General features: G+C 48.9%; 1 protein-coding gene across 1 annotated transcript; it reads left to right on the top strand.

Annotated features, from left to right (window-relative positions):
* Positions 1-11,053: 11,053 nt before the first annotated feature.
* fbl (fibrillarin) lies at positions 11,054-36,508 on the top strand. The gene is made up of 9 exons (XM_038813450.1): positions 11,054-11,185; positions 12,603-12,782; positions 20,700-20,840; positions 27,200-27,294; positions 30,508-30,678; positions 30,874-31,006; positions 32,296-32,408; positions 33,891-34,036; positions 35,261-36,508. Exons 1-9 carry the CDS (start codon positions 11,176-11,178, stop codon positions 35,286-35,288), a joined length of 1,017 nt encoding a protein of 338 aa, XP_038669378.1. The 5' UTR covers positions 11,054-11,175; the 3' UTR covers positions 35,289-36,508.
* Positions 36,509-66,496: the final 29,988 nt, after the last annotated feature.

Genomic DNA, 66,496 nt, shown 5'->3' with positions numbered 1-66,496 from the left:
CCCCCACCCCCCCCCCCCCCCCCCCCCCCCCCCCCCCCCCCCCCCCCCCCCCCCCCCCCCCCCCCCCCCCCCCCCCCCCCCCCCGATTCTTTCTCCCGATTCTCTTCAAACTGTGTCCCCTCTGGTTACCGAGCCTCCTCCCGCTGGGGAACACTTCCTCCTCACTGACTCTATCCAAACCCCCTCTCATTGTTTTGAACTTCTTGATTCAGTCTTCCCCCTTAACCTTCTCCGCTCTGAGGAGTACAATCCCAGGCTCTCCACATAAACAGGAGTCCCCCCCATCCCTGAGAACCGTTGCAGTAAACCTCCCTCTCCAACTGCCTCATCCAAGACCCTGACACCCCTCCCCCCGAAGTGCGATAGGCCGGAGTTGAACTGAATGCTCCCAGCCCCAATCGCCTGAGGCCCAGTTGAAGTTGTTCTATTGCCCGCTCTACTCTCCTGTCAAACTGACTCTTCTGTCTTATTGCTTCAGGCTCCGGAGTACCTGTTGGAGGGAGCGGCCAGCCTGAAGATGGAGGCACTGTTTGTGCGGCTAACCCTGCAGCAGCAGAGAGACGCCCTGCAAGCCCTACAGAGACGGTACAGCATCACGCCGGTCACTGACGCAGACGGTAAGAGGGGGGCGGGGAATAAATATTGGTCCTGGGACACCACAGAGAACTTGGTTTCCCCCCCCCAACCCTGTTCTGGAATGATGCAACATAAAAGCTGCCGGATAGGCCCTTTGGCCCATCTCGTCTGTGCCAGCCATCAAGCACCTATCCATTCTCATCATATTTTCCAGCACCCGGTCCATAGCCTTGTGTACTGTGACGTTTCAGGTGCCCATCTAAATGCTACTTAAATATTGATGGCTTTCAGGATGTGAGTTCCAGATTCCAGCCACCCTCTGGGTGAAAACTTTATTCCTCAAATCCCTGCTAAACTTCCTACCCCTCAAGTTGAATCTATGCCCCTTATGTTAAACCTAGTTATTGACCCCTTTACTAAGGAGAAAGGTTTATTCCTGTCCACCCTTTGCCCCTCATAATTTAGCACACCTCGACAAGGTTCCCCCTCACCTCTGCTCCAGGGAAAACAACCCCAGCCGAACCAGCCTGAAATGTTCCATCCCAAGCGACATCCTGGTGAATCTCCTCTGCACCCTCTCCAGTGTAATCACATTCTTCCTGTAGTGTGATGAACAGAACTGCGCACACAGTACTCCAGCTGTGGCCTTTTATACATCTCCATCGTAACCTTTCTGTTCTTATAATCTATGCCTCAGTTAATAAAGGCAAGGATCCCATATGCTTTCTTAACCACCTTACCTACCTTTCCCACTGCCTTCAGGGATCTGTGGAAATACACCCCAAGGTCCCTCTGGTTCTCTGTACTTCCTGCGTCCTACCATTTATTGTGTATTCCCTTGCATTGTCCGTCCTCCCAAAATGCATCACCCACTTTTCATGGTTAAATTCCATTTGCCGCTGTGCTGCGTATCTGACCAACCCGTCTATATTGTCCTGGAATCTAAGGCTTCCCTCCTCACTATTTACCACCCCGCCAATTTTTGTCATCTGTGAACTTGCTGATCGTAACCTCCAATGCGAGACCTTGTCAAAAACCTTGCTGAGGTTCATGTAGAGTCCAGCACTGTACTGCCCTCATCGACACACCCAGTCACCTCCTTGACAAATTCCAGCAATTTTGTTCAACATGGACCCCCCCCTTGGCAAAGCCATACTGACTATCCTTCTTTAATCTCTCGCTAACTGGAGATTAATTCTGTCCCTCGAGAGGTTTTTCCAATAGTTTCACTGATGTTAGACTCACTGGCATGTAATTACTTGTTTTTTCCCTACGTCCCTTCTTGAATAATGGCACCACCTATTCTGTCCTCCAGGCCTCTGCACCACTCCTTTAGCGAGAGAGGATTTGAAAATTGGTGTCAGAGCCTCAGCAATCTCCTCCCTTTCCTCACTGAACAACCTGGGATACGTCTAAGTAATAAAATAATTATTGTCTGTTCAGCTGGGAGAAAAAATGAAAACTCCGTTTAATATCTTGTGTAAAGGACATTGCAGCACTCCCTCAATACTAACCCTCCGACATTGCTGCACTCCCTCAGTACTGACCCTCTGACAGTGCAGTGCTCCCTCAGTACTGACCCTCCGACACTGCTGCACTCCCTCAGTACTGACCCTCTGACAGTGCAGCACTCCCTCAGTACTGACCCTCCGACACTGCTGCACTCCCTCAGTACTGACCCTCTGACAGTACAGCGCTCCCTCAGTACTGACCCTCTGACAGTGTAGCACTCCCTCAGTACTGACCCTCTGACAGTGCAGCACTCCCTCAGTACTGACACTCTGACAGTGCAGCACTCCCTCAGTACTGACCCTCCGACACTGCTGCACTCCCTCAGTACTGACCCTCCGACACTGCTGCACTCCCTCAGTACTGACCCTCTAAACACTGCTGCACTCCCTCAGTACTGACCCTCCCAACACTGCAGCACCCCCTCCCTATTGAAACTCCAATGGTGCAGCACTCTCTCAGTACTGACCCTCTGACAGTGCAACACTCCCTCAGTACTGACCCTTTGACAGTGCAGCGCTCCCTCAGTACTGACCCTCTGACATTGCAGAACTCCCTCAGTACTGACCCTCTGACAGTGCAGTATTCCCTCAGTACCGACCCTCTGACAGTGCAGCACCCCCTCATGTTATGGGCCAGGATTTAGAGAATCCCAAAGTGTATCATGGAGTTCACCTGACCCACAACTTTTAATAGATTGTGGTATGGGGAGCACGCGACCCACTCTCCAGGTGTGGTAGAGCAGAAATGGAAAAGTCTTTTTTAAAGCAAAACAATGTTTATTCTGTGAACTCAAGTTGACCTTTTTAAAACACACACTGAACATCTTATCAACCATTAATTCAAACACAACCCCCAAAGACTGCAACACTAAGTAATTCTTAATAACTTCCCAAAAAACATCCAGAAGACAAAATATACGTTTACATTCACTACTGAAAATATTTATAATTCTGAATTCAGCAAATGATAAGAGATAGTCTTTTCATGGCAGAGAGATCAACAGTACACCTGCTGTGTCTGGCTTCAGCTCCAACACTCAAAAACAAAACTAAAACACACCCTGCAGCAAACAGCCTAAAACAAAAGTAAAAAGCTGACAGCCCAGCTTCACCCACTCTCTGACATCACTGCAGTAGTAAACACCCATTTCTTAAAAGTACTTTCACTTCAGATTTTATATACACACCCATTTCTTAAAGGTATTCTCACATGACACTCAGTACAGCCCCTCTGACAGTGCAGCACTCCCTCAGTACAGCCCCTCTGACAGTGCAGCACTCCCTCAGTACAGCCCCTCTGACAGTGCAGCACTCCCTCAGTACAGCCCCTCTGACAGTGCAACACTCCCTCAGTACTGACCCTCTGACAATGCAGCACTTCCTCAGTACTGACCCTCTGACAGTGCAGCACTCCCTCAGTACTGACCCTTTGACAGTGCAGCGCTCCCTCAGTACAGACCCTCTGACAGTTCTGCACTCCCTATGTACTGGCCTTCCAAAATCCTGGCGCTCCCTCGGTCCGGGAGAGCATTCTCCTGGATCCTGGGATGGGGAATCAAACCTGTGACCTTCTAATTCTGAGACGTGAATGGTAATAATGACCCGCAGCAGCCACTGAACATCCGGCATGAATCTAACCATCTTTCTTTGAACTGTGCCTCACCAGCTCTGATTGGGCGGATCCAGCAGCTGACTGAGGAGTGCGAGAAGACATCAATTCCGAACATTCACAAACTCCTGAATAAGTGCAGTCAGGCCATTGAGTTTACTGATCGGCTGCGCAATGACGTTCAGGACTGGTAAGGGGAGCTGGGAGGGAGGGAGGGAGGGGGGGGCGTGGGCAACGGATGCTGTCCCAGCAAGCAATGCCCATCTCCGGTGGAGGGGCAGGATAAATCATACTAAGCTGGTGAGCCCTCCCCTCACCACTGCAATTCCTCTGCAGCCCCAGGATGTCAAGCAGCCCAGAATCTGGTGGCACAGTGGTTAGCACTGCTGCCTCACGGCGCAGAGGACCCGGGTTTGAATCCCTGCCCCGGGCCGCTGTCCGTTTGGAGTTTACACATTCTCCTCGTGTCTGCGTGGGTCTCGCCCCCAAAACCCAAAGTTGCGCAGGTTAAGTGGATTGGCCACACTAAATTGCCCCTTAATTGGCAAAAAATAATTGGGTACTTGAAATTCATAGTTTAAAAAAATTAGCCAGAAAGGTCGGCTCACCCACCCAGCACGGGGAGGAGGCTGTTCGATCCATCCTGTCTGTGCTATCTCTTTGCAAGATCTTTCCTATTGTCCCCACTTCCAGATCACTACAACTCGCTGTGTGTAAAATAAATATTCCCCTCATCTCTCCCCGATTCTCCTCAATGTGTCCCCTCGGGATACCGAGCCTCTTGTCGCCGGGAAACACTTCCTCCTTATCGAATCTACCCAAATCCCCTCATGATTTTGAACATCTTGATTCAGTCACACCCCTGACCTTTTCAGCCCGGAGGAGAACGATCCCAGTATCTCCACACGAGCTGAACCCCCCTCATATGCACCTGAGGTTAATGAACTTGCAGAGGGAGGGGCACGAGCATTTCGAGGGGAGGGGTGCAATCTTGCAGTGGATAAATATGTGGGGATCTTTGGAAGGAGGATTACGGGCACGTTACACATGACTGTGTGTGTGTTGTTTTTAGGTGGGAACAGCCTGCCCAGTTCTTGTTACCCTGGGTCAAGCATCGCGGACACAATGTCCAGGGATGGATTCACAAGTGGAACGGGCTAATTCATTGGGGTCTGGTGCAGTCTCGAGGAGAGACCCACTCCAACTTACCCCGCTGACCGAGCCCTGAAGCATTCTGCGTGGCGCCTGACCGAAATCTCTGGACACCCCTCTCCCATCAGCTTGCCGACTGGACAGAATTGTCTTCTAACAAATCCTGTTCATCGGCCACAAGGGATGGAGGATATCTGATTGCTGAAACATTATTTTATAACTTTTGGAAATAAAGGTGATTATTTGGAACAATGTCCCATCGGTCGCATCAATCAGCTCATTGTGTTAACTCTCGGGGCCTGGGTGTCACAGTCCCAGGAGAACATCTCACTCTGAATTCTGACAGGTGCCAGGCACGACCATGCAGGCACAGCCCTATTGAACCAGTCCAGTGTGATGACTGAGGGATTGCCGCACTGTCGGAGGGTCAGTACTGAGGGTGCACCGCCCTGTCGGAGGGCCAGTACTGCCGCACTATCGGAGGGTCAGTACTGAGGGTGCACCGCCCTGTCGGAGGGTCAGTACTGCCGCACTATCGAAGGGTCAGTACTGAGGAAACGCTGGACTGTCGCGTCAGAACTGCCAGCACGCAGCACTGTCGGGCAGGCGAGGAGGTGGAGGGTGGGAGGAGATAGGCAGAGGATGGAGGCTGAGGTGGAGGGAGGGAGGGAGGAGAGACAGATGGAGGGAGGGAGGGAGGAGAGGCAGATGGAGGGAGGGAGGAAGGGGCAGATGGAGGGAGGGAGGAGAAGCGTGAAGGAGAGGCATGCAGAGGGAGGAGAGGGTGAAAGGAGACGCAGAGGGAGGGAGGAGAGGCAGGCAGAGGGCGGAGGTTAGCGTGCAGATCAACGCTATGTTCTCGAGATGGGTAGATTTTAGGCTTGGGGTATCGGGATTTGTAGTACAGCTGAGGAAACGGACTTAGGATGTATATGTCATCTGATTGAATAGTGAATAAAGTTCCAATCAATCAGATGGTTTCCTGAGCAGACTGTCCGTCTGACAGAATGTCTCATCACCAGACCTGGCTTGGGTAGTGCTGAGACAGGCCCTCTTCGTCAGATCCTCCTACACGCCCGGAGTCCCACCCCATCCAGACGCTGCCTCAAGGAGGCCACGCTGGGGAAGACACAGTTGTCCACCACCTTGTGGAATGTGCCCTTGTAAAGAAGGTCTGGGGAGAGGTGAGGTGGTTTTTGTCGAGGATCATCCCTAGCAGCTGCGTGACACAGGGACTCTGCTCTACGGGCTGTTCCCAGGGACACACGCCAAGACTAAGATCAACTGCTGCTGGAGTTTCATCAGCTCGGTGAGGGAGGCTCTTTAGTCTGCCCGAATATTGCTGGTTGTCCAGGGGAAAGAGTTGTCCTCAACCGAGGCATTCCACAGCCCAGGACTAGGTGTTGAGGGATGCACTAAGGCTGGGGACAGCTGCCGCAGAGGCACAATGGGGCGGGATGGTCGCTGTCAAAGACCTCAACATTGTACAGACTGGAAACTGTACATCAAAAAGTGTTTAAATGCCATGAAAATAGATGCAATCTGTCTGCCAAGTGGAGTAAAATACCCAGGGCCCCATAAAACTATTAAACCAGTATCACATTATTAACTGCGTTGTAATGTACCTTTACATAGCTAATCAATAAAGTAGATTTTGGATGGTTGTGGGGAATTGAGTGTGAGTAGTGAACTAAGTGCTTGTTTTTAAACTGTTTTGCAATCATAATACATTTAAGGGTGGCACAGTGGTTAGCATTGCTGCCGCACAGCGCCAGGGACCCGGGTTCAATTCCAGCCTTGGGTGACTATCTGTGGAGAGTGTCATTTCTCCCCGTGTCTGTGTGGGTTTCTCCGGAAGCTCCGGTTTGCTCCCACATGGTGGGAGGTCATGGGGAGAGGGCAGGGGAATGGGCATGGGTTGGTGTACTCATTCGAAAGGTCAGAATCGATGGGCCAAAGGGCCGCCTTCTGCACTGTAGGGATTCTATGATTCTGGGTAGGAATAATTTGTTTGAAAAGGAAGGTCACCTTAGGATAAGGCATCCCTCTGTTCGATGGGCTGGACAGGATAGATGAAGTTGAATGTTTTCCCTGGCTGACAGAGGGATGTCTAGTATGAGGGGTCGGCCACTTTGCACCGAGATGAGGAGGAATGTCTTTGCTCCAGGCTGATGAATCTTTGCAATTCCCTGTCCCGGAGGTTGTGGAGGCTGGAGCCATAATGCACAAATCCGAGGTTGCTCGATAACAGGAGGCAGGATGCAAATGGCGTTGAGTTGGAAGATTATCTCATCGAATAGTAGAACCCAGCTTGAGGGGCCGAATGGCCTACTATGTTCTGAGGGATCACCGTCTCGAGGTGGCAAACCTACCTGACAGTGGATATTCACCTCATCAAAGATTAACTGCCCACTGGTGTCAGTATTGAATATAGTTTCAGTGGGAAACTTTAGCCTCAAGTTGCCTCCGTGCCAAAACTAAGTGGGTGGCATGGTGGTGCAGTGGTTAGCACTGCTGCCTACGGTGCTGAGGACCCGGGTTTCACCCCCACAACTCAAAGATGTGCAGAATCGGTGGATCATCCATGCTAAATTGCCCCTTAATTGGAAAAAATAATAGTTTGGTACTCCTAAATTTATGAAAATTAAAAAAAAATAATAATCTGATCACAGGCGATGGATACAATCTACATCTTGGTGGGTGACCGCAATGCCCACTTTGCACCAGATTTTACAAATCACTCTCAGTCTCTTCAATTCTGTGTACAAGAGTCCTTCAATGTTGCCAAAACTTAACCCATATCAACCCACAGCAGGCCAGTCATATATTCCACCTCCGTTACACGTTGAAGGGGAAATCCGGGGATAGGTTGGGCACTTCAGATAATCATGGGCGATTTCAAACTACATGTGGACTGAAAGAATCCCTAGGAGCCAGGATGAGGAGCTCATACAATGTTTCCGAGATAGTTTCTCAGAACAGCAGGCTGTGGAACCAACCAGAGAGTAGGTTATATTAGACTTGCTATTGTATAATGCGCAGGATTAATCGATGACCTCTATTAGCAAAGGCACTAATAGGTAGCAGCAAACACAAACCTGATCCAATTTTGCATCCATAGTGATGGAGGAGTGGGTCTGAGACCAGTATTTTAAACTTAAATAGGAACAACAATATGTATAAATGTATCTTTTTATGATTGGCAAGACATGGCGAGTGGAGTCTTGTCGGGGTCTGTGCTGGGGCCCCAATTTTTTACAGTGTATATCAGTGAATTACATGAGATCAAAGGCATGGTGTCAAAATTTTCAGATGGCACAAAGCTGGGTAGGAAAGCATGCTGTGAAGAAAACAAGGAGGTTGCAGACAGATATAGATAGGTTGAGTGAGTGGGCAACGCTTCGGCAGCTGGAGTATAATGTTGGAAAATGTGAAGTTGTTCACTTTGGCAGGAAGAATAAAAAAGCTGATTTCAGAATGCTGAGGGGCAGAGAGGATTAGATGTTCTTGTGCGTGAGTGACTAAAGGTTAGCGTGCAGCCCCAGCATGTAATCAAGTGGGCTAATGGAATGCTGACCTTTATTACGAGAGGCATCAAACGTAACATTGCCATTAATGACTGACAGGAGCTTGTTACCAATTATTCAAAATGGTGACAAAATGTCCCATCAATCTGCACCATACTGATCCAAACCTCTTACCAGTGAGTCAAAGAGAGCAGAAACAGTGCAGGGAAGAAAACAAATCCTGCAGTCCAGATCTCACTGCTTTATGGGACGTCCTGCCCCACATGCTCGAAGGTCTGTGGGTCGCGAATCTGTCTGCACGTCCTCATCAAGACCCATGGCAGAAACTTGCCACCCTGAGCGGACGTCATTCTCAAATCAAGGGGCCGCAAAGGATAACAAGAAGGAACGTGCACTTTTCTAGCACGGGGAGGATTCAGCTCACAGCACCTCGTGGAGACAATACATCTGAACTTATTTGAACCGTTACTGACAATCATTCTTTGAAGAACCTAAAGACACCTTCTCACTAATATGATCCTGGACCAGACCCCAACATTTGCTAGGATACCAGACAGGAACCCCAAGACTTTCTTGTTCAACTTGTAAAAGTGAGGAAAGGATACTTTGCTCCAGGAGTGATTCAACATGCAAATAGGGATACAGTGTACTAAAACAAACATGATTACAGTACTGACGCAGGATTAAAATAACATCGCAGAAATATAGTTTACAGTTACGACTTAAACAATACTTAACAATAAAATAAAACCCTTCAACTCCTAACTGATACCTCTTTTATCTCCAATCAAGCAAAACGCAGCATAGGTCAAAAAACGATTTTAAATAAAGTTAGCAAACACACGGTTGGGTTACTTGCCATTCTTTGGATAGAGAGTTCTTTGAAAGACTGCTTGAAGAGAGAGACCCTTTCAATAAACTTAATTCCTGTCTGTCAGATTAATGCTGAATCTGACACCTTCTATCAAAAGCTGCTGTTCAACTCACAGGTTCCAGAAAACTAACTAAAGCTGACTGCTCCGGCAGCACACCCATGCCTGCAGGGTTTCCGGTGGCGTGTGGTGTTTACCATGGGAAATCCCATTGACAATCGGCAGGATATTAGAATTCTGCCGCCAACGAACAGCCTGCGCCGAGAAACATGCGGCTGGGGAAACAGGAGAATCCTATCCAATGACTAATTCTGTACTATCCGGAAATCATCAAAAATCAACAAAATCCTATTATGCCTCCTTTGTAAACGTAAACATGGTTTGAAAGAATGATTATTTCACTTTTACAACATCTTAATAGCACCTTTTGTAGCCACTGTGTCTGTCTATTAATCCAGGGTTTTGAAAAATATTACTGCAGCAGACACATGCACACTCTGACCCAGGCTTTTAACCATTACTGCACCAGATACATATATATATATACCAACTTCTCATATTCATTACAACCAAAATAGTTTGAAAATACGGACAACTTGCATTTACAGAACAAGTAAAGCTAGCAAAATATCCCAAGATGCTTCACAGGAGCGTAAATTGAACATTTAATACCGAGCTACGTAAGCAGGCATTGAGACAGATGTCCAGAAACTATTTTAAGGAGTGTCTAATGGGGGAGAGAGAGGCAGAGAGGTTTTGAAAGAGGGATTTCCAGAATTTAGCGCCCCAGGCAGCTGAAGGCACGGCCGCCAATGGTGGAGCGATGGGGTTCGGGGGATGCTCAAGAGGCCAGAATTGGAGGAGCGCAGAGATCTCGGAGGGTTGTAGGGGCTGGAGGAGGTTACAGAGATGGAGTGGGCAGTGAGGAGATCAGGGAAGGATTTGAAAACAAGGTTGAGGATTTTGAAGTCCGGGTTCGCTGTCGATTGGCACCAGTTGATGCCAGGAGTGGACAGGCTGGTGTGTCTGGAACCAGGCTGCGGACACTCATCACCGTTTTTTGGGGGCCGTTTCCTGAGAATCCCCTCCTCAACGTTCCCTCAATCACTCCAACTTTCCCTCAAGCACTCCATTGCTGCCTCATGGCGCCGAGGACCCGGGTTCGATTCCAGCCCCCGGGTCCCTGTCCGTGTGGAGTTTGCCCATTCTCCCCGTGTCTGCGTGGGTCTCACCTCCGTGAATGCGTGGGTCTCACCCCCACAACCCAAAAAACCCCTGCACCCAAAAAGGTGTGCAGGCCAGCTGGATTGACCCTGCTAAATTGCCCCTTAATTGGAAAAAAATAATTGTGTATTGTAAATTTATTTTAAAAAGAAAAGAAAAATCACTCCAAACTGCAGCTGTTGGTTATTATAGTCGCCTCCTCCACTCCTGCAGGAGATGGAGTGGCTGTAATTCCATCACCACTCCTGCAGGGGGTGGTGTGGATGGATAGGCTGTAATTCCTCTTCCAGTGCTGCAGAAAGCGGTGTCGTTGCAGAAGCTGCATTTCCTGCTGCATTACCGCAGAGGGCGGTGTGGGTGGCGAAGCTGCACTTCCTCCTCCAGCGCAGCAGACGGCGGTGTGGGTGGAGAAGCTGCAGTTCCTCCTCCAGCGCAGCAGAGGGCGATGTGGGTGGAGAAGCTGCAGTTCCTCCTCCAGCGCAGCAGACGGCGGTGTGGGTGGAGAAGCTGCAGTTCCTCCTCCAGCGCAGCAGACGGCGGTGTGGGTGGAGAAGCTGCAATTCCTCCTCCTGTGCAGCAGAGGGCGGTGCAGCAGGAGGAGGACCGGAAGTGCAGGGGCCTTGTTACAAAGACACGTGTGGCAGTGCGTGTCTCCATCCAGCAGCAACGGCAGAGACTGGGAGAGAATCAGGAGCAACAGCAACATGAGACCAGGTGGGAGAGGGCGAGCTTGAGAGACCCTGCAACCAGGGGCAGTGTAGAGGGAACTTTACTCTGTATCTAACTCCTGGGACAGTGTAGAGGGAGCTTTACTCTATGTAGCTCACTGTTGTCCCTATCCTGGGAGTGCTTATTGGGGACAGCCTGGAGGTAGATCTACTCTGTATGGGGTGGTATGGTGGCACAGGGGTTAGCACTGCTGCCTCACAGCTCCAGGAACTTGGGTTCAATTCTGGCCTTGGGTGACTGGAGTTTGTGTTTTAAATTTTAAAAAATAAATTTAGAGTACCTAATTAAGGTGCAATTTAATGTGGCCGATTCACCTACCCTGTATATCTTTTTGGGTTGTGGGGACGAGACCCACCCAGACACGGGGAGAATGTGCAAACTCCACATGGACAGTGACCCGGGGCCGGGATTGAACCTGGGTCCTTGGTGCTCTGAAGCAGCAGTGCTAACTGCTGTACCACCATGTTCCCTTTGGTTAGGATGTTCACCCCGTGTCTGTGTGGGTTCCGTCTGGGTACTCGGGTTTTGTTCCACAGACCAAACATGTTCAATTTAAGTGGATTGGCCATGCTAAATTTCCCCATAGTGTTGAAAATATTAGGTGGAGTAACTGGGTTATGGGGATAGGATGGGGGCCTGATCTAGGTAGGGTGCACTTTAAAAGGTTGGTGCAGACTCAATGGCTGAATGGCCTCCTGTATTGTAGAGATTTTATCACCCTGTGCTTAAACTGGTCCTGGGACTGACTGTGGGGACAGTGTAGAGGGAGATGTACTCTGTATTTAACCCCATGCAGTCCCTGTCCTGAGTGTTTGATGGGGACAGTGTAGAGGGGGCTTTACTCTGTATCTAACCCCGTGCTGTACCTGTCCTGGGAGTGTTTGATGGGGGCTGTGTACAGGGAGCTTTACTCTGTATCTAACCCCGTGCTGTACCTGTCCTGGGAGTGTTTGATGGGGGCTGTGTACAGGGAGCTTTACTCTGTTTTTAACCCCGTGCTATACCTGTCCTGTGTGTTTGATGAGGAGAATGCATGTGAGCATGGATACTATTTATTATTGAGCAGCAAGCTGAATTGATTCAGGATTCTCTTGCTCCAGTTGTTACTGTTGCCATTGTTATGTTGTAAGTATGAATTTCGCTGCACGGGTTGGCTAACCTGTATCAAAGGGTGCCAGCAGCAGGTGTGATCTCTTCCCTTTGCCCAGTCTCTGAGGGGAGTGACTCGATCACATTGCTGTTTGCTGAGACAGTGACAACTCCAAAGCTTCATCATTGGCTCTGAGGATCCTCTGGTTATGAAGAGCACTGTCGAGATGGAGTCTGTCGGTGTCTCCTTCTCCATTAATGAACGGTATGTAGTTTTGGACAGCTACTCACCCTTTGTTCTTTTCTTTTGCAGGGTTTTCTCCGCGCGGTGGCGGCTTTGGCGATCGTGGGGGACGAGGAGGCTTCGGGGGACGAGGGAGCTTTGGCGATCGAGGGGGACGTGGGGGCTTTGGCGATCGAGGGGGACGTGGGGGCTTCGGAGGACGTGGGGGTTTCGGAGGACGTGGGAGTTTTGGTGACAGAGGAAGCAGAGGTATGTGGTGTGTCTTTGCGCTGTGCTGTCAGGTGTGGCTGTATAACATTCCGGAAACGTGTTTTTGCATCTTAGAGCAGAGAGCACGGCCCTTCAGCCCATCACACATGCCCTGACTTTTTGATAGATCTATCCAATTGGTTCCCACTCTCTTCTCCCCCCCCCCCCCCCCCCCCCCTCTGCTCTATTCCCCCCCACCCACCATTGTCCTTCAAATTTCCCCCTTTCCGGCATTTATCCAATTGCCCCTTTTTGAAAGTTCCTGTTGAATCGGCTCCCCCCCTCCCCACATATTCTTTTTGATTTGTGTCCTTTTGGGTTACCAAGCCTCCTGCTACTAGGACGCACTTTATCCTGCACGAGGTGGGTATTCTATGACATAAGAAGGTGGCCGTTCGGTCCAATCGAGCCTGCCCCCCTCCTTACCTGGGCCCAATCCCCCGCCCTATCCTTGTAACTCCACCTAACCGTTGGACACCAAGGGGCAATTTAGCATGGCCTATCCACCTAACCTGCACATCTTTGGACTGTGGGAGGAAACCAGGGCACCCGGAAGAAACCCACACAGATATGCGACAGACGTGCAGACTCCACACAGTCGCCCAAGGCTGGAATTGAACCCAGGTCCCTGGCACTGTGGGGCGGCTGCGCTAGCCACTGTGCCACTTGACTGTGTCGAAACGCCCCCCCCCCCCCCCCCCCCCCCCCCCCCCCAATCCCTGGGAACCATTGTAGTAAATCATCTTCCGCGGCCCCATCTTTTGATGCCCTGGCAGCCGTCCTGAAATGTGTGCAGCTGCGATTTGGACGCAGTTATCCAGCTGGGTTCTGGCGAATGATGCATAAAACTTTCAGAAAAGCCGGCCTGATTTTTTGTACTCTGGAGCGGGTACTGTCAAACTCGGGGCACGACCTGCCGCGGGCCGGTGGGTGTTGGGAGGGTCGCGGAGCCGTCTGTCACGGCGCTCTTGATCGCGCAAATCCGCGCACAGCAGCCGCCTTTTAACTATGCCGGCTGCAGGCGACCTTCGAAAAGGCCGCGACCATATAAAAAACAATTCGGCTGCACTGTGCCAGCGTGCCCGATCATCGGTACGCATCCGCGGTGCGGCCACGTTTTTTTAATGCGGTCGCGGCCTTTGTTTTTACAGGTTCGGGGGGGGCAAAGGGACCCAAAACCATTTCCTCCATTTTTGTCAGCAACAATCAAGAAAATGGTGGGTCGCGCAGGTCGGCCTTTGGTAAAAATGGGTCCCCGGAAAAATAGTTTGAAAATCACTGCTCTGGAAGACAAACAAGATAGCAAAGGAAGCGGATCTGGGCAGCCCTGACAGACAAGAAGAACATGAGCACACTCATGAGAAAGGACCTGTCCCAGGGAGATCATCCAAGTGCAGTCGATGTGGGTGGAAATTAGGAAGAGCAAAGTGTTTGAAAACACTGGTGGGAGTGGTTTATAGGCTCCCTGACAGTAGTTATACCATTGGACAGAGCATTAAACGAGAAATTATTGGGACTTGTAACAAGGGAAATGTAAAGGATGTGGGGGACTTTAAACTTTGTATAAACTGGGAATGCAAATTGACAAGAGGTGTCACGGGTGGGGGATTGTGGAATGTTTTTATGACCATTCCCTGGAGCACTGCATTATGGAACTGAGATGGGATAAAGTTATCTTGGACCTGATATTGCGGAATGACGTAGGGTTAAGGAGTGATGTTGTAGTAAATGATTCGCTGGAAATAGTGATCATAAGGTAGGTTCTTGAGGGGATTAGGGGTTATGGGGAGAATGCAGGACAATGGTGATGAAAAAATATCAGCCGTGATTGAATGGCGGAGCAGACTCGTTGGGCCGAGTGGCCTGATTCTGCTCCTATGCCTTATGGTCCTATAATACCATTGACTTCCACGGTAGGTTTGAAAGTGACATGCCCCAGTTGTAAATAAGAATCCTAAACTAAAACTAAGCCACCAATTATAGAACTTTGGGGGGAGAACTGGAGAAGATTGGGTAGATAGAGTAAAAACATTGAGGGGAAAACCCATTGTGGTTCACTCTAAGTTGGGCATCATGTTGGATCAAATGTGCAAGAACAGCAGCAAGTCTGAGGGTTGAAGTGTTTTGCTGACACCAAAAGCTGATAAAAGGGGGAAAATAACATGAGTAAACTGCCCTGAATTATGAAAGCGGGTTGTTGGAGCTTTTATAAATGTATTAATAGGAAGAGAGTGGCTAACTTGGACCATTTGAATCGGGGACAGGAGAAACGATCTTGAGGGAATGAAGAAATGACCGAGGCATTGAACAAATATGCTCTGTCTGTCTTTGCAGTCGGAGACGTAAGTTCAGTACCAGAAATAGACAGTAACCTGGGGGATCAAAAGAGGGAGGCGACTAGGAAAATTAATATCAGCGGAGTTTAAAGTTTTAGAGAAGCTTAAGAGACTAAAATTGAACAAATCCCCAGGACCTACACCCCAAGTTCAAAAACAGATATCTGCAGAGACGTTTTAGCTGTGATTTTCCAAGATTCCTTGGATTCAGGAATGGTCCCACTCGATTGGGAGTTGACAAACATTACTCTGCTTTTCAAGAAAAGAGAATGAAAAAACTAGGAACTACAGGCCAGTTAGCCTAATGTTAGTTGCTGAGGAAATGCTGGAATCTATTGTTAAGGAATTCTTAACGATATACTGAGAGAAGCGTAGTTTGATCAGAACAGCTCAACGTGGTTTTACTAAAGGGAAATAATGTTTTGACAAATGTTTTAAGGGCATAACTGGTAGGGTAGATAATGGGGAACCAGTGGATGTAGCCGACCTGGATTTCCAAAACATTTCGAATTAATAATAATCTATCTTGTAGTCGCAGGTAGGCTTGCATAACACTGCAGTGAAGTTACTGTGAAAATCCCCTAGTCGCCACACTCCGGCACCTGTTTGGGTACACTGAGGGAGAATTCAGAATGTCCAATTCACCCAACAAGCACGTCTTTGGGACTTGTGGGAGGAAACCGGAGCACCCGGAGGAAACCCACGCAGACACTGGGAGAACGTGCAGACTCCGCACAGACAGTGACCCCAAGCTGGGAATCGAACCTGGGACCCTGGCACTGTGAAGCAATAGTGTTAACCACTGTGCTACTGTGCCGCACATAATTGAGTTATAAATAATAAATGGTATTAACAAAGTAGATGTAGAGCGGATGCTTCCTCTTGTGGTATGATCTAGAAAGGGAGGTCATAGTTTAAGGATAAGGGTTGGCAGATTGAAAGCAGAGATGAGGAGAGATTGCACCACTCTGAGCCGTGTTTCTGTGCAATTCAATATCCCAGAATGCTGTGGATGCCTTCAGTAAATTGAAGGAGGAGAGAGACAGATTTTTAATTAGTAATGAGTTGATGGGTAATGAGGAACGGGCAGGAAAATGGAGTTGAAACAAGAGACGAGGTCAGCCATGATCGTATTGAATGGCGGAGTAGGCTCGAGGGGTTGAATTGCCTGCTCCTACTCCTAGTTCTTGTATTCTTATTTCATAAGGTGCCACACAGCCAGATAATAAGCAAGAATTGATCCAGGAATGAGAAACCAGTTATGAGGATAGGTTGGAGAGGTTGATGCTGTTCTCTTTGGAGAGGAGGAGGCTGAGAAAAGGAGATTTGATAAAGATGTTCAAAACCATGAGGCTGGACAGAGGAGGCAGGGGGGGGAAACTGTTCCTGCTCGTAAAAGAATTAAGAACGAGTGGGAGGGCGGGTGGTGGCATAGTGGTTAGCACTGCTGCCTACGGTGCTGAGGACCTGGGTTCAATCCCCCCCCCCCCCCCCCCCCCCCCCCCCCCCGGGGCCAGGTCACTGTGGCGTTTGCATATTCTTGGGAGGTGGGGGGGTGATAATTGGGCACTCTAAATTTAAAAGAATGAGAGGGCGCAGATTTTACGTGAGTTGCAAAGTCACCAACTGTGGGGGAATAAACGTTTTCACCTGAGTGAGTGGTTGGGATCTGGAACGTTCCGCCTGGAAGTTGGTGGAGGCGGGTTCAACCGAGTCACCCGAGAGGGCATTAGATGATTACTTGACTCAAATCAAGAATCAATGACCAGGGGAATCGGAGGTGGTGACCTTTGGAGTGTCAGAAGATCTGTGGGGGGTGGGGGGAGAAGCCAACCTCCTGGCCGTTGCTTCCCTGATGGCCCAGAAACGGATTTTACTGGGATGGAAGGATTCTGAGGCCCCAGAGTCGGGGGTGTGTGGGTTAGCGACGCGGTGGGGTTTCCCGGGCTTGAGACAATTAAATTTGCCGTGAGGGGTTCGTTACAGGGGTTTGCTCGCAGGTGGCAGCCGTTCATCAACTTCTTTTGAGAAAAATGGGACTGTCAGCTGGGGGGGTGGGGATGGGAGAAACGGAGGCATGGGAGTAACGAATAAGGGTAGGAAAACCAATGGCGGGAAAGGCTGATGGTGTGTTTTTATAAGCCAGTGTGGTTGGGATTCGTGTTCGGTTGGGGGGGGGGGGGGGGGGGGGGTGGTGATGGTTATTTTGTAGGTTCTGTCTCCATTGGAAGTTGTTAAAGTTATAAATGCCTCTGAAATATTTTCGGGGAAAAAGCAGCGGCAGGGGAATGGCACTGTCATGGTGCTCATTTGGGGAGACAGGATGGGCCAAATGGCCTCTTTCTGCCCCGTAACAATTCTGTGGCTCTGAAGAGAAGGACTCGTGGAGTTGTGTTAGCTTGGATAGAGGATTGGTTAATGGACAGGAAGCAGAGTGGGGATAAATAGGGCTTTTCTCTTTTGGCAGGCAGCGAATACTGGAGTGATTCAAGGGTTAGTGCCTCATCTCTTTACAGTCCATATCAATGACTTTGATGGAGAGACAGTGATGTATCAAAGTTTGCTGTGATACAAAGCTAGGTGGGAAGGTAAGCTGTGGGGAGGACACAGACTGCAAAGAGATATCTACAGGTTGGGTGTGCGAGATGGCCGATGGAGTATAAGGGATGGGGGAATGTGAATTATTCACCCTTTGGTAACAATAAAAAAAATAGATTTTTTTTTAAAAGACAGGAAAGCTGTAAGTGTTGCAGTTCCGGGAGACCTGGGTGTTCTTGTAGAAGAAGGTGGAAAGTTAGCATGCAGGTACAGCAAGCAAATAGGAAGACCAATTGTGCGTTGGCCTTTGCCAGGGGATTGGAGTACAATAATAAAGTCTTGCTCCAGTTTTACAGGGTTTTGGTGAGACCACACCTGGAATACTGTGCCGTTTTGGTCTCCGTGTTGAAGGACTGGCATTGGAGGTAGTACAGAGAAGGTTCACTAGATCGGTCCCTGGGATGAGGGGGTTGCCCTATGACCACAGGTTGAGTAAATTGGGTTTAATTTCTCTGGACTTTCAAAGATAGACAGGCAATTTCAGTGAAACTTGCACAATTCTGTGAGCACTGAGAGATTGTTTCCACTGCTCATGGAATCTGAAACAGAGGCTCTGTCTCAGGCGAAACAATTTTGTTCAAAGGGTTGTGAATCTTTGGGCTTCTCTACACCAGAGACCAGCGTGTGAATCAGGAGGAGCCACTCGCGGCGGGTGGGGGGTCCACCAATTAATAAGATCGTGGCTCTCCATACGTTCTCTTCACAACCTGCGGTCCTACGTATCATTGTGTCATCGGCAGATTTAGCAACCATATCCTCGGTCTCTTCATCTGAGTTAATTTATATAAATTGTAAACCATGAGGCCGTTAGGTGGTGCAGTGATCAGCACTGCTGCCTCATGGCGCTGAGGATTCAGGTTCGATCCTGGCCCCGGGTCGCTCTGTGTGAAGTTTGCACATTCTCCCGGTTTCTGCATGGGTCTCACCCCCACAACCAAAAGGATGTGCAGGATAGGTGAATTGGCCACTCTAGATTGCCCCTAGATTGTAAACATTAAAAAATAAAATAAATTGTAAAGAGTTGAGGTCACATCCTGCCAACCAGAAAAAGACCCATTTATACCTACTGTTTCCTGTTAAGTAGCCAATCTTCAATCCATGTTAATATGTTATCCCCTACACCATCAGTGTTTATTTTTCACAACCTTTGATGTGGCACCTTATAAAATGCCTTCTGGAAATTTAAGTACAGTACATACATTGATTTCCCCCTTATCCACAGCATATGTTACTTCTCCACCCAGTAAAATAGTTCAATGTGATTATCCCTTTCACAATAAGAAGTCTTACAACACCAGGTTAAAGGCCAACAGGTTTGTTTCAAACACAAGCTTTCGGAGCACTGCTCCTTCCTCAGGTGAATGAAGAGGTATGTGTCACATACCTCTTCATTCACCTGAGGAAGGAGCAGTGCTCCGAAAGCTAGTGTTTGAAAGAAACCTGTTGGCCTTTAACCTGGTGTTGTAAGACTTCTTACTGTGCTCACCCCAGTCCAACGCCGGCATCTCCACATCGTGATTTCCCTTTCACAAAACCATGTTGACTCTGCCTGATTACAATGAGCTTATCCAAGTGCACTGCTATAACTTCTTTTAATAACGGCTTCTAACATTTTCACTATGCCAGGTGTTAAGTTAACTGGCCTGTAGTCTCCTACTTTGTCTCCCTTTTTTGAGTCAAGGAGTTACATTTGCTATCTTCTAATCCAATGGAACCTCACTTGAGTAAATTTTAAGGAGGAAATAAACAGATTTTTAATTAGTTATGGAGAATGGACAGGAAAGTGGAGTTGAGGCCGAGGTGAGATCGGCCATGATCGTATTGAATGGTGGAGCAGGCTTGAGGGGCTGAATGGCCCACTGCTGCTAGTTCTTGTGAATCCAGAGAATTTTGGAAAGTTACAACCAACGTATCCACTATCTTACCAGCCACTTCTTTAAGACCTTAGGATGAAGTACATCAGGACCTCGAGCACTTGTCAGCCTGCAGCTCCCAACAATTTGCTCAGTATGAGTTCCTCCCATTTCCTCATTTTACAACTATTTCTGGGGTGTTACTTGTATTCTCTATAGTGAAGACTGACGCGAGATAGCTGTTCAATTCATCTGCCATCTCCTTGTTTTCCATGATTAATTCCCCAGATTAACTTTCTATCAGACCGATGCTCACATTGTTAACTCTTTTCTGGTTCAAATATCTAAAGAAACGCATGCTTTCCATCTTGTATATTTTGGGCTATTTTTCTCTCGTATCTAATTTTTCCTTTCTGATCAATCTTTTGGCCATTCTTGGCTGTCCCATCCTCCGACCTGCTGCCCATCTTTGCGCCTGCTTGTGGGCACTCCCATCATTGAATATATTTGAGGATAAACTGATCATAGTCTTCGGACCCTTGAGCGTCCGCTTTCTCTCTCTCCCTTTCCCCCATTCATATTGCTCCATCATTGGTGCCTTCGTTCGGCTACCTTGGGGGACCTAAGCTCTGGAATTTCCTCCCTCAACCTCTCCACTGGTCTCTCCTTTAAAGACACTCCTTAAAAAGCAACCTTTTTAACCGAGGTTTTGGTGCCCTGTGCCTAATGCCTTGTGTGGATTGGTGTTGAATTTCTCTTTTTATAAATTTAGAGTACCCAATTATTTTCTTTTTCCAATTAAGGGGCAATTTAGCACGGCCAATCCACCTACCCTGCACATCTTTGGGTTGTGGGGGTGAAACCTACGCAGATACGGGGAGAATGTGCAAACCCCACATGGCCAGTGACCCAGAGCCGGGATCAAACCCAGGTCCTCAGCGTCACAGACCCAGTATCGAACCCGGGTCCTCGGCACCACAGACCCAGTGCTATCCACTGTGCCGCATGCCGCCCCTGGTGTTGAATTTCTTGATAGTTGCTCCATCAAACGGCCTTGGAATGTTTTGTTACATTTAATGGAAGAATATAAATAAGTTTATTTCTTGAACCTAGTTCTTTGTCGCTCACAGGTGGTGGTGGTTTCAGATCCCCCGGAGGCCGTGGAGGAGGAGGATTCCGGGGTCGGGGTGGTGGGAGAGGAGGATTCCGAGGAGGAAGAGGAGGATTCCGAGGTGGGGCGAAGGTGACCGTGGAGCCGCACAGGCACGAAGGTGGGTGACCTGATTCCGCAGCTCTAATTGTTATTACATTACGGGTGAATATTGGAAATAAGTGTCTGACCCCAACTATGAAGAGAGAGAGCGAAACCGGGTTACCATTTCAGGTCAATAGCTGATGTAGTTGGTTTAACGGGGTATCACCAGATCGGAGGAAATTTTAAAAGAGCGGGGAGCCGCGAGTGTCTGAGCGGGGAGTGGGCGTAGTTTGAAAAACCATCCAGAAGTACCATCATTGGAAAACGCCATAGGGCGGCATGGAAGCACTGTTGTTTCACAGCGCCAGGGTCCCAGGTTCGATTCCTGGCTTGAGTCACTGTCTGTGAAGGGTCTGCACGTTCTCCCCGTGTCTGCATGGGTTTCCTCCGGTGCTCAGTTTCCTCTCACAGTCGAAAGATGGGCTGTTGGATAACTTGGACATTCTAGTGGCGACTAGGGGCTTTCACAGTAACTTCATTGCAGTGTTAATGTAAGCCTACTTGTGACACTAATAAAGATTATTATCATTATCATTTGCTGGTAAGTAACTGTTAATTTGTGACCTATTCTAAAATGCTTTCAGATTAAAGGTAAAAAGAGAAATATTTGACAATTAGAAAGGCTAAATCTAGCTTGAAATTTTGAAAAACACAATTCAATCTAATTAAAGAAAATAGTGATACAGGGCCCGGTGATGTGTTGTTACTGTGTGATGTGGGAACTGGACCCCATTGTGATTCCCAATGACCACATCTGTAGTGAGTGTTGGTTGCCTGGGGAGCTCCAGCTCGGAGTTGATGAGCTGGATTTTGAGCTTCGGACACTGCGACACATCAGGGAGAGGGAGAGTTACCTGGACGCTGTGTTTCAGGAGGCAGTGACACCCCTTAGACTAACTAACTTGAATTTGGCCAGTGGTCGGGGTCAGGAGGGTGTGGCTGCGAGTGGGGCAGGTCGAGGGATCCAAGGGGTAGGGTTGCAGGAGTCTCGGCCTTGTTCTACAGGTTTGAGATTCTTGTTTCCTGTGTGAAGGATCAGCAAACGGACCACAATACTGTGGTAAAGTGGGGGCAGAGAAAAGAAATGCAGTAGTAATTGGGGATCATATAGTTAGGGGCATAGACACTGTTCTCTGTGACCAGGATCGAAAATCCCGAAGGATGTGTTGCCTGCCTGGTGCTCGGGTTCAGGATATCTCACCTGGACTGCAGAGGAACTTGGAGTGGGAGGGGCAATATCCAGTTGTCATGGTCCACGTAGGTGCCACCGATGTATAGAACAAGAATGGAGGTTCTGCTGAAGGAATATGAGCAGCTGAGGACTAAATTAAAAAGCAGAACCAAAAAGGTAATCATCTCTGGATTACTACCTGAGCCACAAGCTAATTGGCACAGGGTCAATAAGATTAAAGTGGTAAATGTGTGGCTCAAAGGTTGGTGTGGGAGAAATGGGTTTGAATTCCTGGGACATTGGTACCAGTACTGGGGAAGAGGAGATCTGGTTCTGATGGGAAGATCTTCACCTGAATCAAGCTGGGACCAGAGTCCTATTGAATTATATAATCAGTTAATGTTGAGGACTTTAAAATAATTAATGGGGCCGAGGAGAGGTTAGTAAAGTTTCCAGAAGACTTAATAGATCAGAGAGTATAGAAAGCAGCAAGATTCCAACTTCAGGCAGAGAAAAAAAGGGGACAACTATGAGAAGTTGGGGGGTAAATGCAGGACTGAGGGTGTTGTACTAAATGTGCGCAGTATACAAAACAAGGTAAATTAGCTTGTGCGCATTGAAGTTGGCAGTTACGATGTTGTGGGCATCAGAGACGTGGCTGCAAGGGGATCAGGGCTGGGGTCTAAATATGTGTCCTATGGAAAGGATGCGCAGTGGGAGTGTGGTTGCACTGTTAGTAAGAAATTAACTTAAATCGCTAGCAAGATGTGATATAGGGTCGGAGGACGTAGAATCTGTGTGGGTAGAGTTGAGGGCTCGCAAAAGAAAAATGATGCTGGTCCTTTAAGAGGCTGAATAAAATGATCCTGGGATTTGTCTGGGCGGGGAAGTCCCCGCGGGTGAGGAAGGTGATGCTCGAAAGGAGGGGGGGGGGGGGGGCTGGCATTGCCGAACTTTAGCAACACTACTGGGCGGCCAACATAGCGATGATAAGGAAATGGATGGTGGGCACGGGGTCGGTTTGGGAGTGGGTGGAGGCTGCTTCGTGCAGGGTCACCAGTTTGGCAGCCCTGGTTACGGTGCCCCCTGCCACTCCCGCCGGCGCGGTACTCCACCAGCCCTATCGTGCTGGTGGCTCTGCGGATCTGGGGCCCGTAGAGGAGGCATATAGGGGAAGTGAGAGCATCGGTGTGTACCCCAATCTGTGGCAATCACCGATTTGCCCCGGGGAACATGGACGGTGGGTATCGACTGTGGCAGAGGGCGGGGATTGTGAGGGTGGGCGATCTGTTCCTGGAAGGGAGCTTTCCGAGCATGAGGGCGTTGGAGGAGAAGTTTGGGCTGGCGGGAGGGAATGACTTTAGATACTTACAGGTGCGGGATTTTGTGCGCAGACTGGTGCCGTCCTTCCCATGCCTCCCGACAAAGGGAGCTAATGGGAGCAGAGGATACACAGACTGAGGACCTGAAGCTTAAGTGGGAAGAGGAGCTCGGGGGGGCAGATGGAGGATGGTATTTGGGCAGAAGCTCTGGGCAGAGTAAACACGACCGCAACATGTGCCAGGCTCAGTCTGATTCAGTTTAAGGTCGTGCACCGGGCCCACAAGACGGTGGCCTGGATGAGTACATTCTTCGGGTTGGAGGACAAGTGTGCCAGATGAGCCGGTGGGCCAGCTAATCACATGCACGTGTTCTGGTCGTGCCCTAGACTCAGGGAGTACTGGCAGTGATTCGCGGACACCATGTCCCGGGTTTTGAAAATTGGAGTGGTAATGAGTCCTGAGGTGGCAATCTTTGGGGTGTCGGAGGACCTGGGAGTCCAGGAGGAAAGGGAGGCCGACGTCTTGGCCTTCCCTGGTAGCCCGCCGACGAATACAGTTGGCGTGGAGGGACTCAAAGCCCCCCGAAGACCGAAGCGTGGCTATCGGACATGGCGAGCTTTCTCGGTCTAGAAAAGGTTAAGTTCGGCTTGAGAGGTTCACTATCGGGGTTCGCCTGGAGGTGGCAGCCATTCATTGACTTTGTGGAGAATTAATCGGCAGCAGGGGGAGGGGGCTAGGGTAGTGCAGAATAGGGGGTGGTTTAGGCAGGTCCTTGCGAGAACAGAGTTGTGGTTTGTACTGTGTTACTTGCTTTTCCTTCTGTACAGTACTATACAATGTCATTGTTTTATATGCCAAAAATACCAATAAAATTGTCTTTAACAAAAAAAAGAGAAATGATACTGGCGGGAGTTATGTGCAGGCACCCTAGCAGAAGTCAGGATGTGGGGCAGAAAATGGCGTGGGTCACTGTCTGGAGTCTGCATGTTCTCCCCGTGGCTGCGTGGGTTTCCTCCCACAAGTCCTGAAAGACGTGCTTGCTAGGTGAATTGGACATTCTGAATTCTCCCTCTGTGTACCCGAACAGACACTGGAGTGTGGTGACTCGGGGCTTTTCACAGCAACTTCATTGCATTGTCAATGTCAGCGTACTTGTGACACTAATAACATTATTACGAATATTATAAACAAATCAGGAGACAGAGAAGGCATGTAAGAATGGCAATATTACAGTAATCATGGGGGACTTCAACATGCAGGTGGACTGGGAAAGTCAGGTTGGTAGTGGGTCCCAAGAAAATAAATTTGTGGATTGTCTAAGAGATGGTTTATTGGAGCAGCTTGTGGTAGAGCCTATTGAGGGAACCAGGCAATTCTGGATTTGGTAATGTGTAATGAGGCAGACTTGATTAGAAAACTTAAGGTGAAGGAACCCTTAGGAAGCAGTGACCGCAATATAGAATTTACCCTGCAGTTTGAGAGGGCGAAGCTGGAATCCGATGTAACGATTTTACAATTGAATAAAGGTAACTACAAAGGCATGAGGGAGGAGCTGACCAGAGTTGATTGGAAGGGGAGCCTAGCAGGGAAGACTGGAACAGCAATTGCAGGGGTTTTTGTGGGTATTTCAGGAGGCACAACAGAAATTCATCCCCAGGCGGAGGAAATCCTGCTAAGGGGAGGACAAGGCAACCATGGCTGACAAGGGAAGTCAAGGACAGCGTAAAAGAAAAAGCATACAATGTGGCGATAAATAGTGGGAAGCCTTTTAAAGGCGAGCGAGGACAACTAAAAAAGCAATATGGGGGATGGTGAAAAAGAGTGTAGGCTAGCTAGTAATATAAAAGAATATTGCAAGAGTTTTTTAATGTGTATATATAAAAGGTAATAGAGAGGCAAGAATGAACTGGACCACTGGAAAATGAGGCTGGTGAAATAGTAATAGGAACAAAGAAATGTTGAGGTACTGAATAGGTACTTTGCATCAGTCTTCACGGTGGAAGACACCAGTGGCATACCAGAACTTCAAGAGAGTCAAATCTGTTAGAGTTCTTTTGAGGAGGTAATGACAATCAGGGGATGTGATCCATTTGGATTTCCAGAAGGCCGTTGACAAGGTGCTGTACAGGAGGCTGCTAAATAAGATAAGAGCCCATGGTGTTGGGGGCAAAGTACTGGCATGGATGGAGGATTGGCAAATGTCAGAGTGAGGATTAAGGGGTCCTTTTCAGGATGGCAGTCGGTGACTAGTGCTGTTCTGCAAGCGTTGGGACCACAGCTATTCACAGTATATATTAGTGATCTGGAAGAAGGAACTATGTGGCTCAGTTTGCAGACGATACAAAGATATGTAGAGAGACGAGTTGCGTTGAGGAAATAGAAAGGCTGCAGAAGGACCTGGACAGGTTTGGGGAATGGACAAAGAAGTGGCAGATGGAATACAATGTAGAACAGTGTGAGATGCAGTTTGGTAGGAAGAATAGAGGCATAGGCTACTTTCTAAATGGGAAAAGGCTTTGGAAATCGGAAGCACAAAGGGACTTGGCAGTCCTAGTTCAGAATTGTCTTGCGGTTAACATGCAGGTGGGATGGCGCGGTGGTGCAGTGGTTAGCACTGCTGCCTATGAGGACCCAGGTTCGATCCCAGCTCTGGGTCACCGTCTGTGTGGAATTTGCACAGTCTCCCTGTGTCTGTGTGGATCTCACCCCCACAACACACAGATGTGCAGGGTAGGTGGATAGGCTGTGCTAAATTGCTGCTTAATTGGAAAAAATTAATTGGGTACTCTAAAATTATTTTTTTTTAAAGGTTGACATGCAGGTTCAGTTGGCATTTAGGAAGGCAAATTCAATGTTAGCATTAATGTCAAGGGGGCTAGATGGAGGATCTTTTAAAAAACAGCAAGTGGTTAGGTGGGGGGGAATATCCTGCCTGAAAGGGTGAGGGAGTCAGATTCAAACAAGGGTTTCCAAAGGGAACTGGGTCAGAATCCGAGGTGTTGAGGCTGTATCAGGCTCTGGTCAGACCCAATTCAGAACATTGAGCAGTTTTGAGCCCCGTATCGAAGGAAGGATGTGCTGGCCTTTGAGATGGTCCGGAGGAGGCTCACAAGAATGATCCCCAGAAGGACTTGTTATATGAAGAATGGTTGAGGACTCTGTCTGTACTCGATGGAGTTTAGAAGGGTGAGGGGGGAATCTTATTGAAACTTGCAGGATACTGCGAGGCCTGGATAGAGTGAACATGAAGAGGATGTTTCCACTTGTAGGGAAAACTAGAACCCGAGGGCACAGCCTCGGATTAAAACAGATGAGGAGGAATTTCTTCTGCCAGAGGGTGGTGAATCTGGTACTCATTGCTGCAGACGGCTGTGGATGTCGAGTCACTGAGTGTGCTTAAGACATAAATAGATAGGTTCTTGATTAATGAGGGGATCAGGGGTTATGGGGAGAAGACGGGAGAATGGGGATGAGAAAAATATCAGCCATGATTGAATAGCGAGCAGACTCAATGGGCCAAATAGCCTAATTCTGCTCCTATTTCTTGTGGTAATGGGGTGGGGGGTGATTCAGTGACGACAGGAACAATGATGTTGGAACAAGTGAAGGAATGGGAGATAGATTCACGATGGGAGGTATCAGTGGTTGCGACCGAGCCAGTGCCGGTTGGGAGGTTGGGTCGGAGCGGTGGTCTTGATCTTGTGTTGCCAGTCGAGTTTCTGTTTGTGTGATCTTGCTGTATGCTGATTGGCCCATGCGTTTCCCACATTTGCGGGTGAGCATGCAGTTGAGGAAAGTGGTGGTGTTCTGAGCTGGTGCTGGGGTGGGCTGGGGATCCACGTGCCCTGTGACTGACTGCTGCTTCTCTCTCTCTCTGGTCAGGGGTGTTCATATGCCGTGGTAAGGAAGATGCTCTGGTGACAAAGAACATGGTTCCGGGAGAATCTGTGTACGGGGAGAAGAGGATTGGTGTGGAGGTGAGACTTGCGTTACTGTGCACTCTGCCGTTTCCATACAATGGGGTTTGACCGTCTAGATGGTACAGACAGAAAGAGAAAAATGCTGGATTATAGCGCAGAAGGAGGAGGTTTGGTCCATCACCTCGATGCTACCTCTCCACAAACAACTCGGATTCTGACCCAGTTCCCTTTTGAAACCCTTGTTTGAATCTGACTCCCTCACGCGTTCAGGCAGGGTATCCCCCCACCTAACCACTCGCTGTTTTTAAAAAGATCCTCCATCAAATTGACCTTCTCTCCCCCGAGGAGGTCAATCCCAGCGTCTCCAATCTACACACGGAACTGATATTCCTCATCCCCGGAAGATCGCCACCTCTGGACTCGGCACCACCCTCACTTTTAAGACCTCTGACATGACATCAGCAACCCCTTGCCAGAAACCCCTCTGCCTCGGATATGCCCAAAACATAGGGACATGGTTCGCAGGACCCCCCCGCACAGCGCCCACATGAGGTTCTCCGAGGTGTTGGGACCGTTGTTGGTAAGGGCCTTAGATGAAGCAAAGGAATTGGGAGTGCGCCCCCCAACGTTGTCACAGGCGTCGATCTCCCTCATTTTAAAGTGGGCTCAGGACCCGGAAAACTGTGGGTCATACAGACCGATCTCCCTGTTAAATGTGGATGCCAAACTACCGGCGAAGATCCTGGCCACAAGGATTGAAGACTGCATCCCAGGGGTAATAGGAGAGCACCAGGCGGGGTTTGTTAGGGGCGGCATTTGGCGACCAACATTCGGAGGTTGCTTAATGTTGAGGTGGTGATGGCCATGCTTGCAGAGAAGGCCTTTTGATCGGGTGGATGGGAATACTTATGGGAGGTCCTGGGGCGGTTTGGATTTGGGCTGGGATTTGTGGATTGGGTCGGGTTGCTATACCAGGCACCGATGGCGAGTGTGCGGACGAATTGGGTGAGATCGGATTATTTCAGGTTACACCGGAGGATGAGGCAGAGATGTCCACTTTCCCCACTGTTGTTTGCCTTGGCTATAGAGCCGTTGGCAATGGCATTAAGAACGTCAAGGATCTGGCGGGGTGGAGGACAGTGTCCGCGTCATGCGAGACAATCTACGTTTGTACATATTGAACCTGCTGTGGGGGGTTTGGAGGGGTTATAGGGATATTAGAGGAATTTGGCCGGTTCTCGGGATACAAATTGAATATGGGTAAGAGTGATCCAGGCGAGAGGGCAGGAGAAGAGACTGGGTGAGATGACGTTCAAGGTGGTGGGAGTGAGCTTTCGATATTTGGGTATCCAGGTGGAGTGGGAGCAACTGCATAAACTGAATTTGGGTTGGTTGGTAGAACAGACGAGGGGGGGGACTTTCGGAGGTGGGACCCCCTCGTTGTCATTGGCGGGCGGGTACAGGCAGTTAAAATGACGGTTCTCCCGAGATTTTTGTTTGTTTTTCAGAGCCTTCCAATTTTTCAAAGAAGTAAATGCAGTGATCTTGGGATTTGTTTGGGCGGGTAAAACCCCACGTGGGGGGGCTTGCTCTTCAGATTTTCATTAATTACTCCTGGGCAGCAAATATTGCGATGGTCAGGTAGTGGGAGCGGGTGGAGGCGGCCTCATGTAAGGACCCAACCACTTCAATAGACATTTCATAACCACCTTGCTCTTATACTCTATACCCCACTTAATAAAGCCCGTGATACTGTTTGCTATATTTACTGCTCTCTCAACCTGTCCTGCAATCTTTGATCTATGCACGTATAGCCTGAGGTTTGGAACTCTACCACAAACCACAGTTGAAGCTGGATCAGTTGTTAATTTTAAATCTGAGATAGATTTTTGTTAAGCAAAGAAAATAAGGGATGTGGGACAAAGGCATGTATATGGAGTTAGGTTACAGATCAGCCATGATATCATTGAATGGGGCGGCAGGCTCGAGGAGCTGAATGGCCTTCTCCTGTTCCAAAGGAAGGTAGATCAATCCCGAGCATTGGCCCTCCTTTCTGCCGCCATTGGAGCCCGGGGCACAAGACAGAAACTGATGTCTGCTGGTCTTCATACCCCTGCTGAACCGCCTTCTGATGTCCTTTGGTCCTGTCGATGGAAATCAGCACCCAAGGTTAAGCTGGACTAACGGGTCCACAGGTCACTGAAAGGGGCAACACAGGTGGAGAAGGTAGTCAAGAAGGCATACGGCATGCTTGCCTTCATTGGCCGGGGCATTGAGTATAAAAATTGGCAAGTCATGTTGCAGCTGTATAGGGGGCAGCACGGTGGCGCAGTGGTTAGTATTGCTGCCTCATGGCGCTTGAGGTCCCAGGTTCGACTCTGACTCTGGGTCACTGTCTGTGGAATTTGCACATTCTCCCCGTGTTTCCGTGGGTTTCGCCCCCACAACCCACAAGATGTGCAGGGTAGGTGGATTGGCTGTGCTAAATTGCCCCTTAATTGGAAAAGTGAATTGGACAATCTAAATTTTTTTTTTTTAAATGTTGCAGCTGTATAGAACCTTAGTTAGGCCACACTTGGAGTATAGTGTTCAATTCTGGTCACCACACTACCAGAAGGATGTGGAGGCATTAAGAGAGGGTGCAGAAGAGATTTACCAGGATGTTGCCTGGTATGGAGGGCATTAACTTATGAGGAGAGGTTGAATAAACTTGGTTTGTTCTCACTGCAACGAGGGAGGTTGAGGGATGACCTGATCGAGGTCTAAAAAATTATGAGGGGTGTAGACAGAGTGGATAGTCAAAGACTTTTCCCAGGGTAGAGGGGTCAATTACTAGGGGGCATAGGTTTAAGGTGTGAGGGGCAAGGTTTAGAGGAGATGTACGAGGCATGTTTTTTACATAGAGGGTAGTGGGTGCCTGGAACTCTCTGCCGGAGGAGGCGGTGGAAGCAGGGATGATAGTGTCATTTAAGGGGCATCTTGACAAATAAATGAATAGGATGGGAATTGAGGGATACGGACCCCGGAAGTGAAAAGTTTTAGTTTAGATGGGCAGCATAGTCGGCGCAGGCTTGGAGGGCCAAAGGGCCTGTTCCTGTGCTGTACTTTTCTTTGTTCTTTGGATTGTTACAGCTAGAAGGACAGTGAAGGAGTCTGAGACCAAGGACATGGAGGACGAATTTGGCTGACGATGATCCCCAGGTAGCTGGGTATGGTTTGATTTTCTGTGCAGAATTGACTGGACAGTGGTGGTGTTGTTTTTTCTGCCAGGAAGCAGAGACGAAGATAGAGTACAGAGCTTGGAACCCATTCCGGTCGAAACTTGCGGCTGCGATCCTTGGCGGCATCGACCAGATTCACATCAAGCCAGGAGTCAAAGTGCTGTATCTGGGAGCGGCGTCCGGCACCACTGTTTCTCATGTGTCTGATATTGTGGGACCGGTAAGTGAACGGGAGAATTGACGCTGGCCAGCGTGTTGCACGAGTCAGGCTTAAAAAGCAGGTGCTGCCCATCAGATGGGTACCCATTGCAATGTGAGGGTCCGGTTGAGTTAAGGATTGTGGGAGGGAGTGCGTAGGCTTTTGTTAAGGTGGTTTCGGAACCTGATCTCTCTCTCTCTCTCTCTCCTGCAACAGGAAGGCTTGGTTTATGCAGTCGAGTTCTCGCACCGGTCCGGCCGTGATCTCATCAATGTGGCCAAGAAACGGACGAACATCATCCCCATCATCGAAGATGCTAGACACCCACACAAATACCGCATGCTCCTGGGTAAGCTGGGGTGTGGGGGGCAGAGTGAAGCGATGGTTTTGGGGTCAAACCTCCTTGGAGTTGGGTTTGAGTGGAGCCCTGGTCTCTTCTGTCAATGTGGGGGAAGGTAAATTGTGTTTGCAATAGTCTGTACACAAGTGGGGACAGAGGGCAGGTTGTGAGTTGAGGTGGGAGACCAGAGCAAGGGGAGCCATTGATATGTGAGTCACTGACCAATCCAATGGGGAATTCAGGAAAAACCTCTTTACCCAGAGAGTGAGGAGAATGCGGGACTCGCTCCGACAGGGGAGTGGTTGGGGAGAATGCAGGACTCGCTCCGACAGGGGAGTGGTTGAGGTGAATTGTGTTGATGTATTTGAGGCAGAAGCTGGATAAATAAGGGGTCATGATTTGGGTGGAGGCTTATGGGGCAGGAACACCGACCGGGATTAGAATATTTCTTTATTCTTCTGGGACCTGGGCGGCCTGGCCTTTGTCCATCCCTAGTTGTCCATGAACGGAGTGGCTCGCTCGGCCATTTCAGAGAGGAGGGCAGTTAAGAGTTGACCATGTTGCTGTGGGGTCTGGAGTCACATGTAGGCCAGACTGGGTGAGGACGGCGGATTGGCTTCCTGAAAGGAGATCCGTGAACCAAATGAGTTTTTACGGCAATTGGTGATAATTCCCTTGACACTGTTGACTGAGTATAGCTTTATAATTCGCAGATTTCATTGGTTGAATTCAAATTCCGTAGCTGACATGGTGGGATTTGAACCTGCGTCCCCAGAGCTTTCACCTGGGCCCTGGATTACTGGACCACTGACACAGTCACTATGGCGCCATCTCCTCGACTGGCCTGTTCCAGTCCTGTAAATTTCTCCGCGGCTCGATTGAACAACGAGATGGCAGGCGTTGCCTTGCCCCTCCCCAGGCGCGCAGCGATTCCCACCACCAGCCCCTTGGGACTATCTGCCCGATGTGGATTGGGGACTCGATGATGGGTAGAAGAGAAGCTTGTTGGTGAGCAGAGACCGTGGTTGGGGGGTGGGTGCGCAGTTAAACCTAGCAGTTTCAGATTTGAAATCATCAATTGCCATTGGCTGAAGAGATTTTCCCGACTTTGCGTGTGTGGAGATGTTGATTTTGCTCCGCATTCTAGACTCCCTCAAACCCTGGAAATGGGAACACGGGTTTCCCTCCATTGTTTCCCGTTGATATCCAGAGCCGGTACGTGCTCCCGAAGGTGTGCTTGCCCGGAGTGGCTCCCAATTGCCCCATCCTTGTGTTCACATCCCCTGATCTCTCCGCAGGAATGGTGGATGTCATCTTTGCAGACGTGGCACAGCCAGACCAGGGCAGGATCGTGGCACTCAACGCACACAATTTTCTCAAAGTTGGCGGTCACTTTGTCATCTCGATTAAGGTGAGCCTGGTGCATCGCGCCCCTCGTCTGTGTCCCTGTGAGGGTCGGTGAGTTTGAGCGACGCGGCCTTTCACTTGAGGGGCATGAGGGAGGTATGTTCCCTTTCCTTGCCCCCCCCCCCCGCGCAGAAACTCGCTCAATCCCTCCCACGGTGCCTGTTGGACCGTGCATCTGCAAAAAATAAATAAATATGTGGGAAGCGATGGTACCCGTGGAACATTGAGGTTTATGGGATGCAGATGTCTCTCTTGGCGGTTAAGGTGCTCGCTGTTCTGTAGGAAAACTCCGCAATGGACCTGCATGCGTTTATTGTGTTCCCTGGTATTTTGGTGGAGGGAGCATTGATTGTTCTGTCCACGGGTCTTCCCGTTCTTTCAGCAGTGCTGTCCGATCAATTGAAGAGACTGAAACTCCGACCTTGGTTTGATGGCATGTCCCAGAAGTGGCACCCTGGCCATTGCAAAGCATTCCCTCCTTACAGCTTGGAAGAGTCAGCCCAGGTTATTTACTTTAGTTCTGCAGAGAGACATCAACCCAGCTCTAATGTGATAGGGGAGAGTGTACATGGGGATGTGGGAGGGGATTTATTGGGTGGGTAGAACCTGTGATAGGGGAGAGTGTACATGGTGATGTGGGAGGGGATTAAATGGGTGGGTAGGGTCAATGATAGGGGAGAGTGTACATGGTGATGTGGGAGGGGATTAAATGGGTGGGTAGGGTCAATGATAGGGGAGAGTGTACATGGGGATGTGGGAGGGGATTTATTGGGTGGGTAGAACCTGTGATAGGGGAGAGTGTACATGGTGATGTGGGAGGGGATTAAATGGGTGGGTAGGGTCAATGATAGGGGAGAGTGTACATGGTGATGTGGGAGGGGATTAAATGGGTGGGTAGAGTCTGAGATAGGGGAGAGTGTACATAGTGATGTGGGAGGGGTTCAAATGGGTAGGTAGAGTCAGTGATAGGGGAGAGTGTACATGGGGATGTGGGAGGGGATTTATTGGGTGGGTAGAGTCTGTGATGGGGGAGAGTGTACATGGGGCTGTGGGAAGGGAGTGAATGAGTGGGTAGAGCCACAAGCTCTTGCAATGTTAACGCGTTTCTTACCACAGTCCAAAGATGTGCAGGTTAGGTTGGGTTATGGACGTTGGGTGGGAGAAGGAGGGTCAGTGCAGACTCAATGAGCCTCCTGCACTGTAGGAATTCTATGGTTTGGAATTGACGTGATGAGGTCCCCATGGCATCTTATGACCGTTTTGCTTATAGATTTGAAAATTGAGTGGGGGGTATGTTTGGCAGTCTTTTTGAGTCTAGTAGATTAGCTCGGGCTGGAATCTGATAAACCTCTGGCTGCAAACAAGATCCATCAGGTGGTGTCTTTCCAGGAAGCCTGGGGAAGTGCACCAGCCTCACCGTTGACCTAACGCCTTTGTGCAATTTTACTTTTTTTTTTTTTTTTTCTTCCCCCCCTCCCCTTTGCAGGCAAACTGCATTGACTCCACCGCAGCCCCTGAGGCAGTGTTTGCAGCGGAGGTGAAAAAAATGCAACAGGAGAATATGAAACCCCAGGAACAGTTGACGTTGGAGCCGTATGAGAGAGATCACGCTGTTGTTGTAGGGACATACAGGTGAGTTTGTGTTATTCAATAATTCCTGCCCGTCTCTATTGACTGACAACAACCTCTGGGCTTGCAGGGGGTGGGGGTTAGGTTCCTTGGTATTTCCTGCTGAACCAGATTGTGTTTTGCTTCACTTCACTTTGTCCCTAAGGAATTGTGTGTGTGTCGGGGGGGGGCGGGTTCATTCTATTATTCCAGAGGTGAAGTGGGGAATGTTGAGCTGATGTGCCGCAGTGTTGGGTGCAGCAGGTTCCTGCTTGTTCCTGGCAGCAGGAGGAGGCCATTCAGCCCTTCATACTTGCTCCGCCATTCAGTAAACTCCAGGCTGATCTGCTTGTGGTGTTGACTCCACCCTGTCGTCTGCCCCGCCATGACCCTTGGCTCAAAAGTCTGTCTAATTCGGCCTTGAATAAATGGCCCAGGTTCCACCACATTGAGGAACAGGTTTCCCCAAACTAACCATCCTTGGAGAAAAGACTTCTCACTTCTTCTGTAAGAATGGGAGACCTCTTCCTGTTAAACTGTGTTCCTGCACCCCCCCTTGTTCTGTCTCTCCCCACTAGTGAGAGAGTGGGCTGCACAGTGGTTAGAACTGCTGCCTCAACAGTGCCACGGACTCTGGTGACTATGTGGAGTTTCTATGTTCTTCCCATATCTGCGTGGGTTTCCTCCCCCAGTCGAAAGATGTGCAAGTTAGGTGGATTGGCCATGCTAAATTGCCTTAGTGTCTCAAGATGTGCAGGTTAGGTGGGGTTACGGGGATGGGGTGGGACAGTGGGCCTAGGCATGGTGCACTTTTGGAGGGTTGGTGCAGTCTCGATGGGCTGAATGGCGTCCTGCACTGTATGGATACTATTGACCAGTGCGAGCGTCCTCCTGCCATTGTTTCCGTAAGATCACCGACTCTCATTCGTGAGGCTTGCCAAGAAATGGCTGCTTGCCTCCGTTTGCTCTTCGAACAGGCCAACCGCCACTCCCTCAAGTTAGCCTAGAGCCCTGATCCCTGCAATGCGACTTGAACCTTCCAGCTCGGTTGGGAGGCTGACCCAAGATTGATGACACGATCGAAACCGGTTTGAATCAAGACAGATTTCGCAAGCCATTTATTCCACATCTAATCAGAGGGTGTGCGTATTGAGTAATTCCTTGCTGAGTTGGCTTTGTATCTTATAGGTGACCGTAGACTGATTCAGGCAGTGCTCTTTGTGACATTTGCCTTCTCGTTCCTTGCAGGCCGGCATCTAAGCAGAAGAAATTTTAACCCAAGATTGGAGACCCAGGATAGACAAGAAAGAAGTCCTTTGCCAACGCGGCAAGTCTGGGACCCAATTTGTACAAAACTTTTCCGACTGGATCTCCAAAGACATTGAAACTCCTGTCAATTTACTGACTTTGTGGTTTTTGTTTTCCATTTGTCCAAAACCGCTCAACTTCTCGAATTGTTACAGTTTGTAATATATTTGTCTATTCTGGAAGGGGGGCTGTGAGAGGAGAGCACAGGCCTTTTGGCTTTATGGGTAGATTTATCTTTAAACCAAATGTTTTGGGGTCGGGAGGGCCTGGGTAGGATTTGCGTTTCGAGTTATGGGTCTTGAGTGGTTCAAACATTGTAACCTCTTCTGCTGAGAACACAAGAGGTAGGAATGAGGAGGCCATTTTCCCTCTCTCCTGCTTTTCCCCCATCCAATAAAATCATGACTGATCTTTGACCCTGGACTCCATTTCCTGCCCTATCCTTTTCGTGCCCAGATATCCAACAATATCCCAGTCTGGAATATACTCGTTGATGGGGACATCCATAGTCTTCTGAGGTGGAGAAATGCAAAGATTTACAACCATCTTGGATGAAGACAATTCTTCTAATTTCTCTCTCTTCTCTCTTTCCCCCCCCCCCCCCCCCCCCCCCCCCCCCAAGTTCTGGAATTTCCAGCTGCAAACCCTCTTGAGAATGTTGTGTTCAATGAGATCGCTTGTCAAACTTCCGAACTAGGCAGCATGATGGCAGTGGTTAGCACTGCTGCCTCACGGCGCTGAGGACCCGGTTCGATCCCGGGTCAATGTCTATGTTGATTTTACACATTCCCCCTTGTTTGTGTGGGTCTCACCCCCACAACCCTGATGTGCAGGCTAGGAGGATTGGCTACACTAAATTGCCCCTAAATAAGAAAAACAAGAATCGGGTACTATGAATTTATAAAATAAGACTTTTGAACTTCAAGGGACCAGTTGCGCGATTCATTGCGTAGCTCCTTGAGTGTTTTGTCCATCTCCTGAAGTGTAAGAATAGGCTCTTGCGTTAAGAGGTACCGAGACCTGATAAGAAAGCAGAAACCTGTGTATGGGCAAGTCAGTCTGGAGGTTTTCCCTGTATCTAGCAATTGTTAGCTGGCCTATGGGACAATGCTGTATACTCTAGTTGCTAATGAATTTTCAATGCATTGCTATATTATTATTATTACAAAAAAACACCCAAACAAACAAGCTTCAGGTGCAGTGTGATTTTCTTTGGAGGGGGTTCCCTGTCGAGTTTTCATTTGTAGCAAACTAGAGGAGGGATATTGACCTTACCCGTCCAATTCTGGATTTGCGGTTTCTCTTGGTGATAACACTCGGAACATTTAGGATGCTTGAACGTGAGGGAGCTGCTTCTCCGTTGGTGGGCTTGTGGAGATTTGCACGTGCCTGGTTTGCTCCCTTGCTGAATCTTGGTGCATTGGTCCCTTGCCAGCAATCAGCAGTGATGGTGGAGGTTGTGATGTTTGACACTTTGTAGGATGGCGTGAGGAAAATTCAAGTCTAATTTTCAATTAATGACCATTGTACCAATTCCAACAGTACAAGGAGCCAAACACATAGCAAACTAAATCCACAGGTATAACACCTGGGGGGGGGGGGGGCGTTTGCGGTCGTCATCTTGTCAGGTGGGAACATTTAAACCACCACTGTTTTTATTCAAAGATAGAATTAAATGTTTGGAGACAAAGCGGACAGATGTATGGTCATTGGGGGTCTGAAAATGTGAAGTGCGAGTGAAACTGTTTTTTAAAAACACGCACAATGGGCGGTATGGTGGCGCAGTGGTTATTGCTGCTGCTTCACAAGGCCGAGGACCCGGGTTTGATCCCGGGTCACTTGCACATTCAACCCCATGTTTACATGGGTCTCCACTCCCACAACCCAAAGATGTGCAGGGTAGGTGAATTGGCCATGCTAAATTGCCTCTTAATTGGAAAACAATAATTGGGTATCAATTTCTTTAAAACAAAACACGATAGGGAAGACCTCTCCCTGGGGTAATTTAATTTAGCTCAGTGGGCTAGACAGCTGATTTGTGATGCAGAACAAGACCAGCAGCGCGGGTTCAATTCCTGTACCAGCTGAGAATTCTGAAATCTCCGTGTACCTGAACGGATGTCGGAATGTGGCAACTAGGGGTTTTTCACAGTAACTTCATTGCAGTGTTAATGTAAGTCTACTTTTAACAATAAAGATTATTTATTTGATGGCCAACATTTTGTTAAGGCAAGCATGGTAGCACAGTGGTTAGCACAATTGCTTCACAGCTCGAGTCCCGGGTTCGATTCCTGGCTTGGGTCACTGTGCGGAGTCTGCACGTTCTCCCCGTGTGTGCGTGGGTGTCCTCCGGGTGCTCCAGTTTCTTCCCACAGTCCAAAGATGTGCAGGTTAGGTGGATTGGCTATGCTAAATTGCCCTTGGTGTCCAAAAAGGTTAGGTGGGGTTACTGGGTTAGGGTGGAGGTGTGGGCTTAAGTGGTGTGCACTTTCTAAGGGGCAGTGCAGACTCGATGGGTCGAATGGCCTCCTGCACTGTAAATTCTATGATTCTAAGCATACGAAAAGCCAAAACACCCAGGTAGTTATTCAATATCAAATTCAATATAGGTCGCCAAAACGGACTGATTTATGGAGGATGATCGAACACTGTGAAGTGAGGGTTAATTTATTTTTTGAAAGCACGCACACAACCCAACAAGGATAACCTCTTCCTTAAGGTGGTTTGTTATGGTGACCATCTTTGATAAGGCCAGTGCGGGGCAAATTCAAACCATCAAAGTGTTTTATTCACCCAAAGTAGAAAAAAAACATTTAAAGACAAAGCAAGCTTCTTTACGTATATAGATGAGTGAGAAAAATGTAATTAAAAACACATAGCAGCCACTAGGATGATCTGGGTTTGTGTGTGGGGGGGAAGAGACGTTTGCTATGGCTACCATCTTGAGGCAAGCGCAGGAAAATTAAAACCGTCAGATTTAAGAAACAGACCTGCAGCAAAAGCTGGCTGATTTATAGACATAGTGGGGGTGAAAGTCTGAAGGAGTAAAGTCATTTTGTTGTTTTTGGGGGGGGGGGGGGGGGTGAAGGATGAAAGACAGTTTGTTGTGGCCGCCATTTTGCAAAGTGAGCGCGGGAAGATTCAAACCGTTGGATAAAATAAAGCCTTGGGCGGCAAAGTTGACTGATTTATGGGCATTGCGGGTTTGGAAATTAAAAGCCAGTCCCATTATTGGCGGCGGGGATGACCTCCCGTGGGAGGAAAGAGACGGCTCGTTCTGGCCGCCATTTTGTAAGGCGAGCGTGTGCAGATTCAAACCGTTGCGATTTTTTTTTCTTTAAGTTTACATTTGTTTGTTGCCCCATTAGGGGAAAATCTGACCGATGTCCCTCAAAATCCCCTTCTCTCTGTCGACTCGCCGCCGCAATTCCAGGGAGCTTCTTGGCCGCCATTTTTGACCGGGCGCGCGCGAAAATTCAAAAGAAAATCCAACGGACGCCCGGGCGAGGGGTCAAATTTAACTTAAAATTTCCCCGGGTGGGAAAATCTGACTGATTTTCCGGGGCGGGCGGTCAATTGAAGTGATCGCCGAGCAGGTTTTTTTTTTCAAAACATGTTTGTTGTGATTTGGAAAAGGCGGCGGTTGGCGGTGGCCGCCATTTTGCGGCGGGCGGGAAGTTTGAATCGAGCGAAGAGAAAATAAAAGAGGGGAAAAAGAAAGGACGGGAAAACCGGAGGCCGCCGAATCTGTATTTATTATTTTTCTTTCTTTTCGGGATCTCGGGGAGTGGTTTTAGAGGGTGTTTTTTAATTTTCTGCGGCGGCGGGGGATAGCGAGGGACACGAATAAGGGGGAAGGCGGCCTCAGTCGCTACTCGAGACCGGGGCCTAAGGCCCCCGGCTCCGGGGGGGGAAGGGAAGCGCCATCTTTGTTTTTTTGGGGAGGGGGGGAGAATAGGCCGCACCGGGACGCGACCACCCAGAGCGAGTGGGGGACGCTCGGGGTGGTGGGGGGATCAGCGACCCCGGCCCCGCTCCCTCCCCCCTCAACGCCCAGGACAGAGACACCGCCAGCCCGGCTGCCCAGGTCGCTCTCTCAGGTGAGTGAGGAAGAGGGTGTTGACAACCGGCAACAGAGGCTCTAACTCCATATCTGACCCATATCAAGGGCTCTTTACCCCATATCTGATCAATAACAGGGCCTCTAACTCCATATCTGATCAATACTGGGGCTCTAATTCCACATCTGATCAATAACAGAGGCTCTAACTAACTATCTGATCAATAACAAGGGCTCTCCATATCTGATCAATAACGGGGGCTTTAACTCCATATCTGATCAATAACAGGGGCTCTAACTCCATATCTGACCCATATCAAGGGCTCTTAACCCCATATCTGATCAATAACAGGGGCTCTAACTCCATATCTGATCAATACAGGGGCTCTAACTCCACATCTGATCAATAACAGGGGCTCTAACTCCATATCTGGTCAATAACAGGAACTCTAACTGCATTTCTGATCAATAACAGTCTAACACATTATCTGATCAATGCTTGGACTTGATATCTGCACAGAATGAGGTCTTTTGGCCCATCAAATCAGCACTGGCTCTCTGAAAGAACATTCTACTTAGTCCCACTCCCAAAAAACACTACAGCACAGGAACAGGCCCTTTGGCCCATGCCAATCCAGATTCCTTATTTAGACCTACTACTTATTGCCCAATGATCTGTATTCCTCCATTCCCACCCATTCATGTGTCTATAAAGATACATCTTAACCGTTACTATCGTGCCTGCCTTCACTGGAAATGCGTTCCAGGTACCCTCGCCACCCTTTGCATGAAAAACTTTGCCTGCACATCTCCCCTAAACCTTCCCTCTCTCCTCTTGAACCTGTGCCCCCTTGTAATTGAATCTTCCACCCTGTCTATACTTCTTATAATTATGTAGATAGACCTCAATCAGGTCTTCTCTCAGCCTCTGTCTTTCCAAAGAAAATAATCCATGTTTGTTCAACCTCTCCTCATAGCTAATACCCCCCAGACCAGGCAACACTGGTAATCTTTGCATTCTCTCCAAACCATCCACGTCCTTTTGGTAGTATGGTGACCAGCACTGCACGTTGTATTCCAAATGTGGCCTAACTAAAGTTTTATACAACTGTAACATGACCTGCCAACTCTTGTAAATGCCCCGGCGGATGAAGGCAAGTATGCCGAGCTACCCTCTTGCTCCTTATATATGTATAAAAGGCATTGGGATTTTCCTTGACCCTGCTTGCCAATGACATTTCATGGCCTCTTTTAGCCCTCCTAACTCCCCGTTTGAGTTTGTTCCTACTTTCCCAACATTCTTCAACAGCTTTAGTTGCGTAGACCTTATGTATGCTTCCTTTTTCTTGTTGTTCTAGTCTCACAATTTGCCCTGTCATCCATGGTTCCCTAATCCTTTTTTTAAATTTAGAGTACCCAAATATTTATTCTTCCCAATTGAGGGGCAATTTAGCGTGGCCAATGCACCTACCCTGCACATCGTTGGTTTGTGATGGTGAGACCTACGCAGGCACCTAGAGAAAGTGCAAACTCCACATGGCCAGTTACCTGGGGCCGGGATTGAACCTGGGTCCTTGGTGCCGTGAGGCAGCAGTGCTAACCACTGCGCCACCATGCTGACCCCATGGTTCCCTAATCCTGCCATGTCTGTCATTCATTTTCGCAGAAACATGCCTGCCCTGCCTAATCAACTGGTCTTTAAAAGACTCCCGCGTATCAAACATGGATTTACCCTCAAGCAGCCGCTCCTAATCCACATTCTCCAGCTCTTGCCGAATTCTGTTGTAGTTAGCTTACCCCCAATTTAGATATCCCCCCTCACTCGAGGACCACTTTTGTCCTTCTACATGAATATTCAAAAGCTTACGGACTTTTGATAACTGTTCCCAAAATGTTCTCCAACTGAAACTTTGGCCACCTGGCCGGGCTCATTCTCCAACACTGGCTCCCTGGTCGGACTATCAACATGCTGTTTCAAAAAACCCTCTTGGATACACCTAACCAATTGCTCTCCATCTGAACCTCTGGAAAAAGGGAAGTCCCAGTCAATATGGGGGAAATTAAAATCACCCACCCACACCCTGTTATTCTCACACCATTCCAGAATCTGACTACATATCAGTTCCTCTGTATCTCTCCGCCTTTTCCCTGTAAACTTGCACATTCTTTCTTTTCAGATTGCAATGCAATTTCCACGCGCCATTATCGAACCTGCCTCCACCATCCTTTTGGGAAGTTTGTTCCACCCTCTGGGTGAAAATCTTTTTCCTCACATCACTTCTATTCCTTCTGCTCATTATTTTAAATCTGCCCTCCGGTTCTTAATGCTCTCCTGAGTGGGAACAGTTTCTCACTATTTACCTTCACCATACCGCTCAGGATCTCCAAGGAAAACAGACCCAACCTCTACAATCTGATCAGTGACAGGGCTTTTAACTCAGTTTCTGATCGATGACAGCCTCTAAATAAATGGCTGATTAATACCACTGACTCCCAACTCCGTATCTGATCTGAGGCAGGGGATTTAACTCTATTCCTGATCAATATCAGGGGCTCTAACGCAGAATCTGACCGATCGCGGGTGCTGTAACTCCGTTTCTAATCAAACATAGGTGCTTTAACTCAGTACCTGATCAATAACAGCCTTTAAATCTGATTCTGAGCAATTATTGGATTCGATATACAATCAGCGACAGGGATTTTTAATTCCCTACCTGTTCAATCAACATTGGTGTTCTAACTAGATATCTGGTCAATAACAGGTCTCTATCTAAGTGCGTGCCCAGTAACTGAACCCATTTCCAAGCTATGTTGATATCTAAACAATATCGGGACCTAATACATGCATAAACCAGTTCTGTAGTGCTAAACTAAACTCCTCCCAGAGGGTCTAACTATCTATCTTTTCTCTGAATGTATATGTTTGTGTTTAAGTTATGTTGCACTGTCGGGCTGGATGGACAGTTTTTTGCTGTGCTGTGTAACCTGCTGTATTCAATAGTGGATTCATAGAATAGAATTTACAGTGCAGACTGAGGCCATTCAGCCCATTGAGTCTGCACCGACTCTTGGAAAGAGCACCCTACCTAAGCCCACACCTCCCCGCAATTCCACCTAACCTTTGTTGGACACTAAGGGCAATTTCGCATAACCAATCCACCTAACCCTGCACGCTCACGCAGACACTGGGAGAACGTGCAGACTCCACACAGACAGTGAACCGAGCCGGGAATCAAAACTGGGACCCTGGAGCTGTGAAGCAACCGTGCTAACCACTGTGCTGCCCATAGTTGATATTTTAAAAACGCATGGTTATCAAACTGTTTGATTTAAAATATCAATTATTGAGACTATAGTTCATATGCACATGAGATCAGTAACCTGAACTGTAATCTATCCGATATAACATGTATAAAACCCACGCACACCCTTGCAAGCGTTTGCCAGACAGCCAGTGTTGGACGCGTGCTGTAATTACCTACTCTGGACAGAGGGGAGTGCCATCACGTGACATATTTACATAAGCGATTGCCATTTTAGAGGGGGGACCTCAGAATTTTATGATGTCAGAACAGGGATTTTTTTTTAAATTTAGAGTAGCCAATTTTTTTTTTCAATTAAGGGGCAATTTAGTGTTGCAAATCCACCTTACCTGCTTATCTTTGGGCTGTGGGGGTGAAACCCACGCAGACACGGGGAGACTGCAAACTCCACACGGACAGTGACCCAGGGCCGGCATTTGAACCCGGGTCCTCAGCGTCACAGTCCCAGTGCTAACCACTGCGCCATGTGGCGCTTTAGAATAGGGATTTATATTGGGATATTTGTATCTGTAGGAATATTTGTATCAACTCAATAAGTGCTCAGTACTTTTTACACACGGAATCATTTAAATATCTAAAATAACTCCCGTTTTTGTGCCCAAGTTATTCTCCAAACATTGATTGTAATCAGATTTTCAGGATTGAGAGTTGGAGGCAGTGGGCTTTATTGCATGTTGTTAACATAATTGTATTTGATTTTTCTATGTTTTAAATTGAAGTTTACTGTACAGGAATGCCTCGAATCAGTAATTCTAGGGTATGTTGTTTCCACCCCTCCTCCCCCAATAATCTTTCTGCTTGTGAATAATAATGTTAAGAACATATTAGACTGGTAGCATCAGCCTTTTCTTGTTGTGGATGTGGACGTCAGTAGTTGGTCAGCATTAATTGCCCCCCCCCCGCAAGACGGTGTGGTGGTGAGCTGCCGCCTTGAAACACGCCAGTCCATGTGGTGTCGGTGCTGAGGGTAGCTTTGAGTGCAGAATGTGCCTGGGGAATGTCCTCCACTGTGGTTTCCATCTGTTTGTGTAAACGTGCTGCAGTTATGCACTCTGTACAGAGATGGTGCTGCAGCATGTGACATATTTAAGCGGGCAGTTAATAATAATCTTTATTGTCACAAGTAGGTTTACATTAACACTGCAATGAAGTTACTGTGAAAATCCTCAAGTCGCCACATTCCGGCACCTGTTCAGGTGCACGGAGGGAGAATTCAGAATGTCCACATTACCTAACAGCGTGTCTTTCAGGACTTGTGGGAGGAAACCGGAGCACCCGGAGGAAACCCACACAGACACAGGGAGAATGTGCAGACCCTGCACAGTGACCCAAGGTGGGAATCGATCCTAAGACCCTGAAGCTGTGGTGCAACAGCGCTAACCACTGTGCTACCATGCCGCCCATTGTCATTATTAATGTCAACCAAGGAATTTCTCATGGGAAGATTTGTAATGTATATACTCAAGTTGATAGGCCCATTTGCTTTTGAATTGTTTTCCATGTTCAGAGGTAGGTTCTTTACCCAGAGAGTAGTGGGGGCATGGAATGCACAGCCTGTGGAAGTAGTTGAGTCGGAAACATTAGGAACCTTCAAGCGGCTATTGGATAGGTACATGGATTATGGTAGAAAAATGTGGTGTAGATTAATTTGTTCTTAATCTAGGATAAAAGTTCGGCACAACATGGTGGGCCGAAGGGCCTGTTCTGTGCTGTATTTTTCTATGTTCTATGTCCTCTGTAAAGCAGAGACAGAATATCTAAGGTTTCTATTCTCAGTTTCAAACCTTGTTTGCATTGTTTCTCCCTGTGCCCGTACTGCACAGATGTGTGTTACTTATGGTTGCCATTTCATAGGCAGTGAATTTGTGCAGAACAAGCTCCCACAAACAGCGGTGTGATAATGACCAGATTGTTCTTTTTAGGGGATATTGTCTGGGGTAAATATTGACCCTGGGATACTTGGGTGAACTCCCTTAGCTATTCAGAATAGTGTCCGTGGGAGCTTTTATATCCACCTGAGAGAGCATACAGGGCCTCGGTTTAAGCTCGCACCTGAATGCCCCCCCCCCAACCACCACCACCGTACACATCTCTTCAACAGCGCTTTTCTCCATCGGCGCTGCCCCTACTGTTGGCGTGGCCCTGTCCTGGCGGATGGCGGACAGGTTCACACTCCAAGGTCCCTGCACTGGTCCCCATGGCCCAGTTTGTGTTCATTGTAAAAGAAACTATAAATGGTGCTGTCTCTCGTGCAGTGCAGTTTTTCAATGTAGAGGGTGCCATTGTATTATGGTACAATATCAAATGAATGTCAGCGTTGAACTGTGAGCTGTTGCTGCTGGTACTTTCCATGCCCAGGTTTGATTACCTAAATCAAATTTCTATGGCGGCACAATGACACTGTGGTTTAGCACTGCTGCCTCATGGCGCCAAGGACCCGGGTTCGATCCCGGGTCACTGTCTGTGTGGAGTTTGCACAATCTCCCTGTGTCTGCATGGGTCTAACCCCTACAGTTCAAAGATGTGCAGGGTAGGTGGATTGGCCACGCTACATTGGCCTTAATTGGGGAAAAAACTATCTCCAGTTTCTCACACTGACAGCTTGTCACCTTTTATGTAATTAGTGTGTCTGCAAAATTCAGCTGCTCCCAAGTGGAGACAAGTATTTCCAGCACAGATGCACCTGCTCCAGACCTGTGTTTCTCCTACACAAACAGCGCACCTTGCCTCCGCAGACAAGGTGGCCCTGCCTCCATGTTGCCCACTCCCCATGGGAGCGAGTCCCCTGTTTTCCATCCTGCACGAGCGAGTCCCAAGTTGCCACCCCCCCCCCCCCAATTCTCCGAGGCAGCGAGTCCCGTGTTGCCCCCACTCCCGTCACTGTCACCGAGGGAGTTCACAGTTGTGTTGTCTCAACACTGAGATGGGCAAGGATTCAGCGCTATGAGGCATATTGGCCCCTTCTCCCCATCTTCATGATTGCCTCTCATCAGAAGGCAATGTGATGTTAATCCTGCTGATTTGATCCAGTGTGGGAAAATGGCAATGAGAAATGCTGTTCAAACCTATTTGTGTTTTAGAGAAAGTATAACAATGAGGGAATCATTCGAAAAACATAGGTCATGATGTAAATATTAGTGCATTGAATATTCATGTTGGCATCCTGTCGAAGAGCCTGAGTTTCGCATTTCCTGCCCCGGGGGTGGGGGAATAAGTGGGGTGGGGAGATTGGTGAGTCCATTGTTGTGAGATCTGAGTTTCAGCATTTGTTTTATTGCAGGCTGTGTTGGCAGTGTTCTCAGGGCGCGATCTGAATGATCGGATTGTTGTGTGGTGCTCGGGTACTTTTCTGTGCCCTCTCCCAGCTGGCTCAGGGAAGGGGCAGTTAATTGATCCGTTTTTATAGTGCTGTCCTGTCCACACTGTGGCCTCTTTGTCTTTCGCTGGTTGGCATCCTGTGCCCTTGCCAACTCCTGGGCCTGAGAAGAACTCATAATTGCTCAGGAGTCCAGGAAATGCTTGGCAGAGGCTGGTGCAGCGTTTGCCAATTTTTAGCAGGGATTTATGCCACCCTGGGATTACTTATTCTGAGACCGTGGGCAGTTTAAAGCAGTAGATTGCTGTTTCTCCGGGTTCTCCGTGTACTGCAAATACCTCCTGATATTGTAATGTTTCAGAGCTTCAACCACTTGGACTCTGTTATTAATAGAGCAGCAATGTAATATCACCTTATTAGAAACTTGGCCGATGAACATTTCTGGCCACGGAAGTCCTCATAATTGGATTAAATCTAAGGTGACTGTCAGGTCTGGTTCCCATAACTGTGGGCTAGAAGCACGGGTGCTGGGGAGGAAGGCAGGCTGGGAGGGGGGTGCGGGGCGTGGTATTCCGGGTACAGGTGTGGTGATGGGCAGCTATTGGTATCACACAGCTGCCTGAGCGAGTTTCCATTCTGATCTGAATGTCTGGACACTGTCAAAGATGCTTTGCTCCCATTTCTCCAGCAGGTTTCACCATTTCTGAATTCCCAAATCACCAGTGCTTTTCACCACCTCACAATTCCCAAATCTCCAGCACGTTTCAGTACCTCAGAAATCCCAAATCATGGGGCAGCACGGTGCAGTGGTTAGCACTGCTGCATCACAGCGCCGAGGACACGGGTTCGCTCCCGGCCCTGGATCGCTGACCGTGTGGAGTTTGCACATTCTCCCCGTGTTTGCATGGGTTTCACCCCCACAATCCACAAGATGTGCAGGGTAGGCGGATTGGCCACACTAAATTGCCCCTTTAAAAAAAATAATTGGGTACTCTAAATTTATTTTTTAAAAAGAAATTCCAAATCACCGGTGCTTTTCACCATCTCGGAATTCCCAAATCACAGGCGCTTTTCACCATCTCAGAATTCCTAACTCACTGGCATGTTTCACCATCTCAGTATTCCCATATCTCCAGGCCGTTTCAGCACCTCAGAAATCCCAAATCAACAGCGTGTTTCACCATCTCAGAATTCCCAAATCTCTAGCGTATTTCAGCACCTCAGAAATCCCAAATCACCGGTGCATTTCACCATCTCCGAATTCCCAAATCACCAGTGCGTTTCACCATCTCAGAATTTCCAAATCTCCAGCGCATTTCAGGACCGTAGAAATGCCAAATCACCTGTGCGTTTCACCATCTCAGAAATTCCAAATCTCTGGCTCTTTTCATAAGGCCATAAAACATAGGAGCAGAATTAGGCCACTTGGCCCATCGAGTCTGCTCCGCCATTCAATCATTTTGGGCAGCACGGTGGCGCAGTGAGTAGCACTGCTGTATCACGGCGCTGAGGTCCCAGGTTCGATCCTGGGTCACCGTCCGTGTGGAGTTTGCACATTCTCCCTGTGTTTGCGTGGGTTTTGCCCCCACAACCCAAAGATGTGCAAGCTAGGTGAATTGGCCATGCTAAAGTGCCCCTTAATTGGAAAAAATGAATTGGGTACTCTAAATTTATTTTTAAAAACTTTAAATAAATTTAGAGTATCCAATTCATTTTTCCAATGAAAGGGCAATTTAGCGTGGCCAATCCACCTAGCCTGCACATCTTTGGGTTGTGGGGGCGAAACCCACGCAAACACAGGGAGAATGTGCAAACTCCACACGGACGGTGACCCAGGGCCAGGATCGAACCTGGGACCCCGGCGCTGTGAGGCAACAGGGCTAACCCACCGCGCCACCATGCTGCCCCTCGCTATTCAATCATGGCTGATTTTTTTTTCTCACCCCCATTCTCCTGCCTTCTCCCCATAATCTCAAATCTCCCAACTAACCAAGAACCTATCTATCTCTGTCTTAAAGACACTCAGTGATTTGGACTCCACTGCCTTCTGCAGCAAAGAGTTCCACAGATTCACCCCCCCCCCCCCCCCCCCCCCCCCCCCCCCCCCCCGGCTGAAGAAATTGTTCCTCATCTCTGTTTTAAAGGATCGTCCCTTTAGTCTGAGATTGTGTCCTCTGGTTCTAGTTTTTCCTACAAGTGGACACATCCTCTCCACGTCCACTCTATCCAGGCCTCGCAGTATCCCGTAAGTTTCAATAAGATCCCCCCTCATCCTTCTAAGCTCCAACGGATACAAACCCAAAGTCCTCAACCGTTCCTCATACGACAAGCTCTTCATTCCAGGGATCATTCTTGTGAACCTACTCTGGACCCTTTCCAAGGCCAGCACATCCTTTTTTAGATACGGGGCCCAAAACTGTTCACAATACTCCAAATGGGGTTTTATACAGTCTCAGAAGTACATCCCTGTTCTTGTATTCTAGCTCTCTCGTTAGTACTGCGAGTAGAGTACTGCGTGCAGTTCTGGTAACCACATTATAGGAAGGATGTGGAAGCTTTGGAAAGGGTTCAGAGGAGATTTACTAGGATGTTGCCTGGTATGGAGGGAAGGTCTTACGAGGAAAGGTTCAGGGACTTTAAGTTGTTTTCGTTAGAGAGAAGAAGGCTGAGAGGTGACTTAATAGAGACATATAAGATAGTCAGAGGGTTAGATAGGGTGGACAGTGAGAGTCTTTCCTCGGATGGGGATGACCAACACGAGGGGACACAGCTTTAAATTGAGGGGTGGTAGATATAGGACAGATGTCAGAGGCAGTTTCTTTACTCAGAGAGTAGTAGGGGTGTGGAACGCCCTGCCTGCAACAGTAGTAGACTCGCCAACTTTAAGGGCATTTAAGTGGTCACTGGATAGACATATGGATGAAAATGGAATAGTGTAGGTCAGATAGGCTTCAGATGGTTTCACAGGTCGGCGCAACATCGAGGGCCGAAGGGCCCGTACTGCGCTGTAATGTTCTAAATGCTAACACTGCATTTGGCTTCCTAACCTCCAACTGAACCTGCACGTTAACCTTAAGAGAATCGTGAACAAGGACTCCCAAGTCCTTTTGTGCTTCTGATTTCCTAAACATTTCCTCATTTAGAAAATAGTCTATGCCTTCATTCCTCCTTCCAAAGTGAATAACCTCAAACTTTTCCACATTATATTCCATCTGCCACTTCTTTGCCCACTCTCCTAGCCTGTCCAAGTCCTTCTGCAGGCCCCTGCTTTCTCAATACTACCTGTCCCTCTACAGATATTTGTATCATCTGCAAACGTAGCAACAGTGCCTTCAGTTCCTTCTTCCAGATCAATAATGTATATTGTAAAAAGTTGTGGTCCCAGCACAGACTCCTGAGGCACAACACTCGTCATCAGCTGCCATCCTGAAAAAGACCCCTTTACCCCCACTCTCTGCCTTCTGCCAGTCAGCCAATCCTCGATCAATGCCAGGATCTTACCCTTAACACCATGGGCTCTTAACTTATTTAACAGTCTCCTATGTGGCACCTTGTCAAAGGCCTTTGGAAATCTAAATAAATCACGTCCACTGCTTCTCCTTTGTCTAACTACCTTGTTACCTCCTCAAAGAACTCTCACAGATTTGTCAGAGGACCTCCCCTTGACGAAACCGCACTGACTCAGTCACATTTTATCATACACTTCCAAGTACTCCGCGATCTCATCTTTAATAATGGACTCTAAAATCTTACCAATGACCGAAGTCAGGCTAACCGGCCTATAATTTCCTGTCTTCTGCCTCACTCCCTTCTTAATCAGTGGTGTTGCATTAGCCACTTTCCAGTCCTCTGGGACCCTTCCTGCCTCAAGTGATTCCTGAAACATCACCACCAATGCCTCCACAATCTCCCCAGCTATCTCTTTTAGAACCCTGGGCTGCAGTTCATCTGGTCCAGGTGATTTATCCACCTTCAGACCTTTCAGTTTTCCCGGATCCTTCTCCCAAGTGATGGCCACTGCACTCACCCCGATTCTCCTGGAGCTCTGGCATCCCACTGGTGTCTTCCACCATCACAGAATTCCCAAATCACTGGTGTGTTTCACCATCTCAAAATTCCCAAATCTCCAGCGAGTTTCTGCATCTCAGAAACCCCAAATCACAGGGTTACACGATGGCGCAATGGTTAGCCCTGCTGCCTCACCGCGCTGACGACCCGGATTCAATCCCGGCCCTGGTCACAGTCTGTATGGGGTTTGCACATTCTCCCCATGTCTGCATGGGACTCACCTCCCCAACCCACAAGATGTGCAGGGTAGTTGGATTGGCCACGCTAAATTGCCCCTTAATTGCGAAAAAAAAATAATTGAGTACTCTTAACTTTATTTTAAAAAAAGAAATCCTAAATCACAAATGACTTTTACCATCTCGGACTTCCCAAATCACCGGCGCTTTTCACCATCTCAGAATTCCCAAATCACTGGTGCCTTTCACCATCTCAGAATTTCCAAAACTCCAGCGCATTTCAGCACCTCAGAAATTCCAAATCACCAGCGCTTTTCGCCATCTCAAAATGAATATATCAATCTTTATTGTGGCACGTAGGCTTACATTAACACTGCAATTAAGTTACTGTGAAAAGCCCCTAGTCGCCACATTCCAGCGCCTGTTCGGGTATACAGAGAGAATTCAGAATGTCCAATTCACCTAACACCACATCTTTCGGGACTTGTGGGAGGAAACCGGAGCACCCAGAGGAATCCCACGCAGTCATAGTGAGAACGTGCCGACTCTGCACAGATTGTGACCCAAGTGGGAATCGAACATCTGTCCCCAGGGCTGTGAAGCAATAGTGCTAACCACTGTGCTACCGTGCTGCCCAATCCCAAATTCCCATATCCCCAGCACATTTCAGCACCTCAAAATTCCCAAATCACGGCGCTGTTCACCATCTCAGAATTTACAAAGAGGACAGCACAGTGGTGCAGTTTTTATCACTGCTGCCTCAAGGCGCCATGGTTCCAGCTTCGGTCTCGGGTTTGATCCCAGCTCTGGGTCACACTGTCTGTGGAGTTTACACATTCTCCCCGTGTTTGTATGGGTTTCGCCCCCACAACCCAAAGATGTGCAGGGTAGGGGGATTGGCCACGCTAAATTGCCCCTTAATTGGAAAAGAATGAATTGGGTACTCAAAATTTATTTAAAATTTTTTTTTTTTAAATGTTCACAAATCTCCAGCGCATTTCAGCACCTCAGAATTACAAATCTCGGTGCTTTTCATCATCTGAGCATTGCCCCGTCAAGTGACTTGTGAGCACTGTTGAAATGTGGTACTGTTGTAACATGGTCCTTGTTAATTTACGCACAACAAGATCCCACAAAGAGGACTGAAATAAAGGAGTGGACAATCTATTTTGGGCGTTGGCTGAGGGTTAAGTGGGAGGCTGGCCAAGGAAGCGTTATAATAGTCACGACTAGCAGTGTGACTATTATAGTGACTATTACGGTGTTGGCTGCGGTCGGACGGCCGCATGGTGAAGATGTGTGATATTACACAGGTGATTGTAGACTACTGAGCCTGTAATTGACCACCATGAAGAATTATGGATCATCAATTTAGTGCGGGTTTGAACGATTAACGATTGAATCCACCCCACTTGTTTCAGCTGTCACAAATTACTTGTGTTCTTTGTGCGATTTTCGGGCTGGCTGGCTTGGCATGTAAATTGACAACGTACAATATTTGCCCGACAGTAATCTCATTAGGACTCTCTCACAGCATTCTACTGAAGCATTTCTCAGTGTTCATCTCTCTTTAATCCATCTGCTGACATTGGAGAGAGCAGGGCAATTGATATGAAACCGTGACCCTCCCTCAAAATGTTCCCAGTTGTATTCATTCCCTGCATCCTTTCATTTATTTGCATTTATCCAAGTGCTGTTAAAGGATATCTCTGACTCTCTGTTAATGGTCTGGATGTGGCAGACACACACCTTCCCCTCCACCCCATGCTCCTACGTATTCTGATATTAATGCGCAGTAATAGCCGATGGCGAACAGTCCAAATCACCCATTCAAACCCATCTCTGTGATTCCAGTCCTCTGATCTCAATTTTCCTAATTCTGTCCCACTCTCTTGCTGCTCAAATCAGCGTAACCTTAATCCTCCTCTTTACAACCCAATGTTTAAATCATTCCCAACCTTTTTTTTCCAAATCATCCTGATTCATTTATTTGTGGACTTTAAGTTACTCTTGCTGCATGGTGTTGAACACTTGAATCCCGTTCAGTGGAATGCAAGTGCTGGAGAAATACATGTTGTCCATAGATAAAATGATGGTGCCGTTAACACTGAGGTTTCGATGCAGCCTTCCGTTTTCACACCAGAGCGCTGAATTTGAGGCAAGGATCATTCGAGCCATCAAGATTTGTCCTCCCAATGGCTTGATTACCCTACTCCAGAATCCCCTCTGTTTCAAAATCCATTATGCCTTTGTCCCAACATTATTTCTTGGTAGCTTGTTACCAACTGCTATCGATTCCAATGGAAAGTTCCCTCGAAGATCCATTTTATAACTATTTTCGATTAATTTTAAAATTTATGCCCAGTGGCTGACTTATACTGCACAAATGTTCCGGGTTTGTCTCTTGTCGGTCATTGCACTCAGGATCCCAACCTTCTGACTTTAATTCTCACTCCAGTGCGTAGGACATAAAAATGTAGACTGGCACACCCAGCGCAGTACTGGGAGCGCGGCACTGTCAGAGGGTCAGAACTGAGGAAGTGCTGCACTGTTGGAGGGTCAGTACTGAGGGAATGCTGCACTGTCAGAGGGTTAGTACTGAGGAAGTGGTGCACTGTCAGAGGGTCAGTACTGAGGGAGTGCTGCACTGTCAGAGGGTCAGTACTGAGGGAGTGCTGCACTGTCAGAGGGTCAGTACTGAGGGAGTGCTGCACTGTCAGAGGGTCAGCACTGAGGGAGTGCTGCAGTGTCAAAGAGTCAGTACTGAGGGAGTGCTGCACTGTCAGAGGGTCAGTACTGAGGGAGTGCTGCACTGCCAGAGGGTCAGTACTGAGGGAGTGCTGCACTGTCAGAGGGTCAGTACTGAGGGTGCGCTGCACTGTCAGAGGATCAGTACTGAGGGTGCACTGCACTGCCATGGGTCAGTACTGAGGCAGTGGTGCACTGTCAGAGGGTCAGTACTGAGGGTGCGCTGCACTGTCAGAGGATCAGTACTGAGGGTGCGCTGCACTGCCATGGGTCAGTACTGAGGCAGTGGTGCACTGTCAGAGGGTCAGTACTGAGGGTGCGCTGCACTGTCAGAGGGTCAGTACTGAGGGTGCGCTGCACTGCCATGGGTCAGTACTGAGGCAGTGGTGCACTGTCAGAGGTGTCATCTTTTCAATGAGACATTTGCTGGCAGTTGTGTTGTCAGTCTCCTCGGGTGGATGTAAAAGCTCCCAGGAGCTCCAATGGAAACAGTGCAGTTGTGGAGGAATTCACCCTGCTGTCATGGGGCCTATAATTATCCCTGAACCAAAGCAGATATATTGGGTCATCATCTGTTGCTGTTGCTGGGATCTGGGTTGTGTGAAATCGACTGCTCTTTGTACATGACTACACTTTCATTTCATCGGTTGTGAGGAAAAGTGGTGAAAGGTGCTCTGGAAATGCCTTTTATCATAGCTCGGAATCAGGGGAAGGTTGAAGTGGGGGCATGGAGAAGCTCATACAGTTGGCCCAACTCACAGCTTTGTCAGGGGAGAACACCGTTGTCCCAATTTTAATTGCTGTATTCTTGACCGGCATCCTTTCAGTGACTGAACTATTAAATTCTCCCTCAAAACTATGTGCCACTTCACATCTCTGCCTCCCTGCGGCCTGCCGCATCTCCTTATGGCCCGCCGCCCCCTCCCAGCTCTTTACAGCTTACCTCTGGCACTGAGAATTTGACAACCACCCTCATGCAGCTTAGTGAGAAATTAATCCTGATGATTGTTCCAAAGAAGTGCATTGGGAATATTGACTGTCTCCCAGGTGCTGTGGAAATGGAAGCCCTTGAACCCCTTATCAGGTCCATTGACAGCCCATCTGTTAGGGTGAGGGGGCCAGGACATGAATGCACCTCGAGACGACATGCCAGCAGGCAAACAAAACGTGAGAGAGGGGGGATCTGCCTGTGGAACCTGTGCCCAACCCATTAGATTGGGCGCTAAAGAGCTGAGGATTGCACAATCCACGCCTGCACTATATTTAAAGTGTCTATTCCTGGTGTGGGTTGCTGCCCTGTCTCTGGGAGCTGCCTTCCTGCTGGATGTGTGACAGTCTGTACCTGTCAGCCCTCTACTCCCCCGGCGAGTCTGTACCTCTCAAAGTACCCCTCCCCCTGGGAGTCTGTACCTGGCAATCCTCCTGTCTCCCTGAAGGAAGGGGGGGGGGGGGGTGTCTGTACATGACAAATCTCCCCTCCCCAGGGGAAATCTATATGTCAATCCTCCCCTCCCTCCGGGGAAATGTGTACCTGTCAATCCTCCCCTCCCCCGGGAGAGCCAGTACCTGTCAATCCTTCCCTCCCAGGGAGAGCCAGTACCTGTCAATCCTTCCCTCCTCCCGGGAAAATGTGTATCTGTCCATCCTCCCTTCCCCCGGGGGAGTCAGTATCTGTCAATCCTCCCTTCTCCCGGGAGAGCCAGTATCTGTCGATCCTCCTTTCTCCCGGGAGAGTCAGTATCTGTCCATCCTCCCTTCCCCGGGAGAGTCTGTACCTGTCCATCCTCCCTTCCTCCAGGAGAGTCAGTATCTGTCGATCCTCCCTTCCCCTGGGAGAATCTGTACCTGTCCATCCTCCCTCCCTCCAGGAGAGTCACTATCTGTCCATCCTCCCTTCCTCCTGGAGAGTCAGTATCTCTCCATCCTCCCTTCCCCGGGGAAATGTGTACCTGCAATCCTCCCCTCCCCCGGGAGGGTCAGTATCTGTCGATCCTCCCTTCCCCCGGGAAGTCAGTATCTGTCAATTCACCCCTCCCCCCCCCCCCCCGGGAGATGTGTACCTGTCAATCCTCCCCTCCCCCAGGAGGGTCAGTATCTGTCAATCCTCCCCTTGAGAGTCAGTATCTGTCAATTCACCCCTCCCCCGGGGAAATGTGTATCTGTCAATCCTCCCCTTGAGAGTCAGTATCTGTCAATCGTTCCCTCGCCCTGAGGAGTCTGTACCTGTCAATCCCCCCTTCCCCGGGAGAGTCAGTATCTGTCAATCCTCCCTTCCCCGAGAAGGTCAGTATCTGTCAATCCTCCCCTCCCCCGGGAGGATCAGTTTCTGTCAATCCTCCCCTCCCCCGGGAGGGTCAGTGTCTGTCAATCCTCCCCTCCTCCGGGAGAGTCAGTATCTGTCAATCTGGGTCCCTGCCCACCCAGGGACGCTTCCTTTATTTGGGGGCCTCACGGTAGCATGGTGGTTAGCATCAATGCTTCACAGCTCCAGGGTCCCAGGTTCGATTCCCGGCTGGGTCACTGTCTGTGTGGAGTCTGCACGTCCTCCCTGTGTGTGCGTGGGTTTCCTCCGGGTGCTCCGGTTTCCTCCCACAGTCCAAAGATGTGCGGGTTAGGTGGATTGGCCATGCTAAATTGCCCGTAGTGTAAGGTTAATGGGGGGGTTGTTGGGATACGGGTTACGTGGGTTTAAGTAGGGTGATCATTGCTCGGCACAACATCGAGGGCTGAAGGGCCTGTTCTGTGCTGTACTGTTCTATGTTCTAATCCTCTCCTCCCCTGGGAGTGCCAATATCTGTCAATCCTCCCCTACCCTGGGAGGGTCAGTATCTGTCAATCCTCCCCTCCCCCTGAGGAGTCAGTATCTGTCAATCCTCCCCTCCTCCTGAGGAGTCAGTATCTGTCAATCCTCCCCTCCCCCTGAGGAGTCAGTATCTGTCAATCCTCCCCTCCCCCTGAGGAGTCAGTATCTGTCAATCCTCCCCTCCCCCGGGAGGGTCAGTATCTGTCAATTCACCTCTCCCCATGGGGAAATGTGTACCTGTCCATCCTTCCTTCCTCCTGGAAAGTCAGTATCTGTCGATCCTCCCTTCCCCCGGGAGTCAATATCTTGTCAATCCTCCCCTCCCCCTGAGGAGTCTGTATCTGTCAATCCTCCCCTCTCCCAGGGCAGCACGGTGGCACAGTGGTTAGCATTGTTGCCTACGGCGCTGAGGACCTGGGTCAATGTCTGTGTGGAGTTTCCATTCTCCCTGTGTCTGCATGGGTTTCGCGCCCACAACCCAAAAGATGTGCAGGATAGGTGGATTGGCCACACTAAATTGCCCCTTAATTGGAAAAAAGTAATTGGGTACCCTAAATTTATATTTTTAAAAATCCTCCCCTCTCCCTGAGGAGTCTGTATCTGTCAATCCTCGCCTGTCCCTGAGGAGTCTGTACCTGTCAGCCCTCCCCTCCCCCGGGAGTCTGTACCTGTCAATCCTCCCCTCCCCCTGAGGAGCTGGATGAACTTCGGATCATTCAGGAGGCAGAGGTGGTCATAGATTGAAGCTTCAGTGAGGTAGTTACGCCAAACAATAAAGATAGATGGGTGACAGTCAGAGGGGCTGGGGGGAAGCAGTCAGTACAGGGATCCCCTGTGGTCGTTCCCCTTAGTAACAGGTATACCGCTTTGGATACCGTTGGGGGGACGACTTAACAGGGGTCAGCCATGGGGTACAGGTCTCTCGCACAGAGTCTGTCCCTGTTGCTCAGAAGGGAAGGGGGAGAGGAGAAGAACATTAGTCATTAGAGACTCCATAGTTAGGGGGATAGATAGGAGATTCTGTGGGAACGAGAGAGACTCGCGGTTGGTGTGTTGCCTCCCAGGTGCCAGGGTCCTCGGATTGTGTTTTCGGGATCCTTAAGGGGGAGGGGGAGCAGCCCCAAGTCGTGGTCCACATAGGTACCAACGACATAGGTAGGAAAAGGAATAGGGATGTAAGGCAGGAATTCAGGGAGCGAGGGTGGAAACTTAGATCCAGGACAAACAGAGTTATTATCTCTGGGTTGTTACCCGTGCCACGTGCTAGCGAGTCGAGTAATAGGGAGAGAGAGCAGTTGAACACGTGGCTGCAGGGATGGTGCAGGAGGGAGGATTTCAGATTCCTGGACAATTGGGGCTCATTCTGGGGTAGGCGGGACCTCTACAAACGGCGTGGTGTACACATGGACCAGAGGGGTACTAATATCCTGGGGGGGGAGGTTTGCTAATGCTCTTCGGAGGGTTTAAACTAGTTCAGCAGGGGATTGGGAACCTTAATTGTAGCTCCAGTACACAAGAAGTTGAGAGTAGTGAGGTCATGAGTAAGGTTTCAAAGTTGCAGGAGTGTACCGGCAGGAAGGAAGGTGGTTTAAAGTGCATCTACTTCAATGCCAGGAGCATCCGGAATAAGGTGGGTGAGCTTGCGGCATGGGTTGGTACCTGGGACTTCGATGTTGTGGTCATTTCGGAGACATGGATAGAGCAGGGCGAGGAATGGTTGTTGCAGGTGCCGGGTTAGATACAGTATTTCAGTAAGCTCAGGGAAGGTGGTAAGAGAGGGGGAGGGGTGGTATTGTTAGTCAAGGACAGTATTACGGTGGCTGAGAGGATATTTGATGAGGACTCGAATACTGAGATTGTATGGGCTGAGTTAAGAAAAAGGAAAGGAGAGGTCACCCTGTTAGGGGTTTTCTATAGGCCTCCGAAAAGTTCCAGAGATGTAGAGGAAAGGATTGCAAAGATGATTCTGGATAGGAGCGAAAGAAACAGGGTAGTTGTTATGGGGGACTTTAACTTTCCAAATATTGACTGGAAACACTATAGTTCAAGTACTTTAGATGGGTCTGTTTTTGTCCAATGTGTGCAGGAGGGTTTCCTGACGCAGTATGTAGATAGGCCAACGAGAGGCGAGGCCATATTGGATTTGGTACTGGGTAATGAACCAGGACAGGTGTCAGATTTGGAGGTAGGTGAGCACTTTGGTGATAGTGACCACAATTCGATTACGTTTACTTTAGTGATGGAAAGGGATAGGTATATACTGCAAGGCAAGAGTCATATCTGGGGGAAAGGCAATTATGCGATGAGGCAAGACTTAGGATGCATCGGCTGGAGAAGAAAACTGCAGGGGATGGGCACAATGGAAATGTGGTGCATGTTCAAGGAACAGCTACTGCGTGTCCTTGATAAGTATGTACCTGTTAGGCAGGGAGGAAGTGGTCGAGCGAGGGAACCATGGTTTACTAAAGCAGTTGAAACACTTGTCAAGAGGAAGAAGGAGGCTTATGTAAAGATGAGACGTGATGGTTCAGTTAGGGCGCTTGAGAGTTGCAAGTTAGCGAGGAAGGCTCTAAAGAGAGAGCTAAGAAGAGCCAGGAGAGGACATGAGAAGTCTTTGGCAGGTAGGATCAAGGATAACCCTGAAGCTTTCTATAGATATGTCAGGAATAAAAGAATGACTGGGGTAAGAGTAGGGCCAGTCAAGGACAGTAGTGGGAAGTTGTGCGTGGAGTCCGAGGAGATAGGAGAGGTGCTAAATGAGTATTTTACGTCTGTATTCACACAGGAAAAAGACAATGTTGTCGAGGAGAATACTGAGATACAGACTACTAGACTAGAAGGGCTTGAGGTTCAGAAGGAGGAGGTGTTAGCGATTCTGGAAAGTGAGAAAATAGATAAGCCCCCTGGGCCGGATGGGATTTATCCTAGGATTCTCTGGGAAGCTAGGGAGGAGATTGCTGAGCCTTTGGCTTTGATCTTTAAGTCATCTTTGTCTACAGGAATAGTGCCAGAAGACTGGAGGATAGCAAATGTTGTCCCCTTGTTCAAGAAGGGGAGTAGAGATAACCCCGGTAACTATAGACCAATGAGCCTTACTTCTGTTGTGGGAAAAGTCTTGGAAAGGTTTATAAGAGATAGGATGTATAATCATCTGGAAAGGAATAATTTGATTAGAGATAGTCAGCATGGTTTTGTGAAGGGTATGTCGTGCCTCACAAACCTTATTGAGTTCTTCGAGAAGGTAACCAAACAGGTGGATGAGGGTAAAGCAGTTGATGTGGTGTATATGGATTCTAATAAAGCGTTTGATAAGGTTACCCACGGTAGGCTATTGCAGAAAATACAGAGGCATGGGATTCAGGGTAATTTAGCAGTTTGGATCAGAAATTGGCTCGCTGATGGAAGACAAAGGGTGGTGGTTGATGGGAAATGTTCAGACTGGTGCCCAGTTACTAGTGGTGTACCACAAGGATCTGTTTTGGGGCCGCTGCTGTTTGTCATTTTTATAAATGACCTGGAGGAGGGCGTAGAAGGATGGGTGAGTGAATTTGCAGATGACACTAAAGTCGGTGGAGTTGTGGACAGTGCAGAAGGATGTTACAAGTTACAGAGGGACATAGATAAGCTGCAGAGCTGGGCTGACAGGTGGCAAATGGGGTTTAATGCAGAAAAGTGTGAGGTGATTCATTTTGGAAGGAATAACAGGAAGACAGAGTACTGGGCTAATGGTAAGATTCTTGGTAGTGTGGACGAGCAGAGAGATCTCGGTGTCCATGTCCATAGATCCCTGAAAGTTGCCACCCAGGTTGAGAGGGTTGTTAAGAAGGCTTACGGTGTGTTAGCTTTTATTGGTAGAGGAATTGAGTTTCGGAGCCATGAGGTCATGTTGCAGTTGTACAAAACTCTGGTGCAGCCGCATTTGGAGTATTGTGTGCAGTTCTGGTCGCCGCATTATAGGAAGGATGTAGAAGCATTGGAAAGGGTACAGAGGAGATTTACAAGGATGTTGCCTGGTATGGAGGGAAGATCTTACGAGGAAAGGCTGAATGACTTGAGGCTGTTTTCGTTAGAGAGAAGAAGGTTAAGAGGGGACTTAATTGAGGCATACAAGATGATCAGAGGATTAGATAGGGTGGACATCGAGAGCCTTTTTCCTCGGATGGTGATGTCCAGCACGAGGGGACATAGCTTTAAATTGAGGGGAGATAGATATAGGACAGATGTCAGAGGTAGGTTCTTTACTCAGAGAGTAGTAAGGGCGTGGAATGCCCTGCCTGCAACAGTAGTGGACTCGCCAACACTAAACTCATTCAAATGATGTGGAGATGCCGGCGTTGGACTGGGGTGAGCACAGTAAGAAGTCTTACAACACCAGGTTAAAGTCCAACAGGTTTGTTTCAAACACGAGCTTTCGGAGCACGGCTCCTTCTTCAGGTGAATGTGAATCCTTCATCAATTCACCTGAAGAAGGAGCCGTGCTCCGAAAGCTCGTGTTTGAAACAAACCTGTTGGACTTTAACCTGGTGTTGTAAGACTTCTTACTGTGCTCATTCAAATGGTCATTCGATAGGCATATAGCCGATAAGGGAATAGTGTAGATGGGCTTTAGAGGGGTTTCACAGGTCGGCGCAACATCGAGGGCCGAAGGGCCTGTAGTGCGCTGTAATGTTCTATGAGTCTGTATCTGTAAATCCTCCTGACTCCCTGAGGAGTCTGCACCTGTCAATCCTCCCCTCCCCTGAGGAGTCGGTATCTGTCAATCCTCCCCTCCCCTGGGAGAGTCTGTACCTGTCAATCCTCCCCTCTCCTTGAGGAGCCTGTATCTGTAAATCCTCCCCTCCCCTGGGAGAGTCTGTCCCTGTCAATCCTCCCCTCCCCCTGAGGAGTCTGTATCTGTAAATCCTCCTGTCGCCCTGAGGAGTCTGCACCTGTCAATCCTCCCCTCCCCTGAGGAGAGCCAGTACCTGTCAGTCCTCCCCTCCCCAGGGGCTGGAGCCTGTCACTGCCGAACATTCCCTTGGGGGTGGAGTTTGCAGCTGCCCTTCATTCTCCTGTGGGATGGGTTCCGTACTAGTCAATCATTCCCCTGGGTTTGGCATCTGTCGCTGTCGATCATTCCTCTCGGGGTGGAACCTGTAGCTGAATTATTCCCCCTGCCTAGTGGACACCAGCTATCCCCCTGGGGGGTGGAGACTAGCTATCAATCATTCCTCCTAGGGGTGCTGTCAAGCTATCAATCATTTCCCCTGGTGGGTGGCACAGTGGTTAGCATTGCTACCTCATGGCGCCAAGGTCCCAGGTTCGATCCCGGCTCTGGGTCACTGTCGGTGCACATTCTCCCTGTGTTTGCGTGGGTTTTGCCCCCGCAACCCAAAGATATGTAGGGTAGGTGGATTGGCCATGCTAAAATTGCCCCTTATTGGGAAAAAAATGAATTCGGTACTCTAAAATTAAAAAAAAAAATTTCCCCTGGTGATTGAGAGCGGCTGTCAATCATTCCATTTGGGGGTGGAGTCCATAGCTGTCAATTATTCCCCTGAGGGGGTGTCTAGCTGTCTAACATTCCACCTGAGGGGTGGAGTCTGCAGCTATAAATCATTCGGGGGTGGGGGGGTTGGGGTTTAGCTGTCAATCATTTCCCCATGGGGTGGAGTCTTTAGCTGTCAATCATTCCCCTGGTGGTGGAGTCTGTAGCTGTCAATTATTCCCCTGAGGGCGTGTTTGTAGCTGACAATCATTCCCCTGGGCGTGGAGTCTGTAGCTGTCAATAATTCCCCGGGGGTGGAGACGAGGTATCAATCATTCCTGCTGTTGCCGGGCAGAGCAGCCTGGGAGCCCGCCCCCACCTACCTCGCCGCCCTGGCAACAAGCGGGTTTCACTTCCCATTGGAGCCGTCAGCCAGCCAATGACAGCCGTCGAGCGCAGTGATGACGCGCACTGTTGCTAGGCGAGGGAATTGCAACACAGCCAGTGAGAATTGCAGATTGCGTAGCAGTGAACCCGGAAGAAGCAATGAAACAGTCAATGGCAATATCTGTGTTGATAGGGGTTTAGATATTCCATTGTCTGCGGGTCACTATGTTCATATGCACCAGCTTAATGTCATCCAGTCCCTTTAAATACCCCAAAATGAATCAACTCCTGTTTGCCAATGGGTTGAGGAGCAGCAGAGAGGTTGGGTTTCACTGTGACATTCCTCTTCTCGAAATACCTGTGGCCACAGGCTGGATTGATATAGCACCCCTGCTACACAGCTCAGTTACATCTCCACTGGAGCACTGGTTAGCAAAGGGGGTATTTCTCCACTGGAGCACTGGTTAGCAAGTGGGGTGTCCAGTGGAACACTGGTTAGGAAGAGGGATCTCCAATGGAGCGCTGGTTTGTGAGATGGGGCTCTGGGTCTGGCAATTGCTTACTGTGCATTGAGGAGCTGCTGTGATTTCTCTCTGAAATGTTTGTACAGAGGAAGTTCCTTCCTTCATTTATTCGCCCTCTGGATTGTCGGGGCCTGACCTCTCTCTTATATTTCTCTTTCCAAACGCAGCCTTGAGATAATTTGAGGCTGGCGATTCCGAATTACCTCACCAGACGGAGGAGGGAGGTTAAACAGCCTTTGGTAGCTTTATAAAAATATCAATGTGATTAACAGCAGCCCTCTGAACACGAAATTAACGCCCACAGTGCACCAATATCACGACTCGGTGTTCCTGGCTCTTCCTGGGGAAGAGGAATTTACTTCAGAGGAAAAGCAGGTTCTGGGACCTGAAGGGTGTAGTCAAGTACCAAAAGGCATCAAACTGGCCTGGCATTTTAACCTCTTTCTGTCTCTCTTCACCTTGTTTACTATTCTTTTTCTCCATGTTTGCTTGACTCACCACCTTACTCGTCCCACCCATCAGATTTCGACAGAATAGCCGATGAACTGACTGGTTATTGAGCAACAAAATGTCAGGTGTGACGATGCTGACGTTCTTATTTTCTGCCTGCCTATTTATCCATACACAACCTGTAAATAATAACTGACACGTCGATAGGAACTCTTGAGAGAAATTTGCTGCGTTCAAATGCATCATGAGCTCAGTTTTTAAACTCTGCACACACGAGTGAGTCACTGGGCAGGTCATGTGTCAGAAATCCCAAAATAGCTTTATCTGCAGCTTCCACCCCTCTCCCCCTATGTGCCCTGGTGAGCTGGGCACTCCCTTGTATAGTAACAAGCCCGGTTAACGGGGGACAGCAGTCGGGATTCAGCACCTTGACTCCTGGCTCCTGAGCTCCGGATGGGAGGGATGTCTGCTCACTGTGTAATGAGCCAGGCAGTAGTGCGAGCACGTGGAGTGTGGCGGGGCTGGGGGCATGGTGAGGGGAGTGCGTGCGGACATTCTGGGTTGATGCTTGTCCTGGAGGGCAGTCCAGGGCAAACGGGTCTGTGCTTAGATTGAATGGCACACCATTCAAACGTGAAATTTGGAAACACTTCCCCACACAAACGGAACTCTCTTCCACAAGTGGCACTTGATTTTTGATTAATTGTTGATTTTAAATCTGAGCTTGAGAGGTTTTCTTTGACATTAAAGTTATTAAGGGATGTGGGACAAAGGTGGCGATATGAAGTTAGGTCACAGATCTGACATGGCCACATTGAATGGTGAAACGGACTGAATGGGCCCCCACCTGTTCCTATGTAACAGACCAAGGGGACTGAATGGACCTCCTACTGTTCCTGTGTAACAGACCGAGGGGGCTGAATGGGCCTACTCCTGTTCCTGTATAACCAGCTCAAGGGCAGATGAATGGGCCTTCTCCTGTTCCTGTGTAACAGGCTTGAGGGAGGGTAGAATGAGCCTACCATTATTCCTGACTAACAGGTAGAGAGTGCTGAATGGGCCTTCTCCTGTTCCTATGTAACAGCTCGAGGGAGCTGAATGGAACTCCTCTGGTTTCTGTGTAACAGGCTCAAGAGGGCCGAGGGCAGCACGGTAGCACAGTGGTTGACACTTTTTCTTCACAGAGCCGGCACTCAGGTTCGATTCCCGGCTTGGGTCACTGTCTGTGCGGAGTCTGCACGTTCTCCCCGTGTCTGCATGGTTTGCTCCCACAAGTCCCGAAAAACCTGCTTGTTAGGTGAATTGGACATTCTGAATTCTCTCACAGTGAATCTGAATAGGAGCCAGAGTGTGGTGACTAGAGGATTTTCATAGTAACTTCATTGCAGTGTTAATGTAAGCCTACTTGTGACACTAATAAAGATTATTATAGTGGGCCTCCACTGGTTCCTGTGTAACAGACTTGATGGAGCTGAATGAGTCTCTTCCCGTTTCTGTTAACAGGCTCGAGATGGCTGAATCCTCCTATAAATTTATTTTAAAAATAATAAGTTCTCGGAAGAATTACCTGTCTTATTTTTTTAAAATAAATTTAGTGTACCCAATTAATTTTTTCCAATTAAGGGGCAATTTAGCTTGGCCAATCCACCTGCCCTGCACATCTTTGGATTGTGGGGGCGAAACCCACGCAAGCATAGGGAGACTGCAAACAGTGACACAGAGCCGGGATCGAACCTGGGACCTCGGAGCCGTGAGGCAGCAATGCTAATTACTGTACCACCGTGCTGCCTACATGTCTTGTAGTAATGGTTTCCTACTGCCCCACTCCCATCCCTGAAAATACTGAGTTTCTCTGGGCCGCATGTTTTGAGATCCCCTCCGAATCTTCCAACCCCAGCAATTATCCTATTTGACGTGACCCCTCGGTTGGGGCGGGGGTGCGGAATGCAGGGAGCGCACTGGGACTGAGGCCAAGGCGGAGGGAGGACGTCTGGCTGGCTGGTGCTAAATTTACTGCGGGCTCCTGACTATAAATGGAGTTGGTGCGGACACAGAGAACTGGACCATGCCATGCTAGCCTGGGACAGGGGAGGGAGAGACAGAAAGCCTGGGGAGGTTCAATGAGCCTGTGAGGATTGCACAGAAGCAGGACCTCCCCCCACAAAATCAAATGCGTTCTGCTGCAGTGCTGTGATTGCAATGTGTGGAAAGCTGCCAGGGAGCTTTGTGTTTGTTGGACAGCTCGTGATCTTTTTTGTGTGTGTGTTGTAACCCTCCCTCCCTTTGCTCCAGGTTCAGTCGAGCCTCAGTCTTGTAGCTGTGGGTGTGGACTCGAACTGATTTCTTACAGCCAAGCCGGCCCCGTTCCCCCGGCGCGCTGCTGTCCGTGTCTCATCCCGTTTTACTGGATTCAGGCATTAATTAAACGCAGGGGTTATTGCCAAGAAGCTGCAGAACCGGGAGACAGAGCGCGAGAGAGAGGCAAAGAGGAAACGGCAGCCATGAATGAGTGAATGCATTTCCCCCGGCAGCCAGAGGGAACTCCTTCCTGCACAGATTAAAAGGCGTTTCTCCCACCCGGGCAAGAGACCGAGCGACATTGAGAGGCTGGGGCTGAGAGACTGCCCTAGAGAGGGCCAGAGAACCCAGAAGGAGGATCCAGATCCAGCAGGAGATTTTTATTTTAAACAAGCAAGTTGGTTAAAACAATAGAGAACCCAACCTGAGCGACACCGAAGCAATGCGGGGAGCTGGAATGTGTTGCTTGAAAGGAGAACTACAGATACAATGGAAGCAACACCTTTTGGGATGCAGCAGAGAAGGCAACTGAGATCGTTTAAAACCATCAGCTGTTTAACACCCTCCTGTGTTTGGGGGGGGACAAAAACTTTCAGTTCCTGTTATCCTCATCCACCAATTTGGATTTTGGACTGGTGCTAGCTATCAGCTATGCGGTTTTACGACTCTGTTCTGCCTCTGTGCGTTTCCTAGTTGCTGCCAATCGCTCCTTTACTGACTTGGAACTTTATCCATTTACGAGCAACTTGACAGCTGTCAGCGGGGTTCGAATCTTGGAGAGGTTGGGGGTTTTAACGGGACATCTACCTTAGCCTGACCTCCACACTGGCCGCACAACCCCCCTCCCTCCCGCCCGCCGCGCCAAGACACCGTCTGACCATCAACTGAGAATTCCGCGGAGAAAACTCCACATCAGGGGAAGAGCTCTGCAGCAGCCACCACAGGGGGAGGGTGGGGGTGCTTTTTCGAATCAGCTGTCAGAGAATCTGCTGGTGCCTCCTATCCAAAGCTGTATGTGTGTGAGGGGACTTGATATTTCATTTCTGTTTAAAAGGGGGCCAGAAAGTGGCACTTAATGTCTGAACTGCAAAGCGAGAGAGCTTCGGCAGCATAATAGCAAAGGAAGCTGCCCTCAGCTGACGTGAATGTGGGGTCTCTGGGATATATTTATAAGCCAAGGAAAGGGTATTTAAACACGTGCATCTGTCAGCTCAAACACAAAGCCCCCCCAACTCCACAGTGCTGAAGTGAGAGGTGGATCTTGGCCACAAGACGACTTGTGCCAGGCTACCCCCGTCTTCCCATTCCCTCTCGGGGTTGGTCGCAGGAACCCTATCCCCGTGTGTGTACAATGTACTGGATCTAACGGTTCGCCTCACTTCCCACAAGGTCGCTTCTGCAACTCTGGCTGTCTGACTGAATCTGCAGATCCTTTTCAAGACTGAAGCATTTGAAGAGCCCCTGTGATTGCTTCACTTTTTAGTGTGTGTGTGTCTATTCGAGGACCTGTCAGATGTACACAGCCGTGTGATCTCTTCCTATGGACAAACAGCTAG

This window comes from Scyliorhinus canicula, chromosome 12, assembly GCF_902713615.1.
Source record: "Scyliorhinus canicula chromosome 12, sScyCan1.1, whole genome shotgun sequence".
Classification (NCBI taxonomy): Eukaryota; Metazoa; Chordata; class Chondrichthyes; order Carcharhiniformes; family Scyliorhinidae; genus Scyliorhinus; species Scyliorhinus canicula.
This window is presented reverse-complemented; position numbering and strand designations above follow the sequence as displayed.

What these genes read in the sequence shown, in the direction of transcription:
- fbl (XM_038813450.1), top strand. An exon ending in GGAGCCGCACAGGCACGAAG is followed by an intron (nt 20,841 to 27,199) that starts GTGGGTGACCTG and finishes CTCTCTGGTCAG; the next exon opens with GGGTGTTCATATGCCGTGGT. An exon ending in CAAATACCGCATGCTCCTGG is followed by an intron (nt 31,007 to 32,295) that starts GTAAGCTGGGGT and finishes ATCTCTCCGCAG; the next exon opens with GAATGGTGGATGTCATCTTT.